General features: G+C 46.7%; 1 protein-coding gene and 1 long non-coding RNA gene across 2 annotated transcripts; one reads left to right on the forward strand and one right to left on the reverse strand.

Annotated features, from left to right (window-relative positions):
- Positions 1-2,550: 2,550 nt before the first annotated feature.
- On the forward strand, positions 2,551-6,869 carry LOC142496758 (uncharacterized). The gene is made up of 3 exons (XR_012802103.1): positions 2,551-2,644; positions 2,974-3,022; positions 5,503-6,869. It is a non-coding gene; the product is annotated as an uncharacterized LOC142496758 (long non-coding RNA).
- TNFRSF18 (TNF receptor superfamily member 18) lies at positions 4,025-32,443 on the reverse strand. Its single transcript, XM_075603656.1, has 6 exons — positions 31,883-32,443; positions 30,372-30,503; positions 28,061-28,148; positions 24,732-24,829; positions 15,027-15,158; positions 4,025-5,831 (listed from the first exon to the last, which is right to left on the reverse strand). The coding sequence occupies exons 1-6, from the start codon at positions 32,046-32,048 to the stop codon at positions 5,689-5,691; spliced, it is 759 nt and encodes a 252-aa protein (XP_075459771.1). The 5' UTR covers positions 32,049-32,443; the 3' UTR covers positions 4,025-5,688.
- Positions 32,444-72,089: the final 39,646 nt, after the last annotated feature.

Genomic DNA, 72,089 nt, shown 5'->3' on the forward strand with positions numbered 1-72,089 from the left:
GTGACACAATGCAGGGAATGCCCCCACACTGTAATGCAAATCCCCTTTGTATTGTGAGCAATGAAACGTAAACAGTACTATACTGTTATACGTCCCCGCTCCATTGACTTCCATTGATGTACAGAAGATGTTTTTTTTCTAAGTGCCGTTCCGGCAGCCTTAGCGATCGTTCTCCCGTCCAAACTGCCAACTTTAGTTGGCGGGAGAAATCGGCCATAACATCTCAATTTCGTAGTGCCGATCAGCCCCGATAAGCTGTTTTTTTTTGTTGAATCCAGCCGATTTAAAAAAGTGGCGATCAGTGTCGAAAACAGGCTTATCGGCAGCCGACTGGCCATAACCAAATTATCGGCTCCGAAACCTGGCGATATGAAACACTTATCGGCGCTTACTGAATCTCAAACCCAATTTTGGCTATAAAATGGCCATATTTCCCTTATCAACGCTTACTGCATGAGGCCCTACATCCTGTACTACACAAAGCTCTACACAGCAGAAAATCCTCCTCTTGCATAGAGGGCATTGCAGCATGTAAATGTGAATCAGGGTGGGACAGAAGGTACAGCTTACTTCCATATATGTATTAGGGGGGGAATCATTTTTTAAATGATTAGGGGGGGGGGTTATTTTTTATATGTATTGGGGTGTATTTTTTAAAATGTATTGGAGGGGTGAGTGTATTTTTTTAAATATATGTATGGGGGTGGTTGCATTTTTTACATGTATTGGGGGGTGGAGGTTTTTTTAATATATGTATTTGGGGGGGTAGGGCAGAGTTTGATATGTATTTAGGGGAGGTGGAAGGATTTTTGATATGGATTGAGTGGGGTAATTGACGGATGGTTGGGGTGTAAGAGGGTGAGGGAGTGAGGGTGGAAAAGAGGGAGTAAATGTGAGACGCAGAGGAGAGAAATACATGTGAGGCGGGGGGGCAGGGATTGAATGAGATTGTGGGTAATTGATGGAGGGGGGGAGATTGAGAGGTTAGACAGAGGGGAGAGAAATACATGGGAAATAGAGGGGGCTCGCGAGGTGTGAAATGGGGGGGCCTCGCGAGGTGTGAAATGGGGGGGGGCGGCACGCAACACTGCCGACGGGGGAGGGACACCTCCCTGGGGGAGGAGGGGGGCGGTCAGAACTCTAGTCCTGGGCCCCAGGAAATCTGTTGGCGGCCCTGGTACAACCGTGAGCGGTGCTGTTTTTAGTTTGTGGCCTGCCTGGTCTGCAGTTCCTGTTGGTCAGATTCCATCTGTATCACGTTGATGATGCATTATGTTCCTTCAGCCCAATAAAGTGCATCCTCCCCACCCAATAACCCAACAAAAGGAAAGAACCATTTCCTTAAAGAAAACTAAAACAAATACACCCCTCCCCCCCCTCACTTTCTGGGTGGTAAGCAGGGGGTCTCCGGAGCTGAATTGCATTAATTTTAGGCTCTTCCCCAAGACATTTAAATAAAATGTCGGAGAGGGCCCGCACGAGGCCTCTGCAACTGCCTCTTACCTGCTCTCGCCATGACAGCGCGGTGTCAAATGGCAACGCGATGTCACATGCGGTACAGCATGTATCTCTGGACACGGGGTCCCCGGAGCTGAAATGAACGCAGCTTTTGAGCTATTCAGTCTGAGCCTCACCTGTGCTGCAGCAGGGATATCCATCCTGAAAACCTGACCTGATGGGGGCGCTGGAGAGCTGGAGTTGGGCACCCAGTTGCAAATAAACAGCAGCAATATGAAAGGTGAAAAAATATTACATTGCGTTCAGGGCAATGCCGTTCTTTTTGATAAATCTGCCACTATGGAGACGGGAAAATAAGAACTTTTCCAGATGTTACAGTGCGCACAGATTTTGCACCAATTTTGTAGGCAGCTCCCACCCTTATTCCTGTTCTAATGTAACTATTCTTCACCAAGTGTCAGTTCAGTATGTTGAATTATATCCACTTCCCGTTAGCTAATTCAAAAGCTAACACCTTCGACCATGAAGTATATCGTATTTATTCTAGGAACAAAAGAGAAAACCAGCGCACTGCAAAAGTGGGTCCCAAGAAAATGAATAGTAAAAAATCTTCTTTATTTAATCCATCTAAAAGTGGAAATAATGCAATTAGTAATGATTGACCATTTTCCGTCATATATGCAGGGAACCATTGCTATCTTGTTATTGTTATTACTTTCCTCATTTCAAATTTTTCAAATTGATGTAAGATACTGCATAGTTTACAATGGAGGTTATTATAGTATGTTCATTTAACATGTGTTGTTCAACATGTGTTTTTTTTTAATTTCTGTATATACACATTTTGTGGACAAAACGAATGAATTGTCTTCTTAATAAAGTTATTGTGTATTGATATCATTTTCCTATGTTTGCCCAACAACTGATGACACAGGGGGGCGTACCCACTGAAGGGATTTATCCCATTGGTCCTCTATCCCTTAGGGGTAGTTCATTTCCCCCCATGACTCCTGGGTCACGCGTCACTAAAAGGGAGGAGTCTGAGCCCGCCAGTGACCTCGTGGGCCCACCCCTGATGATGACGTAGAGCGGAGCTGTTCTCTCGCCGATCACCGGGGGATGGGGCGCCATGGGGATCATGGTCGTGCTCACCGGGCCTCCCTCTTTACAGACGGCTGAACGCGAGGTAGGAGGGGATTAGTAATATGCTCACTTAGAGGCTATGGAGGATCTCAGGGGGCGGTCCCAGGGAGTCAGTCGTGTCATCACGCATTATGGGCGTGTTTATAACATCAGCTTTTGGCGCGAAAATAGGAAATGAGTATGTGTATATAAAGGCAGTGATGTATAGATGTTGCATACTCCTTGATAAAGTGTATGTTTACACGAAATGCGTAGGAGGGTGTTAACCTCCACTTTTAGATGGATTAAATACAGAAGATTTTTACTATTCATTTGCTTGGGACCCACTTTTGCAGTGCGCTGGTTTTCTCTCTTGTTCCTATTTGCTTCCAGAGACCAGCATCTCTCTTCCAAGCTGCACGCCTCACAGGACATGGAAAATGTGAGTATTATTCATTATTGAATACTTATTGTGAGTCCAGAAACCATCCCAATGAGGGCTTGATCTAGGTTATTTTAGCCTCTTTTCTTGCCCTTCGGGGATTACTGGTTCTCTTGGGGACTTTACTTCTATTTCTCTCACATACCCTTATGTCCCACACTGTTCATTTGTTTATTACAATCATACAAGGGATCAAACGTTGAGCGCATTTATCACTTCAAATTTGTTATTCTAGTATTTATTCTATATTAAAAAAAGAACGCATTAAACACGTACAGACGATACAAAATGTTTAAACAATTTAAATAGGAAAAGATTAGAATAATTATTGGTAGTGTAGAACTCTTCGCGGTTTTTCAATAAATTGTGATTGTGCCAATTGGGGCGTTATCTCAAGGAAAACGCCCATTGAAATCTGTCGTTTTCGTGTAACCGCGCTCCTAATCGGCTCTATCGCAGTTTAGTGAATAAACACATTTTGGTCTCTACCGGAAGTGTCCAGTAAAAAGTTAATGGAAGTCAATCCAACCCGTTTTTGTTTTTTCTTGTCATTTTTTTCGATACAGAATTGAACGGGGGTCTCCGGAGCTGAACCCCATTAATTTCAGCTCTGGGGACCCCTTTCTTCAGGAGGTACTAACCTCTGTAGGGTGGTGCCAGTGGCCACACCAGGGTTCACTATATGTCTGCTTTCAGAGCTCCCGGGCACTGTGGGCCAATAGGAAGCCGTGACATCATCAGGTGCGGCTTCATATTGGCCCATGTGATGAGGAAGCGAAAAATTGCAGGGGGTACCGGCACCCCCTTCGGAGGTCTGTATCTCTGAAAGCGGGGGGTCCCGGGAGCTGAAATTAATGGGGATCCGCTCCAGAGACCCCCTGTTTCAAACCTGAATTAAAAAAAAAAATAAAGAAACAAAACACTTTTTTTAAAGACTGTTCCTGCATTCTGTATTTCATAACTATCTAGTCTCATACGGTGTTAGAACATCCTCTCGGTCCATAATGTATGTATAATCTTTATTTATATAGCGCCATCTATGTACATAGCACTTCACAACAGTAATACACGTAATATAGCACATAATGGGAATAAGCGCTTGAGACATTAAAGTAACATTTGGAAAAAGGAGACCCTGCCCCAAAGAGCTTACAATCTAAGTGTTTTCTGCATGGTTCTTATGGATTTACACCAAAAGACCACGTATAATCTATTCAATTCTAATAAAAAAAAATTCTTATATAGTGGTTTATATAGTGGCATTGATGTGATGCAATTGCTCCTTTAATACTTGCCCTATAATCTATTTCACGGCATCGATTAGGATTTAATAATTAGCGTGACCATCGAGCGCCAACCACGCATGCTCAAACAGCAAGCGCTCATCACGCCTGCGCGAATGGCAAGCGCGACCAAAAAGAGCTGCGCAAAAAAGGGGGCCTATAAATACATTTCTTGACACCGGAACAGAGGTCTAAAAACCGGGACTGACCCAGCTAAACCGTGACAGCTGGTCACCCTATATATGATACAGTAAACGCTGGACTGGAAAAATGCTGTGGTTGTGTTGCTCCCACAGATTATTTCCAGCCTTGTTTTGAAGCGCTAAGCTGCTTTCATGTGATCATGGTCAAATAAGGCAAAGAAACTGAGTATTTCCATTTTCCTCTTGTGGTCAGCTATCTCTGTTCCTTTTTGTGCCACCCCCTGAATGGTGCTGTGTCTGTGTCTACGTTACTCAGTAGGTGGACTTTAACTACGCCTGATTCTGACTGTTTGGACAATCCACACCAGGGATGTACATAAATATTACAACCAATTACTTATCATTTGTCTTTATAAGATAAATAAAAGCAACTTCCAAGAAATAAAAGGCCTGTACTTGGCCCATGATAATTAATCAGAGAATATGCCCTCTTGTATCCATTCCCCGGGGACAGAGACTCATGACGTTGTACTCTGGACTGGAGCCAGAGTACATTAGTGAATCCTACTTAATTATTTTAATTTGTCTATATACAGTATGATGGTAACCTTTGGCATTACATTGGTGCTAAGGCTGCGGCCCGTTGCACGCGCGTCTGCGAGGCTGGTGGCGCGTGCAGCTGAATTCCCCGGTCTGCAGAGAGCTGCATGGGGAAAGATGGGGGGGGGGGGCGTGACTGGGGAGTGACGGGGCACAGCCATGATGTCACCCAGCAGGTTCGCCCTCATTGGCTGAACTGCCGGGGGCGTGGCCTAGCGCTCCGCGCTAGGTCTCATCACAATTTTAATGTGAGTCTGAAAAACGCACTGTGCAGCGCGGTGGCCCCCCCCCCCCCCTCACAGTGGGCCCAGCCCCATTGGGAGGCAACTCTTGTCCCTCGGCGCCCGCCATAGCGAGCGCTGCAGTAGCTTCTTTTTTTGCCCAGTTTTATGCTTGTTTAGCACCAGGAAGGTTAAGTTACGTAGCATCCAACCGCATGTTTCATTGTACGCAGAGCCAAGAACAAGATCAGAAAATCGAATAAATCCACAAGCTGTTCACTCGGAACGCGGGCAAATAGAAGTTCCTCCGAATATAACACTGCTATTGCTAAATCTACAAACGATTGCTGGCTTGAGAAAGATATCAGCCACGGCACATTTGGGATAAGAGTTGTATGTTGAAATATCCAGTGCTGTTTTTATCCTAGTGGCCGGGAATGTAGTACAGCGAAGTCCTTCTCCATTGCTTTCTCTCCATGTTCCTCTTCTGGAAACTGACAGCTCCAGGAATCCGCTTCTTCCTTCAGGCGCAAGGGCGCACACACTGGAGGGGGCTGAGGCACTGTTAGAGGGGGACACAAATTAGCTGTGCATGTGCTGTAACAAGGAACTTCCTCCTCTAAAGCGGGCTAACAAAGAGGTGCCAAAGAAGCATGAATTTGGAGGTACTAGATGTGTAAGTTGGGTCCATGACCAGACCAGTGAGCAGTTCTACGTATCAGCCTACCTAACACAGCCCCAGATCCACAGAGCTCCGTTATAGGTAATGATGTGTTACTTGGGTTATACCTAAAGGTGGTGTTACTCCCATCCAGACACTGAAATATGGGTTGGGTAGGAGAGAGATAGCACACTTGGGACACTAGGATATGATTCTCTCTATCCCTCTCTCCCTCAAAACCCATATTTCAGTTTCTGGATGGGAGTAACGCCACCTTTGTGAAGCTCAGGGAACATAAAGTCCGTTACTGATTTTGATAACGTGACATTATGAGCGCTTAATGCAGATTGTTCTTTGCCTGTTTTTTTTAACTAGTCTTTGCTTGATCCCTAGCAGAGAGAAAAAAATATCACCTTTCACTTCCCAGTCACTCTTATAATGTAGACTGGCCCATTCCAATTACACTCCAAATGTTCATATATAAGATACCAATGAGCGAGGCCACACTAGTTAGTCATTTAGAATGGACACATTTTGTGGCATGCAGTCTTCCTTATTCCTGGAAACGACGTCCCTTTAGTCTTCTGTCGACTCAATAGACTGCATTAAAGTCTGAATTTTTCAAACCATTATACAGTTTCTTATTGTCTAGGAGTTGGCATATACAGTATGCATCACTGAGAAAGCATCTGATGCTCAAGGGAAGACTCAAGATATTGAGAGAAATATATAATGCTCATTACCATATGGCGTTTGTGAGTGCGATGATTGTAAAATTGTCCAGCTGGACTATGTACAGGGCTCTTTAGTGAAGACACAATTATGGGTCCAGCTCTTCTTGCAGCCCAAGTGTAGCGCGGTGCCCAGCTTCCTCATAAAAGTTCCTCGAAGAGGCAATCTCATAAAAGTACACAGAGGCTCACCGAAAGCAAGTATAAAGTAATGTAGCACAATAAAAAAGACATAGCAGCCACTTACAATTCAGTTAAAAACCATGGCTACTGATCGCCGTCTTAGGAGAGAATTTGGTTCACTCTGCAAAGGACGCTAGGAAAGTGAGCGCTAAGGTCCCAACGTGTCCTCGGACCAGCCTGGTCAATCTCCTGACGGCGCTGTTAACCCCACAGAGCGGATGTAAAACGCACGTGTCCTCGACGCGTTTCATACTTCCTCAGGATGTTCATCGTGTCACGTCCGAACAATCAATATATACCCAAATTTATTACCAATTGCCAATCATCACATTGTCCAAATGGGAGCCAAATCCGGCTGTTAAAATATAAGTACATATAAATCAACCCCATGGGTCTATAAAATATTTTTTTATTAAAAGATGTTCCTCTTGGAAGTGGCAAAGTACAGGGGTAAGAAGGTTTTTTTTTTTTTTTTTAGTAAGAAGGATATTTTTTTTAGAATGTTCAAGTATTCTCGTGGTCATTTCCTCTTCGTTTTTTCCTATATATTGCATTATACATTCACACTGCAATAAATAGTGAAAACAGATGAACGGCCCCTTAAAGAAATAAAGTTCTGACCAAATATAGTCCAATCTAGACGGCTGGGATGAATTCCAGGGAAGTGTCCTCAAAGTAATCTCAAACAAACAAACATGTAAGACAACAACATGAACGAGAAAAAAAAAGAGAAAAGATCATAGTGCAACAAATAACAAATCACTGATATAAAGTAAGCTGTAATAGACAGCAATTTAATAAAAGAATTAAATATTATAAAACAACAAACGTGTTAGTTGGGCAAAAACCACTATTTAAAGTGATGGCATCCAATGGGGCTAAAATTGAAACCCTACTTACAGCAAAGCCAATAAATATAAACCTGTAGCTCAAAACCACTGAACGCTCCGGTGCCTGGAGGGAAGATGATACCGCTCGATCGCCTGTAAATCCTGCACAGTTAGGAAGCCCAGACGCTGAGGCTCCACGCCGCCAGCCACCACACCTGTCTTCAACGCTGATGAGCTCTGGGATAGGAAGCCGCCCAGGCTCAGTGCCGCCGAAGGACTCCCAGGGATAGTCACGCAGACCAGAAGGTCTCGCGATATACGCTGACGTCACCACTGGTAGCCAGGATGTGGGAAGGGCACACGCAACTGCTAGGGGCTCAGACAGCCAAAGCCACGGGCAAAAGAGGAACGGGCTATCAGGGGGGAAGCCAAAGTGTCTCTGCCAGAGAAAAAAGTCCACCCTACGCGTTTCGTGACGTCAGTCACTTCGTCAGGGGCATGATGGGAAATAGACAAGTGGCAGTACATTTATACTGAAACACAAATTAGCTAATTAGCTTAAAACACAATATTAAAATACACTCATAATAAGCAGACTAATATCAGTGATGATAACATACACAAACCTTACAATAAATGGAAATAAGAAATATATATACAAACAAATGAGAATAAAAATAAAAATAAAAAATAAATATATATAAACATAAAACACCCGTTCTTAAAGGAACAGTACACAAAGAAAACATTCATAGGATTACTCATAACAAGAGACTTAAAACATGGAAGAAAACCTGTACCAATATACAACAAGCAGCAAAAGGGGGCATTACTGCAAGGTCTCAAAGGAAAACCCTCACTATTTAACCAAAAATGCAGCTAGGTCGAATTCAATATTAAGACCATTAGGGGATAGCGTTTTGAGTTCATATATCCAATATGACTCACGCTTACTGATACCATTAATTTTATCTCCCCCTCTCCAATTACCCGGATCCTACCCCTAACTTTCTTGCAGAACTCTCCACACTATTAGAACAGGGGGTTGCTCAATTAGCTATTTCTAGGGATGAATATGATTTTCTATTACAAGCTCATCCCCGTATTCCCTTGTTTTATATCATCCCCAAAATTCATAAAGATCTTCACACCCCACCAGGTAGACCCATTATATCTGGGATTGGTTCGCTTACATCTAATTTATCTCAATTTATAGATTATTATTTGCAACCTCACGTTTCCCGTCTTAGGTCCTATCTACGCGATACCACCCATGCGCTTCAGGCATTGCGCGGTTTGGATTGGCAGCCGGGGTATGTATGGGTCACCGCCGATGTAACATCTTTATACACGGTGATCGACCATGCCCTTGGCTGCCAGGCCATACATCGCACGCTGGATAAGGATGATAGTATGTCATCAGTTTTAAAGGATTTTGTTACAGATAGTATACATTTTATTTTAACCCATAATTATTTTTCGTTTAATTCTTGATTTTATTTACAGGTATGTGGCACAGCCATGGGCACCAGGTTTGCTCCAAGCTATGCCAACTTATGTATAGGGCAGTGGGAGGAGGACTCTATTTGGAATAACTGCCCCTTTGGAGCAAACTTGGTGCTCTGGCTTCGCTACATAGACGACATTTTGTTTGTGTGGAATGGCAGCATAGAATTATTACATTCTTTCATTTCGTATCTTAACAACAATCAGCTCAATCTAAAGTTTACGTGTCAATTCGATCCTAGCTCTACTGACTTTTTGGACTTGAACATTAGTTCTGCCAATAATCAAATAAGCACAAAAACGTACTTCAAAAGTGTACAAGCCAATAATTATGTAATGGCCACCAGTCAGCACAATCCTCAGTGGCTGCGTAACATTCCTAAAGGCCAGTTTATTCGCCTGAGGCATAACTGCTCAGATGATGAGGTTTTTGCGTCTCAGGCGAATGAGCTTAAGAGTAAATTTTTGGATAGAAACTATTCAGAGGATTTGCTCTCAGAAGCTATGGCAGAAGTTCATGGTATTGATAGGGTTGGCCTTCTAGAATATAAGAAGGATAAAGGAGAATCTAACTCTAACAATGCGGTCTCCTTCATAACACAGTATAATTCTATGGCTCCGCAAATTAGGAAGGTTTTGTGCAATCATTGGCCTATCCTTCTAAGAGATCCCGTTTTGTCTCAAATTCTCCCCCCAAAACCAGCTGTTATTTTTAGGAAGGCCCCCAACCTGCAATCCAGATTGGCTCCTACTTGTCCAAATTTATCTAAGGGGTCTGTTTTGGGGAAACAACCAAAAGGCTTTTTTCCTTGCAGCAGTTGCACTGCTTGCAAATATAGTTCTAAACAAAGTGTGTTTAGTTCCAACGTCACCAGTCAGATATATGATATACGTTCTTATATCAACTGCCATTCTGTGTTTGTAATATACTTATTGCAGTGCCCGTGCGGGCTACAATATGTAGGCCGCACAGGGAGGTCTTATCAGAGACGTATATACGAACACGTATACAACATCAAAAGAGGTCTTACTACACATAGTGTGTCCCATCATTTTTTAACACATCATCACCAGAACCCTATTGGTCTTAAATGTCAGGCCATTGAATGTTATCCAGGTAATTGGAGAGGGGGAGATAAAATTAATGGTATCAGTAAGCGTGAGTCATATTGGATATATGAACTCAAAACGCTATCCCCTAATGGTCTTAATATTGAATTCGACCTAGCTGCATTTTTGGTTAAATAGTGAGGGTTTTCCTTTGAGACCTTGCAGTAATGCCCCCTTTTGCTGCTTGTTGTATATTGGTACAGGTTTTCTTCCATGTTTTAAGTCTCTTGTTATGAGTAATCCTATGAATGTTTTCTTTGTGTACTGTTCCTTTAAGAACGGGTGTTTTATGTTTATATATATTTATTTTTTATTTTTATTCTCATTTGTTTGTATATATATTTCTTATTTCCATTTATTGTAAGGTTTGTGTATGTTATCATCACTGATATTAGTCTGCTTATTATGAGTGTATTAATATTGTGTTTTAAGCTAATTAGCTAATTTGTGTTTCAGTATAAATGTACTGCCACTTGTCTATTTCCCATCATGCCCCTGACGAAGTGACTGACGTCACGAAACGCGTAGGGTGGACTTTTTTCTCTGGCAGAGACACTTTGGCTTCCCCCCTGATAGCCCGTTCCTCTTTTGCCCGTGGCTTTGGCTGTCTGAGCCCCTAGCAGTTGCGTGTGCCCTTCCCACATCCTGGCTACCAGTGGTGACGTCAGCGTATATCGCGAGACCTTCTGGTCTGCGTGACTATCCCTGGGAGTCCTTCGGCGGCACTGAGCCTGGGCGGCTTCCTATCCCAGAGCTCATCAGCGTTGAAGACAGGTGTGGTGGCTGGCGGCGTGGAGCCTCAGCGTCTGGGCTTCCTAACTGTGCAGGATTTACAGGCGATCGAGCGGTATCATCTTCCCTCCAGGCACCGGAGCGTTCAGTGGTTTTGAGCTACAGGTTTATATTTATTGGCTTTGCTGTAAGTAGGGTTTCAATTTTAGCCCCATTGGATGCCATCACTTTAAATAGTGGTTTTTGCCCAACTAACACATGTTTGTTGTTTTATAATATTTAATTCTTTTATTAAATTGCTGTCTATTACAGCTTACTTTATATCAGTGATTTGTTATTTGTTGCACTATGATCTTTTCTCTTTTTTTTTCTCGTTCATGTTGTTGTCTTACATGTTTGTTTGTTTGAGATTACTTTGAGGACACTTCCCTGGAATTCATCCCAGCCGTCTAGATTGGACTATATTTGGTCAGAACTTTATTTCTTTAAGGCGCCGGTTCATCTGTTTTCACTGTGTTTTTTGGTTTGTGTCACCTATTTTTTTCCAGGCTGCCTTCACCTTAATATTAGGGGTTTAATAATAATTATTAGTTGTCACTAATTTTTTATGTGTTATGCATTAGCGCTGTTTCCACTGCCCTTCCCTTTTAACTGCAATAAATAGACAACAAATTGTGTGCTGCAATTGATGAAATGGTTCACGTTACACTCCAATTTGATAACATTAGTGATAAAGGTAGATACAGTATGTTTGCACATCTTGCAATGATAACATAGATAGCACCCACTCAGTTTGCTAACATTAGAAACAACACCATTCACTGGAGATCACTGTTATTTTTCTAAACACTTATTTGTTTTAAAAGAGTTGGAGTCAGTATACCTTTGCGATTTTGGTTGTAATTTTTTTTTTCATTTAAACGATTACTTGAACATTTTAAGCAGGCATAAGCTTATATAGTGGGTGGCCAACTCCAGTCCTCAAGGGCCACCAACAGGTCAGGTTCTAAGGATATCCCTGCTTCAGCACCGGGGGGCTCAATCAGAATGACTGACTCACTGATTGAGCCACCTGTGCTGAAGCAGGGATATCCCTAATACCTGGCCTTTTGGTGGCCCTTGAGGACTGGAGTTGGACACACCTAAAAAGGTAACACACTGCTCAGTCATTTGCATGTCATTACCCAGAATCCCTTGCTGCAGTGGAAGCACTGTCTGATCGGAGATAATGGGGGGAAGACTGCATTGCAGACCTGTCTGAGACGTGAATGTGCTCACAGGTGGTATTTTTATTTCCTGCACACTGTACGGTGGAGGAGTTTTTGTCACTTTTTTTTTACTCACCATAACTTACTTTCTGAACATTATAGAAATATGAAAAATATTCCTAAATATGTTGTTCCTTAAAAGCCTCTTACCCCTTTACTTTGCCATTTCCAAAGGAAAACATAGTTGTGACCCGCTATCCTTATGCTTTACGGGAATTTAACTAGTGTTTACCACCATCAGGTTAGGTGACAGGGATCTTTTACTATTAAAAAGAGAACAATTCTGGATTTTTGGATTGCCGACGTGGTTCCCACTAGGTTTTATGAATCAATAGATATAACTCAATTTTTCAAATAATGTTTTTAATTTTTCTAATGACATGTGAAATGTATTGACGTGGGATACTTTGGTATACTGCGTGAACTCTATGGGACTCTAATGTCTTCGTTAATCTTTGTTATTATAACATAATAATTTGTCGAGATTTTAATAAAGCCCTTCTGTTATTAGATCAAATTTTTGGTTAATTATTTAATTTGACATCATTACATACATATTGTACATAACATACATGTAAATTGATACTTAAGTATTACATATATTCACCGCACACACTTGTCTGTCTATACACTTTAAGTAATTTACTAGTCATAGTAATATATTCCCCATTTATATTGTTTACTATAACACAGATCTTTTATATAGATATAAGGTTGTACTAATATTTTAAACAGACTTTCATCCGCAATTGGCTCTCATTTGGACAATGTGATGTCATTGTTAATAAAGTGGGGTATACAGTATATTGATTGTTCAAACGTGACACAATGAATGCCCTGAGGAAGTATGTAAAGTGCGAAACGCGTCGAGGGCACGTGTTTTACATCCGCTCTGTGGGGTTAACACCGCCATCAGGAGATTGATCAGGCTGGTCCGAGTACTGTACATGTTGGGACTTTAGCAATCACGTTCCCAGCATCTTTTGCAGAGTGAACCGGGCTCTCTCCTAAGATGGCGAATGGTTGCCATTGTTTTGAACTAAATTGTAATTGGATACTACGTATTTGTGATGGTGATACATTGCTTGACAGTTATCTCTGGTGGGCCTCTGTGTAATATATATATATATATATATATATATATATATATATATATATATATATATATATATATATAATCTCACTCTCTCTCTGTGTATATATATGTAACATAGCCTCTGGCCGTTGCTCTCTTTTTCTGGACCCTACTAGTGTAAGTCCTCCTAGGTGTAGGCAGTGGATGGGTTAATTCCCCCTGAAGGCCAAGTTGTTATTGCAGCCTTGGATACATTTGCTGCTTCCAAGGGCGGGCCTAGCAACAACCAGAGAGTATCAGCCTAGGGGAGGATACTGACTGGGTCACATGCAGTTGATGTGATGCTTGTCAGTATCAGACCTGCTCTGTTATGGGGACAGGGTTACAAGCCCAACACCTGGGAAGATACTGACACTCTCCCAGAAGTTCAGTCATTCTGTCTCCCCTTCCCCCGAGGTGTGGGAGTGTGCACTACCAGTGATAAGAATCTGGATGGGGCCTGCAAGGCCTAATCCCTAAAGGAGGGCGATACTGTCTGTCTGACTTCTGCTGTACCGAATAAAGAACCAGTTGCACTATAATCCATTGTGGTTACTGACTGGACCAGAACATAGTGTCAGTATGGATCATCCTGCAGACACAGGATCCATGCTGGCTGGAGGCACTGCCAACAAGTGAAGAACCCTGAAAGCCTGTCCTGATTCTCCCCACACCATCACGGAGCAACTCAGCCCTCCTGTTACCTCATAGGTATGCAGCACACCGTAGTAAATATGGAGTAGCAGACCAAATCTCACTTAGGGTGGGGGTAAAGGGGCTACATTTATATTTATATACTAGCTGATATACCCGGCGTTGCCCGGGATTGCAGGGGTGGGGTGCGTGAAGGGCAGGGAGGGGGGTGCGTGAAGGGCAGGGAGAGGGGGGGGGGGCAGGGAGAGGGGTGCACAAATTGTTGGCAGGAGTAAAATGTCCCTCTCCACACACACACATGACGGGAGTGAGAGGTGGTGGAGAGTGGAACTGGCACAGATCCGAGGAGGCTGCTTGGCCCCCCAGCGGCCATGTCCCGGCCTGTGCGGCCACCGGAGGGAAGTGAGTGCCGGGGAGGGAAGTGAGCGCCGGGGAGGGAAGTTAAGCGTTGGCGGCTGGGGCAGGAGGGCCGCGCCACGCTTCCCCTCCATCCGGGAGCCGGATGGGAGCGAGGGGGTGGAGCCTGAAGTTGCCGGCTGGGGCAGGAGGGACGCGCCGCGCTTCCCCTCCGTCCGGGAGCCAGTTGGGAGCGAGGGGGGAGGAGCCTGAAGTTGGCGGCTAGGGCAGGAGGGCCGCGCTTCACCTCTGTCCGGGAGCCGGTGCAGGGCGGCGCACGGGAGGGTGATGAGGGGGGGAAGAGGACAGTGTGTGAGTGTGTGTGTGGTGAGGCCGAGGAGGAAGAGAGTGGCAGTTGGCTGACGTAATAGAGCCACCAATCTGATTGGCCAGAGGCTGAGGACCAATCAGATTCACCGCATCTAGTACCAGACTCACAACATTCACTTTTATTATTTATAGATATATACACACACAATATGGACAAGTTGTACATTCTTCTAGAATTTAGACTCGCTTGAAAACCGGCAGATGGTATCTAAATAAATAGAGCCAACTCTAGTGACACTTACCTGCAGCTTTTATCAGCTTATTTGTCTTCATTTTCCAAATGAAGAGGTGAAAGACAATAGACAGTAAAATCAGGATCAATAATGCCACAGCTGACAGGGCGATGTACAGGTATGAATAGGCATTAGTCACTTCTAAGGAGGAAGGAGAGAGAAGAAGGGAGTAACAGTAACCATGGAGGAAAATCATAAGCATAAGAAATATTACCGAGACTCATTATGCACCAAACGAAGAGTGGTTATATCCCCCCCATAAAACTTAGTGCTTGTTTTTCTACTCTGCCTACGATATATATTAAACCGCGGGGTTTGCACATATTTGGACAGCACTCCTGATACTTAGAATTCTTTCCTTCCACCCTTAAATATACTCATGAGTCTAGTAAAAAAAACCTAAAATTACTTACAGCAGACTTCCTTTTTACCCACATCTTTATTGGAAACAAGTCTCGTCTGTCATTGTGTGACTCCTGTAAGAGGCTGCAATGTATGTCTATGGAGACCAGATGTGTTCCTGATCTGATCTACAGATGTAGCAAGACTAAGGCTACGTCCATAGAGGGGGGAGCCGTGCTGAGCAGCGCTGACGCCGAGGCTCGCCTGCTCGGTCAGGAGAGATTCCATGGACTGGCAGGCGAGCCAGCATATGCGATCGGGGGGTGGGAGGGGGCAGGGGGAGGCGGAGTAGTGACGTTGCCGGGCCAATAGCCCGCGAAGCGCCGACGTCAACATCACGTGATGATGTCGACGTCATGACGCTGCTTCGTGCTGATTGGGTGTTTTCAGCCGACAGCGCACTCAGAAACAGGCTCTGCTGTCGGCTGAAAATTCCAGCGCCTCAACACGCCTGAGGACGCTCGCGGGAGCCCCCTCTAAAGACATCCTCATTGAGGATGACGGGGCTCCCCCCCTTATGGACGTAGCCTAACACTCCCGGTCACCACGAGAAGCTACAAGATGACATCTGCGTGAACACTTTGTTGTCCGCGGGGGGGGGGGGGGGGGGGGCCGCAGATTGCAATTAAATGCCGGGAATTTACACAGAAATTGACACATCAATTCTTCACTTTCACACACCGAGAGAACTTCCCTGACATCAAAACAGCTGCCCGCCAACATGAAAGAATTCAGAGAACACAGCAGTGGCTTGTCTCATTTCCTGGAGAATTGACGGACAGTAGCAGACCACACGTGGGACATCATAACCGGTAATGGAAGCAAAAGCCGTAAAAATAAAAATGAAAAAAAGATATCCACAGCACACAAGTGGAAGTAAAACAAATCTCCCTGTTGTCATCGGTGTCTTTTTAGTTATTTTCCTTAGATATTTACCATTTAAAAAGTGCAAGTGTATGGGGCAGTGGAAACAGCAAGTTTCAAGGCCTCATTTGCATGGTTCTATTCCTAAAACTTTTAGCTCTCTAGCAGAAAAAAAGCCCTTCCCTCACAACACACTTTTTGCACCAAGAAAGCGACCACCATATTACATATACTGTGTATATATATATATATATATAGTAGCGCCACTTGTGAAACAGTGTGATATATAACAATGTGAATGTGATTATACTAATACATATAAGGTAATGTGAAGAAAATATATTAATCTAAAAAGTACTTCGTGCTATCAATAATGATAATACACGTACATAAATGATATATTACATAACAAACGAAAAAAAGGAAAAACAAAACATATGCAGAGAGTCCAACCCTTAGTTGAGTCCAGAAAAATTCAAATTGGGAACAAGATAAATTCCAGGGATCCAAGACTGCTCTCAGAAGGAATAACCAATTCCAGCAGAAATCTATAGAAACAAGAGAACAGAGAGCAGCAGAACATATCCATACAGTATGTTCATGTATATACATATAAACATGCTTTCATGAATTAGTATATTAATATATATATTTATAAGGGAATTTATTTCCAGGTCCTTTGTCATTTTTTTAAAATGTGTTTAGTTTGGTTTGTGTATATGGTTGTGCAATCATGCTAGCATAGGCACACACATATACACACACTCATAAATATGGTTTTACATTATTATGTATTATATGTATTTTTATTCATTTGTTCTTTTACATTATGTATGATTACTATTACCCTGTTTTATTTGTAGTTAATATGCTCACTATTATTTGACATTCATGCAATGTGTTGTTACTGTATGTTTATTGGGAAAGTTATGGGGGTTCTCATTGGCTACCCCCAGTGTCCTTGTTCTTTTGTGCAGGCACTGGCGATTGGCCTCTGGTTGCTCCTATTGCCTACTCCCCTTTATGTGGGTTTGTATATATATCGAGTCCTCCACTTGTGTTACTATTCCCTTTGAAAAAGTCACTGCAGTGTGACGAAACACGTCAGGGTACGTTATCACGGCATTGCGTCATCACGCAAGTGCGCGCTTAATGGCCGAAGAGCGCACGGAGCTGGATTGAGGCTGTTACACTTGGAAATCGCACTGCAAGCAGAGACACAGTTATTTGTCCATCAGGAGCAGCTGAAGGTGAACCGGATAGGATATCGATCCGTTGGTGTGATCCAGGACGGTGTTACCCTGTTGGTGGTGATTATATCACAAACTGCTTGAATTTCTATTACTTTTGTGAGTGTCCTTAATCCCCTTGTCCTCTTTTTAATATTAAACGTATTTTTTTACACTATGGGACGTGCGCTCTCTGTTCTCTTGTAATATATATATATATATAAACCATACGATACCGTTTGAAGCACGAGATCAGGAGACAGCACTCTGGTAAGTTTGATCACAAGTTTTTGTATTGAAAAAGACACATAAACCGACGTTTCGGTCCCCCAGTGGGACCTTTCTCAAGGTGGTGCAATGAATGCAGTGCAGAGTACATATATATAGCCCAAAACACCAGTGCTGCTGAAAAACACCAATCACAGAAAATTAGCATCGTGTGCCCTACAAGCAAGCTATCACAGGGAGAACGGTGGCCATCTTGAATATATTAAACTGGTAAGTAGTACTAATGTATTAATGAGCATGCGCATAGTTAATGACCAATGTGAATTAACAGGCTGATGGGCAGAATGGCTGGCAGGGAAACAATTGCTTTATGGGACAAGCACCCATTTTTTTCTACTTTCAAGTGGAGTACCGGCTGCTTCTGTGGATTCTCTATCTTTATACTATATTAGTGAAAGCACTGTATGTTTGCCTGCCTGGATGTCCGGTGTCCCTAGCGGCAATCTCATTGGTCCCTTGGCCCGCCCGCCCCCGCACACCTCTCATTGGCCTCACACACTCACACCACCCCTTGGCCCGCCCCCCCCCCACCTCTCATTGGCCTGAGGCGGAGTGACGGGCCAAAGGTCCAAAAAAAAAAAAAAAAACACACACACACACACACCTCTCTCCCCGCTCCAAATCACCTCTCCCCCCTCCCCAGTGGCATCACCTCTCCCCCTCCCCGCTCCAAATCACCTCTCCCCCCTCCCCAAATCACCTCTCCCCCCTCCCCAGCGGCATCACCTCTCCCCCTCCCCAAATCACCTCTCCCCCCTCCCCAGCGGCATCACCTCTCCCCCCTCACCGCTCCAAATCACCTCTCCCCCTCCCCGCTCCAAATCACCTCTCCCCGCTCCAAATCACCTCTCCCCGCTCCAAATCACGTCTCCCCGCTCCAAATCACCTCTCCCCGCTCCCCAGCGGCATCACCTCTTCCCCCTCCCCAGCGGCATCACCTCTTCCCCCTCCCCAGCGGCATCACCTCTTCCCCCTCCCCAGCGGCATCACCTCTCCCCCTCCCCAGCGGCATCACCTCTCCCCCTCCCCGCTCCAAATCACCTTTCCCCCTCCCCAGCGGCATCACCTCTCCCCCCTCACCGCTCCAAATCACCTCTCCCCGCTCCAAATCACCTCGCTTCCCGCAGCTGCCACGCGGCGCGTAAGATGGCGGACCCCCTTCCTCCCTCGCGGCGCCGAGTCAGACGGTGGCGGCGCCCGGAAGTACAGGTAGGTGTCGCTCCCCACCTCCGGCGCCAAACGGAACTGAGAAAGGGCGCATCAACTGAGGGGGGGGGGGGGTGTGTGTGTGTGTGTCACTGTCCACTGCCCCCCCTCCTGTCCACTGCCCCCCCCTCCTGTCCACTGCCCCCCCCCCTCCTGTCCACTGCCCCCCCCTCCTGTCCACTGCCCCCCCCCTCCTGTCCACTGCCCCCCCCTCCTGTCCACTGCCCCCCCCCCTCCTGTCCACTGCCCCCCCCCCTCCTGTCCACTGCCCCCCCTCCTGTCCACTGCCCCCCCCTCCTGTCCACTGCCCCCCCCTCCTGTCCACTGCCCCCCCCTCCTGTCCACTGCCCCCCCCCTCCTGTCCACTGCCCCCCCCTCCTGTCCACTGCCCCCCCCCTCCTGTCCACTGCCCCCCCCTCCTGTCCACTGCCCCCCCCTCCTGTCCACTGCCCCCCCCCTCCTGTCCACTGCCCCCCCCCTCCTGTCCACTGCCCCCCCCCCTCCTGTCCACTGCCCCCCCCCCTCCTGTCCACTGCCCCCCCCCTCCTGTCCACTGCCCCCCCCCCTCCTGTCCACTGCCCCCTCCCTCCTGTCCACTGCCCCCCCCTCCTGTCCACTGCCCCCCCTCCTGTCCACTGCCCCCCCTCCTGTCCACTGCCCCCCCCTCCTGTCCACTGCCCCCCCCTCCTGTCCACTGCCCCCCCCTCCTGTCCACTGCCCCCCCCCTCCTGTCCACTGCCCCCCCCCTCCTGTCCACTGCCCCCCCCTCCTGTCCACTGCCCCCCCCTCCTGTCCACTGCCCCCTCCCTCCTGTCCACTGCCCCCCCCCCCTCCTGTCCACTGCCCCCCCCTCCTGTCCACTGCCCCCCCCCCCTCCTGTCCACTGCCCCCCCCCCTCCTGTCCACTGCAGGAAATGCAGGGGGAGGAATCCATGCCTTTGAGGCGCCCCCCCCCCCTCCCTTTGACGCCCCCCCCCCCCTCCCTTTGACGCCCCCCCCCTCCCTTTGACGCCCCCCCCCCTCCCTTTGATGCCCCCCCCTCCCTTTGACGCCCCCCCCCCTCCCTTTGACGCCCCCCCCCTCCCTTTGACGCCCCCCCCTCCCTTTGACGCCCCCCCCCTCCCTTTGACGCCCCCCCTGCCTTTGACGCCCCCCCCTGCCTTTGACGCCCCGCGCGCACACACTGACTGACTGCCGCACGCACGCACGCACACACTGACTGACGCGCACACAAACCCTGACTGACGCACGCACACACTGACTGAGGCACACACTGACTGTGTGTGCGTCAGTCAGTCTGTGTGTGTTTGTGTTTCTGCCTCAGACTCACTGACGCGCGAGCAAACACACAGTGACTGACGCACACACGCTACATGAAGCTGTAAAGGAGGGAGGGAGGGGGGGGACTGGATTGATGTGAATGGGGGACAAACAGAGAGAGGGGGGAGGAGAGAGAGGAACGGGAACATTACATCCCGGGCAACGCCGGGTCTCTCAGCTAGTATATATATATATGTTGGTATACAATTTGGAGGTTAGTGAACCCCCCTCCCTGGTTTCAAGCTCACTCATCCCTCCTTTTAAATGGCAGTTCTTGTTCTGCACCTGTGAATCACCAGTCTGTTAAGACAGTTCTCCCTCCATTAGAGAGGTTAGGGGAGCATTTGCGGGTGCAGTAGTGTTAGGACTTGCAAAGGAGGGGATACCGTGGCACGGTTTGCAAGCTTATAATGCTTTGGCCAAAGAATTTAACTAAATGTCCCTCACTTATGAAAACAAAAACAGATAAGTATTTAACTATATAATTTGTCATATTGGATGTAGCACTGAGGGTTTTTGTCTTTTCATATATACACACACACACACACACACACACACACACACACACACGTTTAACTCCACCTTTAAAGGGTTACCAATATGGTTAGTGTGTATCAGGCCCCACCCTGTGCTGCCATGGGATCACGCCATCACAGAGCGTATATAACGGGAGGGAAGGCAAGTTCCAGGAGGACAAGAGGAGAGGAGCCTCAGGGAGGAGACATAGGGATTTTACAAATACATTAGTACAGACCATGCCCCCCTCCAATTTATTATGTTGTAGCTAGGGATCGTACCATAGTTAAGTTAGGATCCCAGAAAAAGATTAATTAATCCAATATAAGATATGAAGTATGAAAACGGCATGCCGCAGAGGGCCTCAGTAACATGGACTCCTGAGTGCCAGAAAATTGTCCCTAACCACTTATCTGCATTAACAGCCCTCTTCTGCTGCAGGGAAGTGGTAGTTCCCACACAGGTATTGGGGTCACTTGTACAGGACCTGATAAGATTCTCAATGGGCCTAGCCTTACCGGATAAAGCAGGAGGGTATCTCGAACAGAAAAAGAGGGGGACCCGGGTCTCAGAACATTTAAAAAAAACTAAGATGTATATATCTCCCTCTAAGTGTTGAGTGGGCATTCATGGAAACATGTCATGTATCTATAAAAATAAAGAAACAATACAACATTGTTTAACGTGTGGTGTGCTGTCCCTGTGCCTGGGAACCTAAATAAAAGACTGTGGTATGGCAGAGTTCCTGGGGCCCATTATTCCACAACCTTGCTACCTCACCGCCCAGCCGCCTGAATCCAGCCCCTGAGTCCAGGTAACCCATGAGGAGTAGCCATATAATACACACCAATGTCATCTCCCTAGGAGCTGGGCAGGGAGGATTACACAAGGTAGGAATGAGTACGATTACATCAGTTACTAGTATAGTAGGTAATTACTACTTACCCAATGCTCAGGTTTGTCTCACTGAGGATGTATTTGTCACACTGTTTTGACAATGTGTGATTGTGATTGTGTGATAGAATCTCCTATATAAGGAGATTATGTGTAGACATTAAAACAGTAAGGCCAGGGCTAAATTACCATTGAATAAGCCTTGATAGAGAAAAACCAGTATGCGTCTCATGATGGAATGGGCGCTAGGAAGGTGGGGATCCCTATCTATGCAGTAAATATTCCCCAAGTGACTCGCTTCCCTTCAGTAGTAACGTGAAATTCCATTAGATGATTGAACATAAACATATGACATCAGAAACTCCCACACTAAGTGACTCATTCGCTCTGGGGAATAATCTGAATCAGATATGTACACACAAGCACCATGAAGAACAAGCACAAGGTAAAAACAGGAAGCCTGCATTTAACTTATACAGTTTGTCTTTTGTGGGCGGCTCTCTCTTCTTAACTTCCTGGCAATGTGGTTGGAGGAGAAAAAAGTTAACAATGTGTTAACACTAGAACGCAGATAACTGCACTCAAAGTGTAATGAGTAATAACCATATTGGTCAGGGTATACAATATCCCAACTATAGGAGTTAAATGACTCTCTTAAATTGACACAACAAAGTGTGTATTGGTCTCACGTATACAAAAAATAATAACATTTTATTTCAATAATTCACAGCGACGATATTTTAAAATATATACATAACACAATAGTTTAAAATCAACAGGTGGGGCAGCTCATAGTGGATATAGCTAGCAGGGTTATTATGCTATAACTCTAACCCAAAAAAGAGGGGTTGTACCCAAATCGTAATACTCTAATAAGTCAAATAGCCTCCTAGATTATGAGTAGGTATTATTAACAGAGTATACGATATAGCTAGATCTCTTGAGTATCCCACATATAACATGTGCTACTATACGAGATAGCACTATTAATTGGTGCAGCTTGCAGTTCCTTGAGGGGTAAATCTGATGAGCATTCTAATATTCTTATCATGCTCACAGTGGATACCAAACCACATAGTATTGACTACAAAAAATAGGCAGCATTGATATATAATATAATAATAGGACACAGTATCAGGTGAATGTATTGTTGTCATCAGTAATAAAAGTCTTAGTATATATTTGTACCAACACATCCGTTGCTGACTCATTGATTTAGAACCACAGATATAAACACCCTTATTCAAGGTGCTATTGTGTAGCGAGACGTCATACAACACTGAACTGATATTGTCCTATACACAGTGCCAAATGTAGCAAACGTGGGTTAAAACATAAGGTTAACTCACTCAGACTCGTAGCTGGTTATTGGGTTTGCATAGAGTGGCCACAAGGTTCGCCACTTAGAAAGCAGATTCTACCCATCAAAATCCACGGACCCCCCTGGCCGTAGTGTTCCCGACCTGGCGTCATGTCATTGTGAGTTCTCTTTTTCCAAGTCTTCATTATTCTTAGAGGCAGAGGAGTTTTACTAACCAGGATACACTGGGATTGGCGTTGGCACATACGGAATGGAGGAAAGACTCAAGATGACATGGAGCTAGGTTGGTACTGAGATTTTAAGGCATGGTACTGAATCCAAATAAGTGATGATTTAAAACATTGTTGTCACCCTACACATAATCAAAGCGATCAGTCGCCTATGTGTAACCAGTCTTATAGCGTTGGGGAAAGAGCTGCAATTTATTATTCATTGCTATGGCTACCCGATTCTGAAGGAAGCCTTCTTTAAGTTTGATTCATGTAAACCTGCCATCTTGGATTTTAAAAAAAAACAACTAGGTGGGCTGTGCTGGTTCCTGCTCTGGTAATGTGAATGATATCTGGATTTAGAGTAGAAATCCTTGGATTGCAGCGGTGCACAGCAAAGTGAGTGAGAGGGGACCAGCAAGGTGTGGGTTCAAAAATATTGTTTATTGAAATCACATGGTAACGGGGACCGACACTCTGATGCGTTTCGGACAGAAATTGTCCTTTATCAAAGAGCTCTACACTACTTCTGAGTGTGATGCATGCACCATGAGAAGCTGCCACTCGTGAGTATTGTTTTTCCCCCTTCAATATGGGGATTTGCTGACCGGGAACAGTGCTGCAGTGAGGATTTCATGCCCCGTGGAGTCACACAAGAATGATGGTATGTTAACCCTTTACCAACTCCAGCATATGGGCAGTCATACATTATAGTACAATCACTGCACTCAAAACACTGGGTCCAATACTCTCTCTTTTGGCTTTATGTGCTGCTGCTCTCACCATGATATGTGGACTTTTATATTCAAGTTTGGATTTCCATTGAGTCCGAATCAGATTGAGCACTGTTGTTGGGACTTGTGCCCCAAACTACCTACTAGATATCTGATTTACATGGGGTAGATAAACACATTCCTGGGTTTGCATCTCATTTGCAAGTCGCATATGAGTCACCTTATTGTATGGTTAAAAATACAAAAGGAAAATAACAACCTCTGACTTTAGTCTACTGGTGGTTTTCAATACGTCCGAGGCGTCTATAATCCCCTTTTCAGAAACAGTCCGAGATTTAAGTGAAAGAACGTAGACTGCATGAACTATTCCAGTTGACTAGGGTCACGAAGCTCCGGGACTCACACATACATTCCTACCCTTTCACAGGCAATGGAATAACAGTTGACTCTCGGTACCAGTCTAAAGATTTAACAACACTGCAAATGTTGGTGTTCAATACGTAGCTATAAAACGTACTTTCTAAAGCTACATGTAGCAGGCACTAAGTTTCCAACCATGGTATGCCAATTCAAAGGCCAGTAGCTGAAGCACAATATTACTGCTTCCCTTCCATTTACCATCTATTTTTCCACTAGCAGCCTAATTCCAAAATTCTAATATAAGATTTGTGGTAGGGGTTTGGTTTCCAAATGGTAAAATAAAACAGGTTGCTGTTATCTGTCCTATTTACCTGGCTTCTCTGGTGCTTTTTTAACAGCAGAGACGACGCATTTCACATCATTTGTCTTGTTTCCGGTGGTCATGGTTTCAAGTCCTTTACTGGTGCACCTTTGGGGAGAGGAGAATATAAAGGTGCGGATTAGGGATGGGTGCAGATTAGGGTGTCAAAATACTGGTAACCATACATATATTTACATAAATCAACTCTGCTTGCCCTGTCCTATATAGCTAGGGTAGTTAGGGCAATAACCATTTGCTGTTCTAGAGGTTTGAAATATTTGATTAAAGGCTATGAATTACATTACTTTTCTATTCAGAATGACTCTATTCTTTCCTAAATCTGTCTCAGCGCCTCCCCTGCTGAAATCCCTCTCCTGGCTTCCTATCAAATCCCGCATCTCACACTCAATTCTCCTCCTCACTGCAAAGCTTTACACTCTCCTGCCCCTCCTTATATCTTAGCCCTAATTTCTCGCTATGCACCATCCCGACTCTTGCGTTCTGCTCAAGGATATCTTCTCTCTACCCCCTTTGTATCTAAAGCCCTCTCCCGCCTTAAACCTTTCTCACTGGCTGCCCCACACCTCTGGAATGCCCTTCCCCTCAATACCCGACTAGCACCCTCTCTATCCACCTTTAAGACCCACCTTAAAACACACCTGCTTAACAAAGCATATGAGTAGCTCCGTAGCTAATACTATACACATGATACATAAAGCATGGCTCCCTGCAGACACACTTACAGATGCCCTCCTACTGTCTCTGTACGTTCTTCCAACCTACCAATTAGATTGTAAGCTCCTCGGAGCAGGGACTCCTCTTCCTAAATGTAAATTTTTATGTCTGAAGCACTTATTCCCATGTTCTGTTATTTGTATTATTTGTTATTTATATGATTGTCACGTGTATTACTACTGTGAAGCGCTATGTATATTAATGGCGCTATATAAATAAAGACATACACACATACATAATCAGTCAGCTATCAAAACAGCCAATGCAGGAAGTTCATACAGAGGCTCCATTAGGTTTATCTATTATGCATAGGCATTGATCAGTAAAAATACAATCATTGTGATAAAATGAGAACCCAGGGGAGCAATGCCCACTTGCAAAGATTGTTCAAGGAGTACTTATGTTCCTTGTTCACTTTAGATGTGTCTTCTCAAGTGAAAGAAAGGGCTATCATGGTCTTCAAAACTCATCAACATCTACTGTATATGCAATCCTTGTGCTGATGAAAACATTGCAATCACAACATATTATCTAGTTGTACAGGGAAAATGTAGTGCTAAATATCTACTCAACAACACACTACACAAGCCAAGTCATTAACCATTTTAATCATTCACATATAACTGAAGGGAAGAGTGTAGCGGTCCAAAATGGTGGTCAAGTGGTTAATAATTATTCATCCAACATTTCACACAGCAAACCTGTCTCAAGGTGTTTGAGAAAGTTTTGCTGTTGGACCAAAACGTTGGATGAATAGATATTGACCACTTGACCACTATTTTGGAAGGCTACTCTTTTCACCTAATTTCTGTGGGATTTCACCATTGAGTTTCAGCACCTGCAAGTATCTTTCATTTTTGAGTGTACATATACGTCTATATATTTTGAACTATTCACATATCCAATGGAACTGACAGTACACATACTTTCGTACAGGGGAGCGCAAACTTTTGCTCCTGCGCCCCCCCTGCCTTGTGTCCCCCAGTGCTCACCCCCTCCAAATTCGCTTAGTGCTGCGTCAAATGACGCGCAGGGTCATGTGATGTCACGTGACACGCCGCGTCATTTGATGCCGCGTTGCTATGTCAACGTGCGCGTGACATCACACCACGTAACCGCCATGGAGACGCGTCCAGATGCCGGCTGAATCCCGGCAAGTTGGGGTTGCAGAGGCCTCAAACGATCCCCCGGCATTTAATTTTAATGTCTTGGGGAAGAGCGCGGGGCCTCTGCCACCACCTGTGCTACCCCCCCCCCCCCCCCCTGCCCCCAGAAAAATCTTGCGCCCCCCAGTTTGCGCACCCCTGCATTAGTATATGTGAAGGAGACAGGTATGACGCAAAAAAATCAGCTTTTTGGGGAGGGGGGGAGGAAATGGATGCTAACAGCGTTCCTCCAGAACCGGTCACACAGCATACGGAAATATAGTACAATTCCAAAGGGCGGGGAAACAGGTGAGGAGAATCCGGTTTGTGCAGCCAACACAACATACACAAAAATGTATTCACCGTACAGGTCTCCTCTAAGACAGAGGTACAAAGTAGAGCTCTACTCACAAGTTGGAAAGTGGGAACAGCCCGTTTCAGGTCCCACATGGACCTTTCATCATACGGAAATATGACACCCCGTTGTGTTGCAAAAAATGATGTTTTACTTCAATGTTTCAGTGCACGTTGAACTAAAAAAAAACATAGTTTCTTGCAATACAACAACGTAGCCCGGAGTGTCTTATTTCCACAGATTTGTGGTCTTTCATAATCTCATGTACAGCCGCATCTATGTTTTAAATTAAACATCCCACGTACTGTATATTTAAAAAATAATGTAAATTAATTTTTTTTAAAAGGGGGTGGAGGGGGATTCCCTGGACATCGGGAAGAGAGCGGGTCAGTTAATTTCAGGAACACGAAAAAACAAACTGCTGAGCAGCATGGATTGTCCTGGCCAAAATCACCACCGCCGTCTCTGGGATTCGAACTAGATGACAGTGACACAATATCAGGCCGCGACTCTTTCTCATACAGATAATCAGGTAGATACAGTATTTGCATAATAAAAACGTGCACTGGCATTACAGAATAGCATAAATTGACAGTAAACTGGTATACATTTGCCCGTCTATATATTGGCCCCTATTTTTAAAGCACATGGGGGGGTGGGGGGGGGGGAGAGGCCCATTAACCAGTGTCGGAGAGACAAGATTTTCAGCTGTTATGGTGCGCAATAAGGCAACTGAGCTATACATCCCAAAAGGGACGTTTGCCTTAGGGAAGGGGTGCTCAACTCTAGTCCTCAAGCCCCCCACCCCCCCAACAGGTCGGGTTTTCAGGATATCACTGCTTCAGCACAGATGGCTCAATCAGAGGCTCAGACTGAGCCTCTGATTGAGCCGCCTGTGCTGAAGCAGAGACTAATTGAGCCACCTGTGCTGAAGCTTGGATATCCTGAAAACCTGACCTGTTGTTGGGGGGAGGCGGGGGGCTTGAGGACTGGAGTTGAGCACCCATGGCATAGGGATGCCTTATTGATTTCAAAATGAAAGGCAGAGGGCAGTTTGCGTTCGGCCCCTTATGTGGAGATTGCGGACGTGTCCTGAACACTCACTTTGTCCAAGGCTTGCAGGACCCATTCTCCGTGTCAGAATACGTCCCGTTCTCACAGGGCTTGCAGGGGTACGAGAACACAAACTGGCCTGTAAGAGAAGAGAAGCTGTAATAAGCAGGTGCTGCTCACTGCGGCGACACACCCAGCCACGAGAGCGCTAAAATCCAAGACAATGCAGGCGTCTCGCCTTGTTGCCGGTACCTCTGTGTTAAGGAGAGATAGTACTGGCCACATTGAAAAGTATTATTGGTAACAAGTTGTGATACTGTTTGATTTTTTTTTTCATATTTGTTATTTTCCTGTTGCTTGAAATCTGGTTTTGAAAACGTGTACCTTTAGGACTTATTACAAAACACTTGTATTAAAGCTGCAGACTAAGCAATAATCTACGTGTGTGTTTTTTTTTTAATAAATCAGTTCTGTACTATGTGAAAATACTTGTAGCATTTTCATTTTATTTATTTTTAAAACATCTCTGAATTACATTTTTAATGTACTATAATGTAACAAACTTTTTTTTGTTTCTGTTGCAACCATTTACAAAGTCAAATCTTCTGAAACAGGCTCTGGCATGACCCTTTTTGAGCCCAGCTCTCTCTCTCTCTAGCAGTGCACCAATGGTATCTAGTGACTGCCAGGTCACATGATCTTCCCCACATAACTTTGCATCTTTGGTCCTCTTCTCCTGCACGGACAGCCATTTAGTGAACGCCCGAACTGAATCTTCACTGATCAATCATAAGGAGAACGGATCGATCGGCAACTTAGCTAATTACTTATCATTGTGTGGAGTGTATTGATGCACATATTAAAGGAGACCATTTGTTTTAAACGGCAGCTTGGACTTCTGCTTTAAAGTAAGTTTATCAGCGTCTGCTGACAATACAGGTGGAGTGAGTTGGAAGGTGTTACTTTCACACTAATCTCCAGAGAGATGAGTGAAAACTTCTACTGACCACATGACTTCAGTTAATTCTCATTCTGGCTACAGTCTGTCTGTATATTACAAATTTTCAACTAAATTAAAACTACAATTCATCATTATGTTTAACTACTTGTTTCAGAAACCTCAAGCTCTAAAGCCATTTTTTTTTAAATACTTACATAAGGTTTTATTTTTTTAAGGAACAATACATTATTTTTTTATAAAATGTTTTACCAGGAAGTAATACATTGAGAGTTACCTCTCGTTTTCAAGTATGTCCTGGGCAGAGAGTTCAGACAGATATTACATGGTTACAAATACAGTTACATAAGTGAACAGGGTTATACATTATATAAAATACATTGCTTGCACAGTTAAAGAAAATATATATTATAGGCTATGTAACAGTTACAGACCAGATTAAAATTTGAGACCGCTTTAGTTTTGAAAGAACTTAGACTGGTGGTGGATGTGAGAGTCTCCGGTAGGTTGTTCCAGTTTTGGGGTGCACGGTAAGAGGAGGTGGAGAGGCCGGATACTTTGTTGAGTCTTGGGACCATGAACAGTCTTTTGGAGTCAGATCTCAAATGATAAGTGCTGCATATGGTAGGGGTGAGGAGCTTGTTCAGATAGACGGGTAGCTTGCCCAGAAAGTATTTGAAAGCAAGACAGGAAAGATTAACTTTGCGCCTAGACTCAAGTGATGACCAATCTAGTTCTTTGAGCATTTCGCAGTGATGTGTGTTGTAGTTGCATTGGAGAACAAAACGGCATATTGAATTGTAGAGGGTATCAAGTTTTCCAAGGTGGGTTTGGTGTGCCGGGCCGTATATTACAGTATGTCTCCACAGTCGATAATTGGCATTAGCATCTGCTGTGTGATACGCTTTCTGACCAGGAGACTTAGGGAGGATTTGTTCCTGTAAAGTACACCTAGTTTGGCATAGGTTTTGGATGTCAGGGTATCAATGTGCATCCCGAATGTTAAGTGGGAGTCAAACCATATGCCCAGGTATTTAAACTAGTAACAGGAGTTAGGGTGGTGTTAGCGTTGGTTCTGATCTGGAGCTCAGTCACTGGAAGCTTTAAAAATTTGGCCTTGGTCCCAAATACCATTGTTACAGTCTTGTCTGTTTAAAAACAGTTTGTTTTGGGAAATCCAGCTTTCGAGTCTCAAAAAGTCAGACTGAAGTATGTGGTCAGAGAGGCTATGGCTGTGTGCATATAGATGCAGTGTGGTGGTCAGCGCAAGATTTTGATCTCAAAAAATAGAGACAATAAAAACACAGATAATTAGTGCATGTATTAGATGGACATAATATGTTCTCTTGTAGAAGGGGGGGGGGGCGTTAATGAGATTGACAGCTGTCAGGGAACATCAATTACCTATCCTCTTTGGCTCGTTGCCTTTCCCACAGGGCGGCACCTCAATGCAATATTCACACGGCTTTCCAGTGCAGACATATCCTGGACTGCAGCAGCAGTACCCGTCATGTCGGCACGGCACAGGGGGGTTTGCTGTTAAAGAGGGAGAAACAGTGTCACTGTTTTGAAGGGATATCACCGGGTTGGTGTCTAGGTCTCTCATTGTCACGGCTTTTCCGTGTCTCACTGTTTTTCCAGGCATGTCAACCTAACATTTAGAGGTTCTAGACTGAAAATATGATTTGATTAGAAAATGACTGATTTATCGCATCAGTGAGACTAACGTCTCTGAAACTGCTGATGCGATAAATCAGGGAGACTGACTCCAAATTATTGGGAAAACCAGTGAGAGTTGGCATGTCGGTGTTTAAGAAAGGCTAATCTGGGGGATTTATGTGTTCATACTTCTCCTGCAGTGTGAGCAAGCGGGACATTGATTGCAAGATACAGGGCCATATTTAACAAAAAAACAACTTTATTTCATATAGTGCTTCTCTCCCAAAGCGCATCACAAGTACAGTATAGTGGATGGTATGAAGTACAGTACATAGGATTGTTACAGACACAGTCCCTGCCCGGATGAGTTTACAGTCTTTGTTTTTGGTGACAGAGGCACAGGGAGGTAAAGTGACTTGCCCAGGGTCGCAAGGAGCCGACACTGGGAATCCTGATTCAATCTCAGTGTCATTGTTTACAGTCAGTGTCGTTACTCACTGACCCACTCCTCCCGTTACTTAAGCCGTCTTTTACCGCAAGACAATCTCCAGCAGTGGAAAGCACCTTACTACCTGTTAAGGTGAACGTAAGGTGCTGGATAGAGGTGGGCAAAGCAGTCCAAATCCATCTCCCGAATTTGCCATTCGAAATCCGTTCCAAGGCGTCAAGTCCGCCAACGGTTTTTACAGTTACAATCCGCGTGGATTCATCCAAAACCGCCACTGGATGCAATCCACTGGTGGCTTTTAACAATCCATCCGTGGATTCCGCAATCCTCTGACGAATTTTAAGAATCCAATCCCCTGCCATTACCTCCCAAGCGAGTTGTGGTACAGTATTGCCACATATTATTATAATTGACGGATTATCTTTACCATTATGACCTAATGATTTAATGTTTAAAATATGAATTCTAAAAAGATATTTCAAAAATGAGACAGACCGGGAGATACAGACAGAGGCATAAAACCATCAATACAAAGGTAATAGATTGTAAGCTCTTCGGGGCAGGGACTCCTTTTCCTATTGTTTTATGTTTCAAGCCCTTATTCCCATTGTGTTATAATATTATGTCATGTGTTGTAAAGCGCTATGCACCTGGATGGCCCTATATAAATAAAGATATACATACATACATACATACATAATGATGTAAATGGGAGAAGAGTGTGTAGTGTTATGTGGAGAAGAGAACGTGGGGAAACAGATGGGAAGGGACTGATCTACTAATATTCAGGCCAGGTTAGAAAACTTACCTTGAATACCTTTCTTGCAGGATGGGATGCCTTCTTTGCAAGTCACTGGGGGAAATGTCATGTCACATTCAGCATTCACAGCCCATCCTGTCCCTAACCTGACCAACAGCCACCATGAACCCAACAAGGACCAAATCATCTGACAGGTGCCACCACTGAGTCTCATTTCAAGATCCGTATGAGACACGTCCAGATGTTAGTGAAGTTGAGTAGTTCTCTGGGCTGTCAGTGGCTGTCTATGTGAACATATACAATTACATGTGTGCACTAACTGACTCAGGACGTCCTTAATGTTACTCTGTCTGTGCTTATGTCTTTGCCACTATGGCAGTGCCAGTGTGCCAATGTGTCAGTATGTCAGTGTCCTGCTGGGTATCACTGTCTCACCATCTATCTGAGTATGACTGCCTGTAAGCATCTCTGCTTGTTAATGTGCCAAATAGCTTCTCAGTCTGTCACCGAGTCAGTCACTGTCACTGCCTTTCAGTGTCTCACTGTGTTTGAAGCTACTATAGCTCAGCTGGTGGACTTATATATCATCCTATCTGCCTTATTGTGTGGGCAGACACATTGTTAAAAATGTCGTTTCCTGGAATCATAGCATCCCCCGTCCACAGATCTGCACTTCCTATTATCATCTACTATGAAAAGAGATTAACCATTTCCTGCTTCAGGCAGGAAAAAGGTTCATTGCTACCTGTAATAGCAGCCTCCCTGACAAGATCTGAAAATGTTTTTCCTCTCACGGCTTGGTTTTGATGTGATAGTAATCTGTGCTACCGAGTAACACCGTAATATCTTTTTAGCCTACTGTAAGTACAGTTTTCTTTGTTTTTGTTGGCTGAGGATGCGGCTCAGTGAGTAAAGACACTGAGGGGGGCGATTCTCTAAGCAGTGAGCTTTTGCGCCCGATTGGGACATTTGTAATCCCACGATAAAAAATGAAGCAAGACGTGGGATTCTAATAAGTGAAGGGCATTTGGTTAGGTGCGGGCAAAAATATGCCCGATCGGGCAAGCTGTTTTCCCCCCCTGCTATCGTGCTTAAAATTCTAAAGCGCGATAACGGATTTAAATCCTACAGGGGATACCGGCACCCCATAACGGGGCCTGTATCTCATGAAGTAGGGGGTCCCTGAGGCTGAAACCAATGCGGTTCAGCTCAGGAAACCCCCTGCTCGTGTACACAAGTATGAAAACACACATAACAATAACAAATAATTCATTACCGTAGCGGATAGCCACTATGATAATGAAGCTGCATTTATGTCATTTTTATTAATAATGTGCATGAGCAGGGGGTCTCCCGAGATGAGCCGCATTTATTTCACCCTCGGGGACCACCTGCTTCCCGAGTTACAGGCTCAGATATGGGGTGCTTTTATCTCTCCATTATTTAAATGTCATGTGAGGCGGACGCTTTAAAAATGGCGACGACAATGGCAGCCGATGCTCCATACCGGGGCCTGTAACTCGGGAAGCCGGGGGTCCCTGAGCCAGGAATTAAAGCGGTTCAGCTCAGGAGACCCCCTCCTCCTGCACACCATTAAAAAAAATACAAATTAAAGCAGCATCATTACCTTAGCGGCTATCCGCTAACGCAATGAAGGGGTTAAGGCCCAATAGCAGCTTTTTATATATTGTGACAAACGCCCCTCTTTTGTAGTGCTGACGTCTGTCTGGGTTCTTCCCGACACAGTCTTCTAGGGTTAATTATACAACAAACAGGATCATGCAAAGTATTATGCTGCTTAACTCAGGCTTCTGCCTGCTTTATTTTCATCCAAGTAAGGTACTGCAGCTTTAACATGTGTAGGTTAGAGGTACTCAGATACTTTCATTCAGCAGTTCACACATTTCAGTGTTACAATATTTCCCACACTGTTATTTCAAGAAATAAAACCAAAATCATATAAGCAAATCCTATCCCTTTCAGGGATCTAACTACACATCAGAATCAGTCTCTCTAACAGCTGCTGGCCAACTAAACTGGTTCCCCAGCTTAAAACAATGCTCTCTCATTTAGGGACACAAGATACAGCACAGTCTTTTAGCAACAGCAGTAACCATTTGTTTGTCTTATCTGTTTGGGGTGTCCAGGCAAATCCTCTGGTACTGTGATACGTGGAGAGGCCGTCAACCTCGATACTGGATGCAGGAGAGTAGCGACACCCCCAGCCCCCAGGCTCCAAGGAGAGAGAGTCAAATGCAAAACCTCTCTGCTCTAAATACCTGTGCATGTGATTAGAAGAGCAGGTGAGGGAGAACTAGAGCCATTGTAATCTGTGGTCTGGATTTTCCATCCAGCTGCCTGAGTTAATGGGAAGCTGTGGAACGGATCATTTTTAGCTATTCCTGCACTTTCTGCTCTAAAATGGGGCAGAAAGCTGCCTAACATCTTTGGACTATGTCACATATCCCCCTCCCCAGCTCACACCTACTGGGGTGAGCGGCCATGGACCTCACTGGGGTGAGCGTCCTACCTGAAATGCTTGAGCTAACTGCTCAGTACAACATTAAGTATTTACATGACACGAATATGAACTTCATTATAAATTTACCAACCGAAAAGGGCATTTTTTTTTTTTTTCCCATATTGTAAGCTACCAATATTTTTTCTCTTATACTACAGCCTTGTAATCTTAAGGGCCATCAACCCTGTATATTAATTTGTAGTTTAGCTACATTTTCAACACAGAGAACCAATATAACATTGTAATATTGACAAAATGCTTATTTGCATAGTTAAGTCCGTGACATAGTCCACACGTGTAATAAAAAAAATTAATCGGTCAGTTCCCCCAAAACATTTTTTTTTTTTTTTTTTTTTTGACTTCCAGTCTATTGCATCCTTTGACTTTATTTCATAGCCCGCTGCAACCTGCAAATGACTGGACTGTTTCTTTAGCTTCTGATGAGACCCTTGGACCAGATTCTCCTTGGCTCCACAGTGTGGTCCAGATTGGTGAGATATGGAACTATTCAGGCGCCGTGTTAACCTTCGTTGTTTTTTCTTTTCAATCTTTGATTTCCCTTTTGTGGCCATTACCAGGCCTTTGGGTTTTGGAGACCTAGTTGCCTCTGTACAAACGTAGTCCATATTAACCATGTCATCAGGATCTGTCAACAAGTTTGTTTTTTCAGGAACTGCCACCCACTTGGCTAAAACATCTTCTGTGTTGTCCTGGGTGTGTCCACTAGTTTGATAATCTTCTGGACAACGTAAATGAAATTGAGGATCTGGATTTTTGAATCCCAGATCAGGGAGTATATTCTCAGGAGGGTGCCTATCTGTTTCTGGAATAACAGCAGCACAATCAAAGTCAATTCTTTCTCCTTCCTCTTTGTCATCAGTGAGGGCATTGAGTTTACTTTCCCTGGTCTCCTTTTGTGACCGTGTCTCTTTTAGCCTTGGAATCTCTTTCTCCAACTTCATCTTTATAGCAAATCGTAATATTGCAACAGCATTGAAGATACACGTATAGGAACGTACAGCTTGCTTGGTTAGGAGGTAGGATTGATAGCCCGACTGAACCACTTTAGCCGCTTCTCCCATGTCCGTCATCTGTTTCAGAGCGAGGTTTAACTCTGTTTCATTTTCTCTATTCTTGACCTGCAGCTGCAGGTGCTCCTTCCGGGTCTTGTCCAGCTCCAGCTGCAGCCGGGCCCCCTCATTTGCCGTGTGGTCCAGCTGCTTGTAGATATCGGCCATCTCGCTTTTATAGCGCAGTGTCAGGCAAACCACCTGACGGACGGACACCTCCTCTCTCTTGGCGCACTGTATCTCGCGCTCAGCCATCTGCTTCTGCAGCTCTTCAACCTGATCGTGCCAGACCTCCCTCAGGGTCTTCACCTCTTTCTGGTGCATGCTCTGGGTTTGCATCAGCGCCTCCATTTTTTGGAGCTCTGCAGTTTGTGTCGCCTGGATCGCCGCTGATTCTGTATTCTGCAGTGCTTCCTGCATTTCTAACTTTTCCTGGATCAATTGCTTCTCCACTTTTTCTGCTTGGTGAAGCTTCTCATCACCTTCACTGATCTGGTCAGTCAAGTCTGAATTTTTCTGTGTCAGACTTACATTCTCTCTTTTTATAGTCTCTAAATTACTCAGGGTATTCTCATAGGTTTTCTTCAATGTACACAGCTCTGTGCTGCGAGCGTAGACCTCATGGCGTGAGAGTTCCAGCTCTGCTTTAAGCGCGCTAGCCTCTTGCCGAGAAACCCCCAACTCTGTGATGAAGTTTTGCACATCTTTCTGGGACATCTCATAGCATAGTTTCCAGTCAGTTCTTGTTTTCTTTGATTCGCTTGGCTCTCTGCCTATGATGGTAGCAGTAGCCTTTGTCATCTCTAGGCGTGTCGTCATTCCTGGGACGATTGCGCCAGGCCCTATGGGCTGTTGCTCATCTCGGCGCCTTTCTGACGCATGTCCTGACAGTGCAGGTTCAAGTGGCTCGGTCACTTCCCCTGTGACTTGAGGAACAGTTTTCTTTCTTTTTGCTTTATTAGCTCCAGAGATATCAGTGGTACTGGGCACACACTCACTGTTATCAGCTTCCACATCTTGCTTGCACTCACAGGGCGTTGCTTGCTTTTGCAGCTGTTTGTCTTTGAAAATTTTGGGGCACACATCTTCCATGTGACCTACTTCACGACAGGCCCAGCATACTAAATTCATCTGTGGGTACGGCTCTCCTCCAGGGTCGTGATCATAGTATGGCCTGAAGGGACACTGTTTTGTATGGTTACGTACATTACACAACAAACATTTCACGTCGGCCATTTTAGAAACCCGGCAGGGACAATTTGCTAGCTGCAATTTCACTTACTTCAGCAGCTTACATACAGCACTTGCTAGCTGCAAATTCACTCACTTCAGCAAAAGGCATAAGCTTTACAAACAGCACTTGCTAGATGCAAAAAAAATTTTTCTCTTCAGCAAAACATTTTGGTTTTCTGTTTGGGTTCAGGGTGCTATTGCATCCACACTTCGCACATTCTCTGTGTATGCTAGAAGCACAACTGATATACACAGCGGGACAGACTTCACTCATAGCATCTGTACTTTAGTTCAGCTGGGCGGCCATTTTAAACCCCCGCATTTATTTGCAAACCCACAGACTTTTTAGTGTCTGCCCGCATTCTCCACCATATGTGACAAACGCCCCTCTTTTGTAGTGCTGACGTCTGTCTGGGTTCTTCCCGACACAGTCTTCTAGGGTTAATTATACAACAAACAGGATCATGCAAAGTATTATGCTGCTTAACTCAGGCTTCTGCCTGCTTTATTTTCATCCAAGTAAGGTACTGCAGCTTTAACATGTGTAGGTTAGAGGTACTCAGATACTTTCATTCAGCAGTTCACACATTTCAGTGTTACAATATTTCCCACACTGTTATTTCAAGAAATAAAACCAAAATCATATAAGCAAATCCTATCCCTTTCAGGGATCTAAGTACACATCAGAATCAGTCTCTCTAACAGCTGCTGGCCAACTAAACTGGTTCCCCAGCTTAAAACAATGCTCTCTCATTTAGGGACACAAGATACAGCACAGTCTTTTAGCAACAGCAGTAACCATTTGTTTGTCTTATCTGTTTGGGGTGTCCAGGCAAATCCTCTGGTACTGTGATACGTGGAGAGGCCGTCAACCTCGATACTGGATGCAGGAGAGTAGCGACACCCCCAGCCCCCAGGCTCCAAGGAGAGAGAGTCAAATGCAAAACCTCTCTGCTCTAAATACCTGTGCATGTGATTAGAAGAGCAGGTGAGGGAGAACTAGAGCCATTGTAATCTGTGGTCTGGATTTTCCATCCAGCTGCCTGAGTTAATGGGAAGCTGTGGAACGGATCATTTTTAGCTATTCCTGCACTTTCTGCTCTAAAATGGGGCAGAAAGCTGCCTAACATCTTTGGACTATGTCACAATATATATATATATATATATATATATATATATATATATATATATATTATATATATATATGTATGTATGTATGTATCTCTAAACCAGTGCTTTATGACCCCTGAGCAACCTTAACCCAGCAGCCCCTACTCCTAAAGATAAAAAAAACATGATATACTTAATACATATGAATATATAATATATATACATGTACGTTACACAATAAATAATGATGCTGCAATATTGTCCCTTATACTAGTGTAGCGCACGTGTAAAGTGAAGTACCTGCCGGGTGCACGCCGACAGAGACAGACAAGATCTGCTGATCCAGCGATGGCGTAATCCCCGATGAGTCCGCCTCCGCGTGGGGTGGTATCCGGTTGGAGTGTCCCACCATGAAGATAGTCTGTGTCTTTGAGTGATAGTCTGGTCCCAGGCAACAGGCCACAACTGCTGCGCAGCTTCTGCTGTGTCCCTGACACTATGGACGCTAAGCGGGGCAGTGTCCCTATCTAGGGGGCCTATCCTTATAGCAGATGAGATAAGTCGTGGCCTAGCTGGGGGCATCTGGCAGGAGACACAAATCCCTGCACCTACAACCTACCTCTTCCTTGTCCCAGCTCCGACTGGCGTGGTCCCTGGCGCGCCAAATGTATCCTTTCCCTGGTACAGGGAATGCTGCAGCCCTATTGGCTTTGCTTGGGCACCTGACTGCCTGCCCCTCTGCATGCTAGGGGCTGTAGTCCCCGCGAAGCCTCTGTCGAAAGGCCGCTGCTGCAGATCTCTATCTTATGGCCGCCACACCGGGAACCTATCTGCGCATACGCAACTCACTGCGCATGCGCGGCCAATCGCAACATGGCGGCGCCCTGCAAAGGGAGCCGCCGGAGCCTATGCCGAGCCCGTCGCCTGCCTCACAAGCCACCAGCACCTGTGTGCCCCTGCAACACTCCCGGCACCCGCTGCCGTAGTGGAGGTGAAGGGTACTAAGGGGAGCCAGGGGCAGACCCTGTCACACTAGTTTCAGTGTCCACTGCAGAAGCCTCTTAGGTTGATTTTATTGCCAGTGCCACGTCAGAACTCTGTTCTGAAAATGGCGTGTAGTCACGTTGCAGGCCTGTTAAGGGCGACACATTTGTGAGGTGGGTGTAATACACAAAGGATACTCGATGTCTCTTCTCCCATTGCATTTTGATACCCCGCCAAGTATCTGGATCTCTCTTACTCTGGGCTCTTCTATTGTCTCTTTCTCTGAGTGTTGGGAATGTGTTTCTGCTGCTGTTTCTCTCTTTCTCTGTCCCTGGCTAGCAGTCTCATACAAGCCTCCTCTTTCACCTGGACGGTCTCTGTATGTGCATCTCAGATTGGCACTCCCTACCTCTGCGTCTGGTCTCAGATTGGGAGTTGTACTCCCTCTGTGTCTCTCAAAGTGACAGTTTATTTGAACATTCAATCTGATTTTCTTGTTATCCAATCGCATATCCCTTGTCATGTTTATTTATCAAATGTTTTACCTACCAGGAAGTAATACATTGAGAGTCACCTCTCGTTTTCAAGTATGTCCTGGGCACAGAGTTATAACAATACATGGTTACATTAAAGGAACAGAGGTTATACAGTCATTTCACAGACATTTCATGGACAGATAGAGCTGCAAAATTGGGTACAGGGGATAAAAGGGCTGGCGAGTTTCAGATCGAAATAGAGAAGCTTTAACATCACCAAACATCAGCCAACGTCTCACACCCTTAAGCTGCCTTTCCGCTGCGCCAAAGGCTGTCCGCCCTTGGGGCGACGCGGATGTACACTGAAGGGGGTCAGATTGAATGCAGCTGTGGATTCAAAGTCCTTTGTCTTCCAGGCTCATTAACATTCCAGTGCGTGGAGCTGACGTTCCACATAGTACAAGCACAGCACATGTTAACCCTTAGCACGCTGGTGACAGGTAGAGCAGATGTATTCTGTATTATTCACAGTATACAGGTGCGCCGACAAGTATTCTAAAACTTGCCTTAAACTTGCCTTGGAAAATCTGGGGCTATCACTAGGTACATGCTGGGTACATGCCGGGTACATGCTGGGTACATGCTGGGTACATGCTGGGTACATGCTGCAAACATTTCAGTGACATTTCTGCAGAGAGTAATGGCCCATCGGATTAACACAGCAGGGGTCCCTGGCAGTTCCATTCAGTTTGAATGGGACTGCAAGGGACCCCCGCTGTTAGTCTGATGGGCCATTAGTCTGCCTGCAGAAATGTAACTGAAATGTTGCAGCAGGGGACCTGAAAAGACCAGGTGGGGGGGGGAGGGGGCGGGGAGCTGCAGAGACCGGATGGGGGGGCGGGGAGCATGTACCCAGCATGTACCCAGCATGTACCCAGCATGTACCTGGGTCTTGTTGGGGATAGCACCCGGGTTTGTTTTAGAATACTCGTCGGCACTACAATACATATATTTGTAGCAAGGTCTACATGTATAAGGCCGAGGCCCCGCTGCCTCAGTCAGCGCGCCCACACTGCACTGCGGCGGCACGTAGAGAGGCACTTCAGGCGGATTATGGTCCATAGGGAGCATTTTTGCGTGCGGGGGGCGCGGCCAAAATCAGTCGGGGCGGCAATGTCTCTGCAGGTCCCCGCTGCCCCATCCGGTCTCTGCAGCTCCCCGCTGCCCCACCCGGTCTCTGCAGCTCCCCGCCCCCCCCATCCGGTCTCTGCAGCTCCCCGCCCCCCCATCCGGTCTCTGCAGCTCCCCGCCCCCCCATCCGGTCTCTGCAGCTCCCCGCCCCCCCATCCGGTCTCTGCAGCTCCCCGCCCCCCCATCCAGTCTCTGCAGCTCCCCCCCCCCCACACACCTGGTCTCTGCAGCTCCCCGCCCCCCCCGGTCTCTGCAGCTCCCCGCCCCCCCCCCCCCCACCCGGTCTCTGCAGCTCCCCGCAAACTCAGAGACACCCCCCCCCCCCCTCTCCCATGTGCCCTGTCTCCCATCAGCAAACACGTGGAAATAGGGAGCGCAGGATATGGGGAGCGGGGGGGGGGGATAGGGGGTCATTGATGATGTATGCACGGGAGGGGAGAGCCATGCACAGCTGCCTCACAGACTTCCCTCCTAGCCGCCTCCCTCCAGTAGCTCCTTTCCTCCCCTCCCCCCTCATTGGCTGACTGCTGCACCACGTGACGCGTCAGCGATTCTGATCAGCAGAAGCTTGATGCATCGGCCGGCTGACGCGTCACAGTCGGAAGGAGCCAACGGGGACCTCCACACTGGAGGAAAGGGGCTGGTGACCCGCGGCCGCAGCGGGTCCTTAGCCTAATAACACTCAACCAAAGGAATGAGGGGAGAGAAAGCAGATGCACGGAGACTGGGTGGATTGGGAATAGAATTGGGAATAGAGATACTTGAATGGGTAAGGGCAGCCAAGATGGAGCACACGATTACCCCATTGAAGGGGTTAGTGTACAAATCCAGCATATGAGACCCTCACTCCGCGTCCCCACAGAATTGTGATAATGTAGAAAGCTCACGTGAAATGTAAAGCTACAAACTACGAACATGATTGAGGAAAAAATCTGAACCAAGTACATTTTTCCCACCTGGAGGATACGATGTATGTGTGCAGTGACCCAAGAGGTCTTTCTCAGTGTGGTCAGCATGAACGAATCGGTGACATCTACATTCACTGGTGGGGAGAGGGGATAACAGTACACGGGTTACCCCTCCCAAATAGCAGTCCCACCACCAACTCCAAAGTTCTCACCGTCCCCGTCCGGGTTGGTGAACTTTAAAACGCCGCATGATGCGCGGGTGCCGTGAATGTAGGAAGTAGAATTAAGCAAATGTAACAATCTGGGCTTCAAAAGGCCAGCACCCCCTCCCCCCCCCCCTCCTTAAACCACACAGTGCGTCAGCAGACTCGACACAGAGTCACGAGCACGCCATCAGACAAGGGGCCACGGGTATAGAAGGAGCTGGACTACTGTTTAACGCCTTCAGTGCCGTGCACTGCATTGCAAAACAAATGCAGTTATCAACCATTGTAAAAAGATGCAAGACTGTGAGCATATCCGTATTTTAAGAAACTTCCTAAACCTTTAGTCAAAGTGTATTAAATGTGTGTGCTTCAGTGCGCGAGAGGGAAATGTTTGAGACATGAATACAAATAAAGGTAGATAACTTATTAGTTGTTTATAAGGTATACTGTACCTGATTATAGGGGGTGCTCAAGCCCTCCCCAACAGGTCAGGTTTTCAGAATATCCCAGCTTCAGTGCAGGTGGCTGAGCCTTTGAGCCATCTGTGCTGAAGCAGGGACTGATTGAGCCATCTGTGCTGAAGCAGGGACTACTTGAGCCACCAGGGGGGGAGAGGGGGAAGGCGGAGGGGCTTGAGGACTGGACACAGCTGCCTTATCATGTGAGGAACATATTGACGTAGAACAAGAAGACAATTTAAAATGCAGGTACCCAACCTATAAAATATTCAATACAATTTTTGCTCACTAAGCCTATTCCCGGGGCTGATAGATACACAGACTAGCAATGTATAGTTACATACACAGTAGATGAGGTTGAAAAAAAAGACACACGTCCATCATGTTCAACCTCTGCTCAATTTAGACGACAGATACTTATTCTACATTTGTATTTTCAGTATTTTGATCCAGAGGACGGTAAAACATAGAAACCCCAGTGACACATCATCCAATAGAGGTCTCATAAAGGGAAAACTAATGGCAATGAGATTTCTCTTTGGATCAACATCCTTCCCATGTTTATTTATTTGGTATATCCCTGTATACCTTTCTTAAAAGATGTCCAACATTTTTTGAAGATATCTATTGTATCTGCCATCAGAGGCCCCGCGCTCTTCCCCACAACATTTACATAAAATACCAGGGGAGCGTGCAAGGCCTCTGAATGTCCCTTACCTTCTCTCCGGCGGCTTTTGGCTACGTGTTGCCATGACAACGCGGAGTCAAAAGACACTGCCGATGCCAGAGAAAAAGTAAGGGGGTGTGGGCCATGAACAGGGGGGAGAGCAGGCGAGGGTGGGCGCAAGCAAAAAAGTTTGCATACCCCTGCTGTGAGGAACCCTTTCCTTTGTTGCTGGTGAAATCTCCTTTCTCCGACCTTAAGGGATGGCCCGTGTCCTTTGTACTGTACTTGGGATGAATAGTTATTTTGAAAGCTCCTTGTATTGTCCCCTGTAACAGGGACTTATCCCTGTTTAAATAAAGCAGCCTCAGAGCTCTGAGAATCCAGCAGAGAGAGCGTTAATTGCAGCCACTCAATTAACTAGTCTCCATCTGGACTAATGAGAGCTCTGTAAAAAGCCTCATGTGAGACATACTGTAGGAGAGGGATTCCTTAGGTCACAATTTGGCTGACAGAAGGAAAGCAGAGAAGCCTGCACACAGACACTGTCACAGACACTGTCACAAAGGTGTGCTGAGATCAAGACATCCAGAAACCCAGACACCTATATTTCCTGGACACAGAGCACCCAGGAACCTGCCAGAGACTGACATGGAGGGCCACCTGCTTAAGGTACTTCCTGAGACTTTGGGGTGATAGGCAGGTAATGGGGATATCCTTCCAGTTCAGATAGGGTCCAGTGCAGTCCAGTGCAGATAGGGTCAGGGGAAGTAAGTTAGCCCTTACAAAGGGATAGGGGTTTTTATTTTGTTGTTTTTGTATGTTTTGCCTGGATAAAGGAACAGGCTCAGTAAAGCCAAGATATAATTTCACCCTAATCTGTACATTTGCACATATCTCTTACATCCCTGAATATATTTGTATGTAACCCTGTTTCCCCCACCCAATCTCATCTCGGGCCTATCTCGGGGAAAGCTGCTCTGGTTACTCATTATGGTGTGGTGCAAACCTGCTGGTAACAGGGGGCCCTGGGTCTCCCGCCAGGTGTTGTGGGGAAAGGTCAGGGCAGGCTTCTGGGGTCTTGCCCGAATCGTACTCATGGTGACAGCGCCTCCATCTCTTGCAGCCCCCAGATGTATGGGGAGAAATCTCTGCAGGAGAACGATCTCTTCTCCTCCCTGACAGATTTCAGTCTCAGGCCAGGAGTATAGTAAAACACAGGTCTCTTTATTCACTCTGTATTCAGCACATCAGTCAGTTCTCAGCTTTACAGGGCTTCCACCCTCAGGATGTCCCTGGACATTCACTCCCAGCCAAAGGGCACTGAGAGCAGTCCCAGCTCTTCCCTTATCCCCTGGTGGAATAAGAGGAAATGGTTTCCCTCCTCTCCCCTAAGGGAGGGCCTCAAACTGCCAGAGCCCTGACAGCTTGGTTAGGGTAAACCTTGTCTCTCTCAAGGTAGAGACAAGTGACTAAATACAGGAAGTACACTGGCTTAAGTACAGATCCAGTAGGAACCACCCCTTTGCCTCTGATTGAACACAAGGCCTGATTGCACTACCTTCTCTGACTCACTGCACTGCAAGGTTTGGGGAAAACCCATGATTACTCCTGGCAACCCACCCTTACTAGGGATTACTACCAGGAGGAGGGCAGACCTATAGCCCAAAACCAATCAGGGCTACATGTACAGGTATATAGTTATCATATCTCCTCTAATACGCCTCTTTTCTAATGTAAACAAATGTAGTTGTTCGAAACAGTCTGTTCCTCTCTCTCTCTATCTCTTGTAAGAAATAAAGTGTCAGACACGGGTTTAATGGAAAAGTTAACCAGTTTATTACATAATACCCAAAACAAATAAGATCGTCTGGAAAAGTTGGTTTATAATGCTCCAAATGTCAACGTTTCTTAATCAAACATATACAAAATGTACATTGTTAATGTATCTTGACCTGCTTTTTCTTTTGCACATGTCCTTCCCAATCCCTTAAAACATCCCCACCCATACCCCCCCAAATCATCCCCACCCATACCCACCCCCCTTCTTTTATTTTCTGTGCCCTGTCCCCTTCCCCTTACCTAACCCCTACATGTTATGTTGTGTTGATCCAGGGAGGAAGAAATGTATCTTTCCCACTTCTCCCCTTATAGAGTGATATTACTGGGGTTTTTTGTTTGCCTTCCTCTGGGTCAATATACTTTAAGTACGGATATATAGTAGGATAAAGTATCTGTCGTCTAGATTTAACATCGGTTGAACTATGCCTTTTTTTCAACCTCATCTACTATGTCAGGGGTGCGTGCGCAAGACATTTCAGGGGGGGGGGCGCGGTGTTTTCAGAGGCTCCCCGCTCTTCCCCCAAGGCATTTCAATTCATGCCGGGGGATCGCGTGAGGCCTCTGCAACGTCCCTTCGGCGATGCGTCGCCATGGCAACGCTGCGTCAAATAACGCAGCGTGGTCATGTGACATCACGTGACCTTGCGGTGTCATTTGACGCTGAAGACAAGGTAAGGAGGGGGTGCGAGCAAGGGGTGAGCGCAGGCGGGGGGCAGCGGGGAAAGGTTACTATGTAACTATGTTATGCAAAACAAAAAATAAAGAGTTTGAAAAAAATGTATATATTCAATACAGAGATGAGAGCACGAAGTATACAGTATTTACTGATGGCTTCCAGGGAGACAGCCAGTGCAACAACCAGTGCCAGATGTATCCAAGGAAATAAATCCCTTTTTGAAGCACTATCCCAGTGGGAAACTTTCATTTGCCTGCAAACCTTTGCACTCTGGGTTTGCCCCCATTTTGCAGCAGGGAGATTTTAGTTTAAAAAAAAAAAAAAAAAAACACTTAAAAATAAAAAGCCCCCAATATGTAAATAAATATAAAGGAGGTGCATTACAATCATCATCACACAAGGGTAGTGGATTCTTGGAATAGCATCCCGGCGGAGGTGGTAGAGGCTAAGGGATTTCAGAAATACTATGAATAATCATAGGAAATGAAAGAAAGCCAGGGATCAAATGGGGTCTGAGGTTTTGCAACAAATAAGAAAACGGATAGACGAGGCTATGTATGTAAAGTAATGTATGATGGGAGACATTGAGAAACAGTCGCGATCAATATAAGTGCATTAGGCATCTCCATGCAAGGCACAGAATGTGGTTTAATTCAGGGGTGCTCAACTCCAGTTCTCAACGCCCCCCCCACCCCCACCCTCTCAACAGGTCAGATTTTCCCCCTCAGCACAGGTGTCTCAATCAGAGGCTCGGTCAAAGACTGAGACTCTGATTGAGCCACCTGTGCTGAAGCATGGAATTTGAGCCACCTGTGCTGAAGCTGGGATATCTTAAAAACCAGACCTGTTGGGGGGGGGGGGGGCAGGATGGAGCACGGTGGTTTCCAGGCTGCTGAAGAAACGTTATTAAAAAGAGCATATTTGCATTTATTAAAAACAGGAAAAGAGGGTGCTTGAAGCACATTGAATAAATGACTGGTTCTTGCTCATTATCTAAAACTACATCACAGTTATGCTCTTATCAGTTATATAACACTTCCTTCCAAAATAAGCCGCTCTTTCTGGTTTTTAGCGGATGTAAATGTAGATGTTATTATCTCTTCTGCTTTTCTATATTCTGCCATTCACCACCTTTACCCAAGCTCAGGGGTTCTCAACTCCAGTCCTCGAGACCCTCCAACAGGTCAGGTTTTCAAGATGTCCCCTGCTTCAGTACACGGGGCTCAATCAGTCCCTGCTTCAGCACAGGAAGCTCAATCAGTGGCTCAGTCAAAGACTAATTGACCCACCTATGCTGAAGCTGGGATACCCTGAAAACCTGACCCATTGGGGGGTGACGGGCGGCGGCTTGAGGATTGGCTCAGAGAATCCCTGATCTAATTTAAAACAGCTGTCTATTGCCATTTTGGGTGGGGAGGGAGTTGCCTTTTAGAATGTTTTGTCCTTTCTAAATCTTTTTCTTTAATATGATGCTCTGTTTGGGAGATATAAGCATTTGAAATATTGGGTATCTGGGGGATAAAATGGAGTTCTCCCCAAAGCCCAGTGCAGTCTAGGACATGTTCAGGGGGGCAACATTTTATGAGTTAAACTCATGTAGGCTTCTGGGGGGGGGGTGCTCCATTAAGGTAAAATATAATCAACTTGCTGTTTATGTACAGCAACACTTTCTGTCCTCCACCTCTTCTTCTTTCTCCACTCCCAATCTTAAACCTTCTCCTCCAGGTTCATATATCTTCAATGGACCTCCTTCAGACTCCAACATTCCCCACCACTGGGGCATCACAGCCTAGCAGAGATTCTTTCTACAAAGGACACTCTTAGGACATTCCTAGTAACATAGTTGACCAATGTATAGTACAGTTTTACTTTTGGTGGCGTGCCCTGTAATCCACGTTCATGATAATACCATTAGAATATTCAGTATTTTAATAACCCGACACAACACGTTAACTTGAGTTACAAGTTACAGCTTAAAAACACATGTATTGTTTTTATTAGGTTAAAGGCCCTGGCCTGGTTTTCTGTGTTTTGTCTATAAATGGGGTTATCTAAGGGTGACCTGCTCTGGAATTGTGGGGTAGTTAAAACCCTAGATGCACAACTCCTTTTTTTGACAGGGGAAATAAGCTTAATTGGGGTTGTCATTGATGACCCAATAAAATGTGTATATTATGGAAGCCTGATGACAGTACCCAGACCTACCAGAGAACCTGGGTGTCATCCTCAAAGGGAACCTCACATTCCAGAAATCTCCTCCTGTAAGTAGCAGAGAAAGGTGACAAACAGGTCACCATTCAGTTTAAGGTCCGTACTAAAAATAAAAGATATCTTGGATCTGAAATGATGCACAGGAATAAAAAACACATACAGTATGTCTAACCAGCACGTTCAGTTGTTTCAATTGAGTCCAACGGTGCTGGACTAGTTAAGGTGCATATGTGAGATCCCTTTGTCCATCCAAGATGGATATGGGCGTATCAAAATAGAAAAGTAAACGTACATTTTGATCAGCCGGATACAGTGCATTGATATGGGTCACAATATTCTTGGATCTATGGGGATAAAGTTATGAGAATGTTTCTATACTCGAGCATTTTTTTCATTCTTTTTTATGAGTAGTACCATGGCTGATAATGAACACCTCATACATTAACCTTGGCCCCCTGCAGACGCACTTACCAGAATTCCCTTCTACTGTCTCTTTACGTTCTTCCTACCAACCAATTAGATCGTAAGCTCTTCGGAGCAGGGACTCCCTTTCCTAAATGTTACTTTTATGTCTGAGCAATTCTTCCCCTTGTGTTATTTATATCTTATTATTTATATGATTGTAACTATTACTGCTGTGAAGCGCTATGTACATTAATGGCGCTATATAAATAAAGTCATTCATTCATTCAAAAGAAAACTATTTTCTCTCCCCAAGTCTTACAAATGTCACTAGAGATTGATGACAGGGAAGTTCATGACATGCCCAGAAGTGGGGTTTATTCTGGTCTCAATACAAGAGTTTTTAGGATAAAAACCATGCATTTGGGATATGAATCTTGAATTTAACAAGAGGTTTGTATTATGCCAACAGGACACGTGAATTCTCATATTCCAAAGACCTCTTTTGGGAGGGAACTGATGTTGTGTGTTGGTAACGTATAGATTCTCCTGTTTTACTCTATTATATTATTAAACTGTCAGTATCTTATACTGTGTGTTTCTTGTAACATTCTTTTTTTTCTAAAGAAAAAAAAGGGGTGATGTATAAATAGCGCTAAAAAGAACAAGTGAATAGTGTGCCCTCTAATAGGAAAAAAACCCTAATGGGGTACTGGGCTGCCTGGTGGAACCTGATAGTATAATCAGAGTAGGACATGAAAACAAAAGAGATACCGGCGCCTTGAAAGTCCAAATAAGTGATAGTCCTGGAAGTTCCAAATGTAGGGATGAATAGGGATATTCTTCAGTTCCTCGATCGTCAGATATTCAGATGAAACTTCCTCCGTGGGTTGCGTGATATGGAATGAGAAAAAAGAAAATATAGTGCAACACAGCTAACATAGAGTGGATTACTCAAAGACACACCTACATACCAAAACAAAACAAACAAGACAAACACAGAACAAACAACAGCAAGGCTGAAATTAAAAGCTAATTTAATACAATTGTAAAACAATATAAAATTGAAATTGAACGAATGACCCAGAGAGCGCCAATCCGGTAGAGTAAAACCGGAGCCCTACTCACAGGATGGCTGATGCAAACAGGCAATGGATATCAGGTAAGGGAAGAAATGAGTCCTCCTCTGGCTGCACAATGGTATTCACCGGCGTGCTTCTCCGTGTTGTGTACTCCTCGAGCGGATATGACGTCACTGATGGGCGGGCCTTGAGGGGAAAAGTCCTTCCTGTCACTGATCCAAAGCCGGAGCGTTGCTCTCGTCTGTTCGTAAAGAACAAGCTAACTGAAAACCCTACGCGTTTCGTGCTCTTGCGCACACTTCCTCAGGGGATATACTGTGTGTTTCTTGTAACATTCTTTTTTTTCTGTAAACTAAGCACTGGTACTACTTTTGTATATTACATCTAAAACATAATAAGTACTGCTATGGGGTCTAAGTGAACTGCATTTTCGGACACATTTTGCTACAATAGATTTTTGTGTGTTAATTACATATTTTTCTTAGTAAACGGGGCCCAAAGAATCTGCAAGTAGAACTTGATAATATTTTTGGTGGTGGCAGCGATTTAAGGTTATATTTGTGACGGATTGAAGGGAGATATTACTCATTTTTGGGTCCCTGCGGAAAGATTGAGTCAGCTAGATAGCTGTGTATTAACCCTTGTCACATGAGCAAGTCACGTGCTCACAGGTGGGCCGTTCGGGACATGGATCAACAGTAAAGGGTATCACAGACTAGAGTCTCAAGAACCAATACAGCGACTAGATCTTTACACTAAGCTCTGAAACAAATTCCTACTCCCTGCCTGTTTAGGTTTATAAATGTATGTACGAATGGGTAAGGAAGGGAGGGATCATCAATCTTGTTTGCACATGCTAGTGATACGGTAAGCAGCTTTATGGACACCCACTCAAGGTCTGGCGGTGAATTAAGAAAGAGTATGGTAATAAAGGAGAAAGAGGGCAGGAAAAAAGGCAATGGAGATGACCTACAATTATAGGCGAATGTTGAGACCCATCAGGATAAACTTTAAAAAAAAACAGATGTATATGAGATCCGTCCCAAAAAAACCTTTTGACCTAAACGGTTGAAGACCCACCAGGGACATCCCTGACATTACTTCCTCCATCCAAGGAGCATCCTCCGGATGATCTTTTTCCTGGCTTGGCAGGATATTTTGTTTTAGAAACCCAGACTAGCCTTGGAGCATGAATATTTTCTTCTGGTTCCCAGGATGTCTCTTCAGGACCATAGCCCATCCATTGTACCAGGTACTGGCGTTCTCCTCTAAAAATTCCAGAGTCCAAGATTTTCTCTACCACACACTCTTCCTCGCCATCAACCTGGACGGGGTCAGGAGGAGGAAGGATGCGCCTAGGAAAAGGATTTTAACAGAGCGGTGTAGAACATAGAAAGCACTCTCATGGAATCCAGATGGAATGAAACAGGGTTTATTTGAGCAAAGGTCTTGAAAGGACCAATATATTTCTGGCCAAGCTTAATGGTCGGAATCTTCAAACGCAGATTCTTGGTGAAGAGTCAGACTCTATCTCCAACATGAACAACCGGGATTGGTCTGCGGTGCCGGTCAGCAGTCTTTTTATATTGTTTATGAGCGCACCCCGAAGAGTTTTTTTTTAACGTTTCTTGAATTTTCTGCAGAGAAGAAATTATTTCTGACAGCAGGAATGGGACAAGAAACCGTAAGGCAGGGAATAAAAGTCGTATGAAAGCCATCATTTGCGAAGAACAGACTCAAGCAATATGCTTGTATAATGACAGCACATTCCTCTTGCACTCCCGACCCTCTTTTTTTCAAAAAAGGATCCAAAACCCTACCCTGAAACCACTCCGCAAACATTTTGCCACCCTAACATTTGAGCCATGGCCTAGCCATCTTTCCATCATTAATAAAACTACTGGCGTCTTCCCCTTTTTTGGCCAAATTCCCTACCATAGCCTCTTCCACACATTCCCCTACCTCGCCTGAAACAGCTTTCTGCCTCATAACCTCCAACACACCACATATTCAGGCCAAAATTTACAGCCCTGACTCCAATCACACTGACCCTCACTAAATGCCCAACACACTCCCCTTTGGACCCCAGCTGGCTTCTCTGAGTGCTGGTTAACATCGACTGTCCCCTGAAAGGACATTGCTCTCCATGTTATCAAGAGAAACATTCCCAGATCCTTGCAATCCATGTCATATGCCTATGCATTGCTAACTTCTGCCAGAAATCCATCATATTCCACCAAACTATACCCCCCATTGCCCTACATTCTGGGGGGCACTACTGTATTTCCCAATGACAGTAGCCTAGAAAACAAACGCTTTCAACCAATCCCAAAATTATCTTGGGAACCTTCTCCCACCAGCACCTTCCTACCCTTTTTTTCCACCCTCCACCTTACCCCCTTCCTTATAACCTGGTTTCAATGTAACCAGATCCACATACTTCCCTTTCCATATCTTCTCTTCCACCACTACGGACAAATACATCCCCAAAGGAGTTGCCACACATATTATACATCATACATACTCCCAACCCATGATATATACCTATTCACGCACCCATACATACCTACCCACTCCCTTCTTTTTGACTGGGCAGGGCCTATCTGAGCCGACACCTTAGTCCCCACACCCATCCTGTCTAGAGTTATTTACCCTTGACCAACACTTCCCTAATTTGGCTTGATTCCCCCTATACTTTCTTCTCCCATAATATGTTCCCCTGGTCACAGCCACCTCCTCTGCATGCATGAACATCTTGACCTGATTCTGACATCAAATTATCCAACATACTTAACAAGATCTGCTTTTCTTGCTGCACTGCCACCATCTTTTGTTTACCCACCGAGAAAAGTGGTTCCTGCCCCTGCAACATCCTAGCTGGTTCTCCCAAGAAATCCTGTGGAAAATATAGTTTTTCACCCGCATGCGTTCTTTCGCCATGTATCTGGCTCCACTTCCCCGTTGCCAGTAGATTGGCTGCACAAGACCCCCTAGTCTTGAATTCACGCTAGAGCTGCTACTGCCAGGATTACCGTCTTCCCTTAATTGAGTGGTTATGGGATAACCAAGACCTCATTCCACTAAAGAGTATCTATCTGACCCTATATCCGTCCTCCTTGAAGGGCCTTCCTTCTTTTCATCCAATCCATCAGAGAAAAAATGTAATCACCGTCTGGTGAAGGTTTCTGCTCCTGATTCAGCCCTTTTATTCTTGATCCTGCCTCTTCTGCTGGATGAGATCACATCTCTCACCTGCTCCCTCCTAGCTTGCTTACTGCTACAGACCACTTCTCTTCCTCTGTGACTTGCCTGCTTCTCTGAGTCTGGGGTATACCCTGAAGACCTTCTTCCTCTTGAGCCAACCCCCTACAACCTTTTCCGAGGTCCCCTTCCACATTGAGACCTTCATCTTCTTGGAAATCCACCTTCTTCTCCAAGCAAACCAACAGCACTTCCACCGCATCTTCTGCCCAAAACCAGTCTCTCTTCCTTTTTGTTGAGTCTCTGCAGCCATGACAGCAGAAGTTCTGCTACCTCCATCCGGGCCTTGACCAAAACCCTGTCGTGCAACTGCGCCTGCTCACAGAGCCTCAGTAACACATGCTCAATCTCCTGCTCCTCCTCTTCTATGCTGCAATTCTCCCCCTCCCCTTAAATACCCTGATGCCCACTCCAAATTAACCGTAACGTGACCAGAGGTCATGCGCACTCCTCCTATAATGCAGGAGTTCCTGTCTTTTGCCTGATTTGTTGCTGATTGGGCTGAGTTGACTTTCCGTGAAGTGCAGAATGACTGGCCATGGTTTTCCCGCTGATGATGTCACACCCTCTTCCTATTTTCTACAAGCATGGGCACTCTATGGATGGTGGGTTGGGAATTTGTACTTCTCATTGATAGACAGCTGCCGAGAACATCAAAAAAAGGGCCCCATAGCTCATTGTGGTCACATGGCTCTTGAACCAGACTCTCGGGCATGGCCCCTGAGTTCTCTTATACTGTAGGCTGAGAGCGAGCATGCTGGCGCTCGTGTGCGGTGACGTCGCACGCTCTGCTCGGCCGGGCGATTTGTGGCCAGCTAGGAATGTGCGCGGGTGGCGTGTCGGGGATGCAGCCATGACATCACAGAGCTGGTTCGCCCTCATTGGGCGAACCACTCACGTGACGCACCAGCGAGCGGAATAATCAAATTCGCTTGCTTCAGCAAGCAGCTAAGCGCCATGTATGCGCATGTGCTTGCTCACGCTGGCTACACATTGCAGCAATGTGTTTCATCGCAGCCAGTGCGCACTCACGCACCCGCTCGGCGTCACCGTGGATGAGGCCTTAGACTGTATATGGGCTGGGAACAATAGAACGCAGAGGTAAAAACATTGTTTAGCCCTGTGTCTATGGTGCTTTGGAAGACCTTCCTGAGAGGGACTTTAGCACTTGTAGTCGGCGCCTATGCACACACAAAAGTAGAAGACGTTACAAGCATACCCCGGTTTAAGGACACTCACTTTAAGTACACTCGCGAGTAAGGACATATCGCCCAATAGGCAAACGGCAGCTCACGCATGCGCCTGTCAGCACGTCCTAAACAGCAATACCGGCTCCCTGCCTGTACCGAAGCTGTGCGCAAGCGGGGAGACTATAGAGCCTGTTACACATGCGTTATTTATATCAGTAATGCACGTACTGTATATGACGATTCCAGTACAGAACATGCATCGATAAGTGGGAGAGAAAAGTTAGTGCTTCACTTTAAGTACATTTTCGCTTTACATACATGCTCCGGTCCCATTGCGTATATTAATGCGGGGTATGCCTGTATTGTACCCGCTGGGGTGGCTAATCATTTTATAGGGCACTTGCTCCGGTATGTTATGCTTGTCCCACTGCAATGCAACAGGAGCAATAACGTCTGCTATATCTGTACTACGATAGGACGTATCAAATTCTGTATCTCTCTCCCTCATTTTTTTTGTTCCCTTTTTCTTGTGCAATAAAAAACAAATAATCTGCCCGTTCTTCACGTCACTACGGACCATCTGTTCTTAATGTAAGAAACATGGTCAACCCTCTTTGCTGACAGAGGTGACTGCAAGTCCATCTGGTAACAAACGGATTAACACAGTGCTGCAGGTGGCTCAAAAAGTAGTGGTCCTGTGCCATAACTATATTCTGAATGTATGAAACATTGGGAAAAATCTGTTTGCTCCATATTTGAAAGAGACATCAAATTTTAATGCTTAGGCCAGGGGTCAGCAACCTACAGCTCGCGAGCCACATGCGGCTCTTCTGGCCGGTCCATTTGGCTCATTTCTGGAGGTGCTTCCACCATTTAAGCCTTCAGTGCCTTCCCCTGCTTGTCGGCGCTCTCCGGCTCCGGTGATCTCCACAGCTTGTCGGTGCTCTGCGGTGAAGTGCGCACCGAGCCGGAAGTGCATGCCGTGCAAGCCCCAGTCTGCCCAGTCTGCCCACACTACTTGTCGGTGCTCTGCGTGGAAGTGCGCGGGGCGCTTGAAGTGCGTACTGCGCAAGCCCCAGTCTGCCTGCATCTCAATTGCTAGGAGCACCGACAGGCCACAACAGTGCTGCAACCAAATATGTTTGTTGGGGATAATTATGTGGGGGGATTATTTTGTGTGTGGTCATACTGTGGGAGTGGGCAAGGGGGGTCATTTTGTGGCATAATTCTGTAATATATGTATATGTGTGTGTGTATATAAATATATATACAACTCAATCCCGTTATAGTGCAGATCCGCTTGTAACGCGATGTGAGCGTGGCTCCCATAATATGCAGTACCATGATACAGATCTCCTACCGTGCTGTTTTCTAGCCTCTCCTCCTGTGCCCTTAAAGAAAGGCAAGATAGTACTGATTCTAACAAAGAGGTCATTCATAACCTCTTTGTTAGTAGTGATTCTATCTTGCCTTTCTTACATGTTTTATATATATTTTTTAATACAGTATATTGGTTTATTAAATAAAATAATATGTATTTTTATAATATTGTGTTGAAATGTTACACATGGATTCTTTAATATAATTTTATTAATGTTGGTTTTCTATGTCTGTCATCTACATCAGGCTCTGGTATGATTGGCACATCTTCGTAAAACTGTAGCCGATCACAGCTTAGGTCCAGCTACTTACGGGCTTCATGCAGGTGAGGAGACATACCCCTGGAGAAGTCATAATACACGAAACGCGTAGGGGTTAAGATCCACTGCATGATCTTTCAATATAGTCTACCTCCAGACTTGTATTTGCTTATCCTTGCTGCGTGCCTTATTTAAGGCAGTTGGGACTGCTAGCATTGTTAGAGCTACATTCCTCAAGTTGACGGAGCCGACAGAGACACTTCTGGGTATTGACATCACAAACCAGTATGGAGCTGGTGATTAATATGCTTTGCAGAAGATAGCGCCTCGTGTAGTTATATATATTTTGGGGGTGGGGGGGGCATTAGTGTGTGCGTGTGTATTTGGGAGGGTAGTGTACATACAGTATGTATGTATTGTGTATTTCTAAATGACAAACTGTTTTGCACACAAAAAAAATGCAGAAAAAAAAACAAAGGGACTTATTATTGTGAGATGCACTTTATTCTGATTACATTAAGTTTGTCGTATGTTAATGCATATACAGTATATACCTATTAGTGTGTGTACAGTATATGCATGTGTTTGTGGGGGTGCAATATTCATGCATGTGTTGCGGCTCTCGGAATATTTTGGACAAAGAAATGTTGTATAAAATGGCTCTTCTCTCTTGAAAGGCTGCAGACCCTGGGTTAGGCCTTGTACATAGTAAGCGTAACGTCACGCGCGCCTGTACTTCAAGAGATTTGTGGCCTGCATGTTTTCAGTGACAGGGGACGTGGCGAGGGGGTGACGTCAAGTGAGGGGTTCGCCCTCATTGGCTGAACCGCACACATGGCCGGCCGCCGCGCCGAAAAATCTAATTTATTTGTCTGCCCAAGTTTCTGCAGCGCCGTCTCCTACATGCACGCGCACTATGGCCGTGCGAATTGACTGCAGGTACTTTGTATTACCGTCTCCCCTACTATGGCCGCAGCCTTAGGCTGCGCTTATAGTGACGGTGACAGCGACGCGATATCAAAACAAATGCATTGCTGCCGTCGCGTGCGCTTATAGTAAGCGCGGAGCGACGGCTTGGTCGCGATCGCTGGAAGTCATCTCAATTTGATTTTTCCAGCTACCGCAGCGTGATGTCGCCGGCGCTATAAGCGTCGCCTCAGAAAGCAGAGAGGCGTCCTAAAACAAATCAATTATTCTTTAACTAAAAAGTTGAACATAAAATATGTAACAGCTAAGTAGTGATACAGTGTATCTGAAAATGTTAAATAGGGATTTATGTGCTCTCTTCCCCCGTAACATAACTTTAAAGAAAATGAAAGCAGTGGCTTATATTAGGCCCGGGCCATGGTGCCTTCCCCCACGCGGAGGCGTGCGGAGGCTGGGAAGTGACCCGTGTGAAGCGGGTGCTTTCCCGGGCCATGGTGGATGGGCCGTGGGAGGCGTCCCTAGGGGCGTCACGGAGCTGGTTCGCCCTCATTGGGCGAACCGCTCACGTGACCTGCATGTCACGCCAAGAAATCTGTTTTTCGACTGATTTCTTGCGCAACGCGCGCCCCCTCCTGCCTCCGCGTGCGCCCGTGCGGTCTATAGGCGTGATCAATGCCTTAAGGCAATCTGATCGCGCCCCGCTGGCAGAGGCAGGAGGGGGCGCACGCGTTGCGTGAGAAATCAGTTGAAACTCCCACACCATGGATGCCGCCTTATGTAGAGTCCAACATGAGTTATCAGTGTAATGCTTTTTCTTCTGTTCCATCCTCATGATGTCATCTTTACGTTATATGGCTTTGATGGTGTGATCTTACGGTAGACTTGTGGTTTTCTTATCTGTGCTTGTGATCATGATATCAGTGCCGAGCGCCCACAGCTTGCCTATCACTGGCTGAATGGGGGGAAAACCCAGCGTCAGCCCTTAGTCTCTGGGAGGAGTGAGAGACTGCGGTGCTGTCGGAGAAGGTTTACTAGATTTACTGTTACAGATACGGGTACCATGTTCTCGCCATCCAAATACCCAGCAAAGATTGAACATCTGAAATAGAGATGTGAGAATGTCTTACAACATTTGTGCGAATTTTGCAAATGGATGTTGTGGTTAAAATGGATGACAAGAAAGAGTAACACACTGTGCTCATTACCCAGAATCCCGGACGGCAGAGGAAGCACTGTCTGCTAAGAAAGCGGTGGGCGCGAGACTTTATTGGGGGGGGTGCAGCGGTTACAGAGGCCCCACGCTGAGAGCGCGAGACCTCTGTAAATTTACTTAGCAGCTTCAGTCCACTCGTCTCCATGGCAACGCGACGTCAAATGGCGCCCGTTACCATGGAGACGTCACGTCAAATGACGGCGCGGGTCACGTGACGTCATATGACTCCCGCAGCGTCATTTGGTGCTTCATTGGAGGTAAGGGGGGGCGCGACCGAGTAGGAGAGAAGCCGGGGGGCGCAGTGCAGGAAGTTTGCGGACCCCTGTGCTAAGCGATAATGGGCAAAAACAGACCTGCCTGAGACATGCATATGTACCCACAAGTGGTATTTTTATTTACTGGGAATTTTTAAGAATTTAAACATGTTTTCCTAGAATTTAACAAAAATGGCAGTATTTAAAGGGCCACATCTTCTGTACTATAATTTTAAGTTGGATTCCGTTTTCCGTTTGTTTGTATGTCAGAAGCATCAAAATCTCAGAAACGGCACCACGTAGCACAACGAAACTTTCACTGGACATTCTGCTGTGGATTTGTAGGTCAACGCAACTATTTTGAGCTTCCAATGTGACTCACCTCCCAAATTATGGACAGTCTAAGTGTTCCTCGGCTGTATAGCAATAATGTTAGAGCAGGGGCGGGGGGCGTGGCTACTAAGGAAGGGGGCGTGTTTGAGGTGCAGGGACGGTGATGTGAGGTGCAGGGGAGAGAGATGTGTGATGCAGGGGGAGAGTGATGTGAGACGAAGGGGGGGAGAGTGATGTGAGATGCAGGGGGGAGAGTGATGTGAGATGCAGGGGGGAGAGTGATGTGAGATGCAGGGGGGAGAGTGATGCGAGATGCAGGGGGGAGTCATGTGAGGTGCAGGGGGGAGAGTGATATGAGGTGCAGGGGGGAGAGTGATGTGAGGTGCAGGGGGAGAGTGATGTGAGGTGCAGGGGGGAAAGTGATGTGAGGTGCAGGGGGGAGAGTGATGTGAGGTGCAGGGGGGAGAGTGATGTGAGGTGCAGGATGAAGAGTGATGTGAGGTGCAGGGGAGAGAGATGTGTGATGCAGGAGGAGAGTGATGTGAGGTGCAGGGGGGGAGAGTGATGTGAGGTGCAGGGGGGAGAGTGATGTGAGGTGCAGGGGGGAGAGTGATGTGAGGTGCAGGGGGAGAGTGATGTGAGGTGCAGGAGGAAGAGTGATGTGAGGTGCAGGGGAGAGAGATGTGTGATGCAGGGGGGGAGAGTGATGCGAGATGCAGGGGGGGAGAGTCATGTGAGGTGCAGGGGGGAGAGTGATATGAGGTGCAGGGGGGAGAGTGATGTGAGGTGCAGGGGGGAGAGTGATGTGAGGTGCATGGGGGGAGAGTGATGTGAGGTGCAGGAGGAGAGTGAGGTGAGGTGCAGGGGTAGAGTGAAGTGAGGTACAGGGAGTAGAGTGAGGTGAGGTGCAGGGAGGAGAGTGCTGTGAGGTGCAGGGGGTGATGTGAGGTGCAGGGGAGAGAGATGTGTGATGCAGGGGGGAGAGTGATGTGAGATGCAGGGGGGAGAGTGATGTGAGATGCAGGGGGGGAGAGTGATGTGAGATGCAGGACGGGAGTGATGTGAGATGTGGGGGGGAGAGTGATGTGAGATGCAGGGGGGAGAGAGTGATGTGAGATGCAGGGGGGGAGAGTGATGTGCGGAGCTGTAGGGATATGCGTCTCTCTCTCTCTCTCTCTCTCTCTTGAGTGCTTTGTAAGTCATTAGGGTTTTAAATTTAATTCTAGAGGCTATGGGAAGCTTGCGTTGGGATATGCGTAGTGGAGCTGTGAGTGAGGTACAGGATATGGGAAGCTGGTGTAGGGATATGCGTAGTGGAGCAGTAGAAGTGGAGCGGTGAGTGAGGTACAGGATATGGGAAGCTGGTGTAGGGATATGCATAGTGGAGCGGTGAGTGAGGTACAGGATATGGGAAGCTGGTGTAGGGATATGCGTAGTGGAGCAGTAGAAGTGGAGCGGTGAGTGAGGTACAGGATATGGGAAGCTGGTGTAGGGATATGCGTAGTGGAGCAGTAGAAGTGGAGCGGTGAGTGAGGTACAGGATATGAGAAGCTGGTGTAGGGATATGCGTAGTGGAGCAGTAGAAGTGGAGCTGTGAGTGAGGTACAGGATATGGGAAGCTGGTGTAGGGATATGCGTAGTGGAGCACTAGAAGTGGAGCGGTGAGTGAGGTACAGGATATGGGAAGCTGGTGTAGGGATATGCGTAGTGGAGCAGTAGAAGTGGAGCGGTGAGTGAGGTACAGGATATGGGAAGCTGGTGTAGGGATATGCGTAGTGGAGCAGTAGAAGTGGAGCGGTGAGTGAGGTACAGGATATGGGAAGCTGGTGTAGGGATATGCGTAGTGGAGCAGTAGAAGTGGAGCGGTGAGTGAGGTACAGGATATGGGAAGCTGGTGCAGAGATATGCGTAGTGGAGCACTAGAAGTGGAGCGGTGAGTGAGGTACAGGATATGGGAAGCTGGTGTAAGGATATGCGTAGTGGAGCAGTAGAAGTGGAGCGGTGAGTGAGGTACAGGATAAGGGAAGCTGGTGTAGGGATATGCGTAGTGGAGCAGTAGAAGTGGAGCGGTGAGTGAGGTACAGGATATGGGAAGCTGGTGCAGGGATATGCGTAGTGGAGCAGTAGAAGTGGAGCGGTGAGTGAGGTACAGGATATGAGAAGCTGGTGTAGGGATATGCGTAGTGGAGCAGTAGAAGTGGAGCGGTGAGTGAGGTACAGGATATGGGAAGCTGGTGCAGGGATATGCGTAGTGGAGCAGTAGAAGTGGAGCTGTGAGTGAGGTACAAGATATGGGAAGCTGGTGTAGGGATATGGGTAGTGGAGCAGTAGAAGTGGAGCGGTGAGTGAGGTACAGGATATGGGAAGCTGGTGTAGGGATATGCGTAGTGGAGCAGTAGAAGTGGAGCGGTGAGTGAGGTACAGGATATGGGAAGCTGGTGTAGGGATATGCGTAGTGGAGCAGTAGAAGTGGAGCGGTGAGTGAGGTACAGGATATGGGAAGCTGGTGTAGGGATATGCGTAGTGGAGCAGTAGAAGTGGAGCGGTGAGTGAGGTGCAGGATATGGGAAGCTGGTGTAGGGATATGGGTAGTGGAGCAGTAAGCTTGACCCTACCGGTCCTTCTAACTATCGACCTGTCTCCCTCCTGCCTTTTGCCTCCAAACTCCTTGAACGTCTTGTATTCTCTCGATTGCTACACTTTCTCAACACCTATTCTGTACTAGACCCTCTACAATCTGGCTTCCGCCCTGCTCACTCTACTGAAACAGCCCTCACTAAAATAACTGACGACCTCCACGCTGCCAAAGACAGAGGTCATTACACTCTGCTCATATTACTCGAACTCTCTGCAGCATTCGACACCATGGACCACCCTCTTCTCCTTCACATTCTCCATACTCTTGGTATTCGGAACAAAGCTTTATCCTGGATCTCCTCTTACCTCTCCCATCGTACCTTCAGTGTCTCTTTTGCTAACACCTCCTCCTCCTCTATTGATCTCTCTGTGGGGGTACCCCAGGGCTCTGTCCTGGGACCCCTTCTCTTTTCTCTCTACACACTCTCTCTAGGTGACCTAATCACATCTTTTGGGTTTAAATATCACCTCTATGCTGACGACACACAAATTTACCTTTCAACCCCTGACCTTACACCTGCTATACAGACCAAAGTTTCTGAATGCCTCTCTGGAATATCATCCTGGATGGCCATCCGCCGACTGAAACTTAACATGGCAAAAACAGAGCTCCTTATACTACCTCCCAAACCTGGCCCTACTACATCCTACCACATTGCTATTGGAAATACGATCATTCACCCAGTAGCCCAAGCACGCTGCCTAGGGGTCACACTTGATTCCTCTCTCTCATTCTCCTCTCATATTCAAAACGTTTCTAAAACCTGTCGCTTTTTCCTCTGCAATATCACAAAGATACGCCATTTCCTCTGTTACTCAACTGCCAAAACTCTGACTCAGGCCCTCATTCTCTCACGTCTCGATTACTGCAACCTCCTGCTGTCCGGCCTTCCTACCTCTCACCTGTCTCCCCTACAATCTATCCTAAACACTGCTGCCAGAATCACTCTACTCTTTCCTAAATCTGTCTCAGCGTCTCCCCTGCTGAAATCCCTCTCCTGGCTTCCGATTAAATCGCATATCTCACACTCAATTCTACTGCTCACTTTTAAAGCTTTACATTCTTCTGCCCCTCATTACATCTCAGCCCTAATTTCTCGCTATGCACCATCACGACTCTTGCGTTCTTCTCAAGGATGTCTTCTTTCTACCCCCTTTGTATCTAAAGCTCTCTCCCGCCTTAAACCTTTCTCACTTTCTGCCCCACACCTCTGGAATGCCCATCCCCTCAATACCCGACTAGCCCCCTCGCTATCCACCTTTAAGACCCACCTTAAGACACATCTGCTTAAAGAAGCATATGAGTAGCACTGGATAATCATGGACACATGACACAAAGCTTGGCCCCCTGCAGACGCACTTACTAGTATTCCCTCCTACTGTCTCTGTACGTTCTCCCTACCTACCAATTAGATTGTAAGCTCCTCGGAGCAGGGACTCCTTCCTTAATGTTACTTTTACAGTATGTCTGAAGCACTTATTCCCATGATCTGTTATTTATATTTGTTATTTATATGACATGTATTACTACTGTGAAGCGCAATGTACATTTTATGGCGCTATACAAATAAAGACATACATACATACAGTAGAAGTGGAGCGGTGAGTGCGGTACAGGATATGGGAAGCTGGTGTAGGGATATGCGTAGTGGAGCAGTAGAAGTGGAGCGGTGAGTGAGGTACAGGATATGGGAATCGGGTGTAGGGATATGCGTAGTGGAGCAGTAGAAGTGGAGCGGTGAGTGAGGTACAGGATATGGGAAGCTGGTGTAAGGATATGCGTAGTGGAGCAGTAGAAGTGGAGCAGTGAGTGAGGTACAGGATATGGGAAGCTGGTGTAGGGATATGCGTAGTGGAGCAGTAGAAGTGGAGCGGTGAGTGAGGTACAGGATATGGGAAGCTGGAGAAGGGATATGCGTAGTGGAGCAGTAGAAGTGGAGCGGTGAGTGAGGTACAGGAAATGGGAAGCTGGTGTAGGGATATGCGTAGTGGAGCAGTAGAAGTGGAGCGGTGAGTGAGGTAGAGGATATGGGAAGCTGGTGTAGGGATATGAGTAGTGGAGCAGTAGAAGTGGAGCGGTGAGTGAGGTACAGGATATGGGAAGCTGGTGTAGGGATATGCGAAGTGGAGCAGTTGAAGTGGAGCGCTGAGTGAGGTACAGAATATGGGAAGCTGGTGTAGGGATATGCGTAGTGGAGCAGTAGAAGTGGAGCGGTGAGTGAGGTACAGGATATGGGAAGCTGATGTAGGGATATGCATAGTGGAGCAGTAGAAGTGGAGCGGTGAGTGAGGTACAGGATATGGGAAGCTGGTGCAGGGATATGCGTAGTGGAGCAGTAGAAGTGGAGCGGTGAGTGAGGTACAGGATATGGGAATCTGGTGTAGGGATATGCGTAGTGGAGCAGTAGAAGAGGAGCGGTGAGTGAGGTACAGGATATGGGAAGCTGGTGTAGGGATATGGGTAGTGGAGCAATAGAAGTGGAGCGGTGAGTGAGGTACAGGATATGGGAAGCTGGTGTAGGGATATGCGTAGTGGAGCAGTAGAAGTGGAGCGGTGAGTGAGGTACAGGATATGGGAAGCTGGTGTAGGGATATGCGTAGTGGAGCTGGGAGTGAGGTACAGGATATGGGAAGCTGGTGTAAGGATATGCGTAGTGGAGCAGTAGAAGTGGAGCAGTGAGTGAGGTACAGGATATGGGAAGCTGGTGTAGGGATATTCGTAGTGGAGCAGTAGAAGTGGAGCGGTGAGGGAGGTACAGGATATGGGAAGCTGGTGTAGGGATATGCGTAGTGGAGCAGTAGAAGTGGAGCGGTGAGGGAGGTACAGGATATGGGAAGCTGGTGTAGGGATATGCGTAGTGGTGCAGTAGAAGTGGAGCGGTGAGTGAGGTACAGGATATGGGAAGCTGGTGTAGGTATATGCGAAGTGGAGCGTAGAAGTGGAGCGGTGAGTGAGGTACAGGATATGGGAAGCTGGTGTAGGGATATGCGTAGTGGAGCAGTAGAAGTGGAGCGGTGATTGAGGTACAGGATATGGGAAGCTGGTGTAGGGATATGCGTAGTGGAGCAGTAGAAGTGGAGCGGTGAGTGAGGTACAGGATATGGGAAGCTGGTGTAAGGATATGCGTAGTGGAGCAGTAGAAGTGGAGCAGTGAGTGAGGTACAGGATATGGGAAGCTTGTTTAGGGATATGCGTAGTGGAGCTGTGAGTGAGGTACAGGATATGGGAAGCTGGTACAAGGATATGCGTAGTGGAGCAGTAGAAGTGGAGCAGTGAGTGAGGTACAGGATATGGGAAGCTGGTGTAGGGATATGCGTAGTGGAGCAGTAGAAGTGGAGCGGTGAGTGAGGTACAGGATATGGGAAGCTGGTGTAAGGATATGCGTAGTGGAGCAGTAGAAGTGGAGCAGTGAGTGAGGTACAGGATATGGGAAGCTGGTGTAGGGATATGCGTAGTGGAGCAGTAGAAGTGGAGCGGTGAGAGGTACAGGATATGGGAAGCTGGTGTTGGGATATGCGTAGTGGAGCAGTAGAAGTGGAGCGGTGAGTGAGGTACAGGATATGGGAAGCTGGTGTAGGGATATGCGTAGTGGAGCAGTAGAAGTGGAGCGGTGAGTGAGGTACAGGATATGGAAAGCTGGTGTAGGGATATGCGTAGTGGAGCAGTAGAAGTGGAGCGGTGAGTGAGGTACAGGATATGGGAAGCTGGTGTAGGGATATGCGTAGTGGAGCAGTAGAAGTGGAGCGGTGAGTGAGGTACAGGATATGGGAAGCTGGTGTAGGGATATGCGTAGTGGAGCAGTAGAAATTGAGCGGTGAGTGAGGTACAGGATATGGGAAGCTGGTGTACGGATATGCGTAGTGGAGTAGTAGAAGTGGAGCTGTGAGTGAGGTACAGGATATGGGAAGCTGGTGTAGGGATATGCGTAGTGGAGCAGTAGAAGTGGAGCGGTGAGTGAGGTACAGGATATGGGAAGCTGGTGTAGTGATATGCGTAGTGGAGCAGTAGAAGTGGAGCGGTGAGTGAGGTACAGGATATGGGAAGCTGGTGCAGGGATATGCGTAGTGGAGCAGTAGAAGTGGAGCGGTGAGTGAGGTACAGGATATGGGAAGCTGGTGTAGGGATATGCGTAGTGGAGCAGTAGAAGTGGAGCGGTGAGTGAGGTACAGGATATGGGAAGCTGGTGTAGGGATATGCGTAGTGGAGCAGTAGAAGTGGAGCGGTGCGTGAGGTACAGGATATGGGAAGCTGGTGTAGGGATATGCGTAGTGGAGCAGTAGAAGTGGAGCGGTGAGTGAGGTACAGGATATGGGAAGCTGGTGTAGGAATATGCGTAGTGGAGCTGTGAGTGAGGTACAGGATATGGGAAGCTGGTGTAGGAATATGCGTAGTGGACAGTAGAAGTGGAGCGGTGAGGGAGGTACAGGATATGGGAAGCTGGTGTAGCGATATGCGTAGTGGAGCAGTAGAAGTGGAGCAGTGAGTGAGGTACATGATATGGGAAGCTGGTGTAGGGATATGCGTAGTGGAGCTGTGAGTGAGGTACAGGATATGGGAATCGGGTGTAGGGATATGCGTAGTGGAGCAGTAGAAGTGGAGCGGTGAGTGAGGTACAGGATATGGGAAGCTGGTGTAAGGATATGCGTAGTGGAGCAGTAGAAGTGGAGCAGTGAGTGAGGTACAGGATATGGGAAGCTGGTGTAGGGATATGCGTAGTGGAGCAGTAGAAGTGGAGCGGTGAGTGAGGTACAGGATATGGGAAGCTGGTGTAGGGATATGCGTAGTGGAGCAGTAGAAGTGGAGCGGTGAGTGAGGTACAGAATATGGGAAGCTGGTGTAGGGATATGCGTAGTGGAGCAGTAGAAGTGGAGCGGTGAGTGAGGTACAGGATATGGGAAGCTGGTGTAAGGATATGCGTAGTGGAGCTGTGAGTGAGGTACAGGATATGGGAAGCTGGTATAGGGATATGCGTAGTGGAGCAGTAGAAGTGGAGCGATGAGTGAGGTACAGGATATGGGAAGCTGGTGCAGGGATATGCGTAGTGGAGCAGTAGAAGTGGAGCGGTGAGTGAGGTACAGGATATGGGAAGCTGGTGTAGGGATATGCGTAGTGGAGCAGTAGAAGAGGAGCGGTGAGTGAGGTACAGGATATGGGAAGCTGGTGTAGGGATATGGGTAGTGGAGCAATAGAAGTGGAGCGGTGAGTGAGGTACAGGATATGGGAAGCTGGTGTAGGGATATGCGTAGTGGAGCAGTAGAAGTGGAGCAGTGAGTGAGGTACAGGATATGGGAAGCTGGTGTAGGGATATGCGTAGTGGAGCAGTAGAAGTGGAGCGGTGAGAGGTACAGGATATGGGAAGCTGTTGTAGGGATATGTGTAGTGGAGCAGTAGAAGTGGAGCGGTGAGTGAGGTACAGGATATGGGAAGCTGGTGTAGGGATATGCGTAGTGGAGCTGTGAGTGAGGTACAGGATATGGGAAGCTGGTGTAAGGATATGCGTAGTGGAGCAGTAGAAGTGGAGCAGTGAGTGAGGTACAGGATATGGGAAGCTGGTGTAGGGATATGCGTAGTGGAGCAGTAGAAGTGGAGCGGTGAGTGAGGTACAGGATATGGGAAGCTGGTGTAGGGATATGCGTAGTGGAGCAGTAGAAGTGGAGCGGTGAGGGAGGTACAGGATATGGGAAGCTGGTGTAGGGATATGCGTAGTGGAGCAGTAGAAGTGGAGCGGTGAGTGAGGTACAGGATATGGGAAGCTGGTGTAAGGATATGCGTAGTGGAGCTGTGAGTGAGGTACAGGATATGGGAAGCTGGTATAGGGATATGCGTAGTGGAGCAGTAGAAGTGGAGCGATGAGTGAGGTACAGGATATGGGAAGCTGGTGCAGGGATATGCGTAGTGGAGCAGTAGAAGTGGAGCGGTGAGTGAGGTACAGGATATGGGAAGCTGGTGTAGGGATATGCGTAGTGGAGCAGTAGAAGAGGAGCGGTGAGTGAGGTACAGGATATGGGAAGCTGGTGTAGGGATATGGGTAGTGGAGCAATAGAAGTGGAGCGGTGAGTGAGGTACAGGATATGGGAAGCTGGTGTAGGGATATGCGTAGTGGAGCAGTAGAAGTGGAGCAGTGAGTGAGGTACAGGATATGGGAAGCTGGTGTAGGGATATGCGTAGTGGAGCAGTAGAAGTGGAGCGGTGAGAGGTACAGGATATGGGAAGCTGGTGTAGGGATATGCGTAGTGGAGCAGTAGAAGTGGAGCGGTGAGTGAGGTACAGGATATGGGAAGCTGGTGTAGGGATATGCGTAGTGGAGCTGTGAGTGAGGTACAGGATATGGGAAGCTGGTGTAAGGATATGCGTAGTGGAGCAGTAGAAGTGGAGCAGTGAGTGAGGTACAGGATATGGGAAGCTGGTGTAGGGATATGCGTAGTGGAGCAGTAGAAGTGGAGCGGTGAGGGAGGTACAGGATATGGGAAGCTGGTGTAGGGATATGCGTAGTGGTGCAGTAGAAGTGGAGCGGTGAGTGAGGTACAGGATATGGGAAGCTGGTGTAGGGATATGCGTAGTGGAGCAGTAGAAGTGGAGCGGTGAGTGAGGTACAGGATATGGGAAGCTGGTGTAGGAATATGCGTAGTGGAGCTGTGAGTGAGGTACAGGATATGGGAAGCTGGTGTAGGAATATGCGTAGTGGACAGTAGAAGTGGAGCGGTGAGGGAGGTACAGGATATGGGAAGCTGGTGTAGCGATATGCGTAGTGGAGCAGTAGAAGTGGAGCAGTGAGTGAGGTACATGATATGGGAAGCTGGTGTAGGGATATGCGTAGTGGAGCTGTGAGTGAGGTACAGGATATGGGAATCGGGTGTAGGGATATGCGTAGTGGAGCAGTAGAAGTGGAGCGGTGAGTGAGGTACAGGATATGGGAAGCTGGTGTAAGGATATGCGTAGTGGAGCAGTAGAAGTGGAGCAGTGAGTGAGGTACAGGATATGGGAAGCTGGTGTAGGGATATGCGTAGTGGAGCAGTAGAAGTGGAGCGGTGAGTGAGGTACAGGATATGGGAAGCTGGTGTAGGGATATGCGTAGTGGAGCAGTAGAAGTGGAGCGGTGAGTGAGGTACAGAATATGGGAAGCTGGTGTAGGGATATGCGTAGTGGAGCAGTAGAAGTGGAGCGGTGAGTGAGGTACAGGATATGGGAAGCTGGTGTAAGGATATGCGTAGTGGAGCTGTGAGTGAGGTACAGGATATGGGAAGCTGGTATAGGGATATGCGTAGTGGAGCAGTAGAAGTGGAGCGATGAGTGAGGTACAGGATATGGGAAGCTGGTGCAGGGATATGCGTAGTGGAGCAGTAGAAGTGGAGCGGTGAGTGAGGTACAGGATATGGGAAGCTGGTGTAGGGATATGCGTAGTGGAGCAGTAGAAGAGGAGCGGTGAGTGAGGTACAGGATATGAGAAGCTGGTGTAGGGATATGGGTAGTGGAGCAATAGAAGTGGAGCGGTGAGTGAGGTACAGGATATGGGAAGCTGGTGTAGGGATATGCGTAGTGGAGCAGTAGAAGTGGAGCAGTGAGTGAGGTACAGGATATGGGAAGCTGGTGTAGGGATATGCGTAGTGGAGCAGTAGAAGTGGAGCGGTGAGAGGTACAGGATATGGGAAGCTGGTGTAGGGATATGCGTAGTGGAGCAGTAGAAGTGGAGCGGTGAGTGAGGTACAGGATATGGGAAGCTGGTATAGGGATATGCGTAGTGGAGCTGTGAGTGAGGTACAGGATATGGGAAGCTGGTGTAAGGATATGCGTAGTGGAGCAGTAGAAGTGGAGCAGTGAGTGTGGTACAGGATATGGGAAGCTGGTGTAGGGATATGCGTAGTGGAGCAGTAGAAGTGGAGCGGTGAGGGAGGTACAGGATATGGGAAGCTGGTGTAGGGATATGCGTAGTGGAGCAGTAGAAGTGGAGCGGTGAGTGAGGTACAGGATATGGGAAGCTGGTGTAAGGATATGCGTAGTGGAGCTGTGAGTGAGGTACAGGATATGGGAAGCTGGTATAGGGATATGCGTAGTGGAGCAGTAGAAGTGGAGCGATGAGTGAGGTACAGGATATGGGAAGCTGGTGCAGGGATATGCGTAGTGGAGCAGTAGAAGTGGAGCGGTGAGTGAGGTACAGGATATGGGAAGCTGGTGTAGGGATATGCGTAGTGGAGCAGTAGAAGAGGAGCGGTGAGTGAGGTACAGGATATGGGAAGCTGGTGTAGGGATATGGGTAGTGGAGCAATAGAAGTGGAGCGGTGAGTGAGGTACAGGATATGGGAAGCTGGTGTAGGGATATGCGTAGTGGAGCAGTAGAAGTGGAGCAGTGAGTGAGGTACAGGATATGGGAAGCTGGTGTAGGGATATGCGTAGTGGAGCAGTAGAAGTGGAGCGGTGAGAGGTACAGGATATGGGAAGCTGGTGTAGGGATATGCGTAGTGGAGCAGTAGAAGTGGAGCGGTGAGTGAGGTACAGGATATGGGAAGCTGGTGTAGGGATATGCGTAGTGGAGCTGTGAGTGAGGTACAGGATATTGGAAGCTGGTGTAAGGATATGCGTAGTGGAGCAGTAGAAGTGGAGCAGTGAGTGAGGTACAGGATATGGGAAGCTGGTGTAGGGATATGCGTAGTGGAGCAGTAGAAGTGGAGCGGTGAGGGAGGTACAGGATATGGGAAGCTGGTGTAGGGATATGCGTAGTGGTACAGTAGAAGTGGAGCGGTGAGTGAGGTACAGGATATGGGAAGCTGGTGTAGGGATATGCGTAGTGGAGCAGTAGAAGTGGAGCGGTGAGTGAGGTACAGGATATGGGAAGCTGGTGTAGGAATATGCGTAGTGGAGCTGTGAGTGAGGTACAGGATATGGGAAGCTGGTGTAGGAATATGCGTAGTGGACAGTAGAAGTGGAGCGGTGAGGGAGGTACAGGATATGGGAAGCTGGTGTAGCGATATGCGTAGTGGAGCAGTAGAAGTGGAGCAGTGAGTGAGGTACATGATATGGGAAGCTGGTGTAGGGATATGCGTAGTGGAGCTGTGAGTGAGGTACAGGATATGGGAATCGGGTGTAGGGATATGCGTAGTGGAGCAGTAGAAGTGGAGCGGTGAGTGAGGTACAGGATATGGGAAGCTGGTGTAAGGATATGCGTAGTGGAGCAGTAGAAGTGGAGCAGTGAGTGAGGTACAGGATATGGGAAGCTGGTGTAGGGATATGCGTAGTGGAGCAGTAGAAGTGGAGCGGTGAGTGAGGTACAGGATATGGGAAGCTGGTGTAGGGATATGCGTAGTGGAGCAGTAGAAGTGGAGCGGTGAGTGAGGTACAGAATATGGGAAGCTGGTGTAGGGATATGCGTTGTGGAGCAGTAGAAGTGGAGCGGTGAGTGAGGTACAGGATATGGGAAGCTGGTGTAAGGATATGCGTAGTGGAGCTGTGAGTGAGGTACAGGATATGGGAAGCTGGTATAGGGATATGCGTAGTGGAGCAGTAGAAGTGGAGCGATGAGTGAGGTACAGGATATGGGAAGCTGGTGCAGGGATATGCGTAGTGGAGCAGTAGAAGTGGAGCGGTGAGTGAGGTACAGGATATGGGAAGCTGGTGTAGGGATATGCGTAGTGGAGCAGTAGAAGAGGAGCGGTGAGTGAGGTACAGGATATGGGAAGCTGGTGTAGGGATATGGGTAGTGGAGCAATAGAAGTGGAGCGGTGAGTGAGGTACAGGATATGGGAAGCTGGTGTAGGGATATGCGTAGTGGAGCAGTAGAAGTGGAGCAGTGAGTGAGGTACAGGATATGGGAAGCTGGTGTAGGGATATGCGTAGTGGAGCAGTAGAAGTGGAGCGGTGAGAGGTACAGGATATGGGAAGCTGGTGTAGGGATATGCGTAGTGGAGCAGTAGAAGTGGAGCGGTGAGTGAGGTACAGGATATGGGAAGCTGGTGTAGGGATATGCGTAGTGGAGCTGTGAGTGAGGTACAGGATATGGGAAGCTGGTGTAAGGATATGCGTAGTGGAGCAGTAGAAGTGGAGCAGTGAGTGAGGTACAGGATATGGGAAGCTGGTGTAGGGATATGCGTAGTGGAGCAGTAGAAGTGGAGCGGTGAGGGAGGTACAGGATATGGGAAGCTGGTGTAGGGATATGCGTAGTGGAGCAGTAGAAGTGGAGCGGTGAGTGAGGTACAGGATATGGGAAGCTGGTGTAAGGATATGCGTAGTGGAGCTGTGAGTGAGGTACAGGATATGGGAAGCTGGTATAGGGATATGCGTAGTGGAGCAGTAGAAGTGGAGCGATGAGTGAGGTACAGGATATGGGAAGCTGGTGCAGGGATATGCGTAGTGGAGCAGTAGAAGTGGAGCGGTGAGTGAGGTACAGGATATGGGAAGCTGGTGTAGGGATATGCGTAGTGGAGCAGTAGAAGAGGAGCGGTGAGTGAGGTACAGGATATGGGAAGCTGGTGTAGGGATATGGGTAGTGGAGCAATAGAAGTGGAGCGGTGAGTGAGGTACAGGATATGGGAAGCTGGTGTAGGGATATGCATAGTGGAGCAGTAGAAGTGGAGCAGTGAGTGAGGTACAGGATATGGGAAGCTGGTGTAGGGATATGCGTAGTGGAGCAGTAGAAGTGGAGCGGTGAGAGGTACAGGATATGGGAAGCTGGTGTAGGGATATGCGTAGTGGAGCAGTAGAAGTGGAGCGGTGAGTGAGGTACAGGATATGGGAAGCTGGTGTAGGGATATGCGTAGTGGAGCTGTGAGTGAGGTACAGGATATGGGAAGCTGGTGTAAGGATATGCGTAGTGGAGCAGTAGAAGTGGAGCAGTGAGTGAGGTACAGGATATGGGAAGCTGGTGTAGGGATATGCGTAGTGGAGCAGTAGAAGTGGAGCGGTGAGGGAGGTACAGGATATGGGAAGCTGGTGTAGGGATATGCGTAGTGGTGCAGTAGAAGTGGAGCGGTGAGTGAGGTACAGGATATGGGAAGCTGGTGTAAGTATATGCGTAGTGGAGCAGTAGAAGTGGAGCGGTGAGTGAGGTACAGGATATGGGAAGCTGGTGTAGGGATATGCGTAGTGGAGCTGTGAGTGAGGTACAGGATATGGGAAGCTGTTATAAGGATATGCGTAGTGGAGCAGTAGAAGTGGAGCGGTGAGTGAGGTACAGGATATGGGAAGCTGGTGTAAGGATATGCGTAGTGGAGCAGTAGAAGTGGAGCGGCGAGTGAGGTACAGGATATGGGAAGCTGGTGTAGGGATATGCGTAGTGGAGCTGTGAGTGAGGTACAGGATATGGGAAGCTGGTGTAAGGATATGCGTAGTGGAGCAGTAGAAGTGGAGCAGTGAGTGAGGTACAGGATATGGGAAGCTGGTGTAGGGATATGCGTAGTGGAGCAGTAGAAGTGGAGCGGTGAGGGAGGTACAGGATATGGGAAGCTGGTGTAGGGATATGCGTAGTGGAGCAGTAGAAGTGGAGCGGTGAGTGAGGTACAGGATATGGGAAGCTGGTGTAAGGATATGCGTAGTGGAGCTGTGAGTGAGGTACAGGATATGGGAAGCTGGTATAGGGATATGCGTAGTGGAGCAGTAGAAGTGGAGCGATGAGTGAGGTACAGGATATGGGAAGCTGGTGCAGGGATATGCGTAGTGGAGCAGTAGAAGTGGAGCGGTGAGTGAGGTACAGGATATGGGAAGCTGGTGTAGGGATATGCGTAGTGGAGCAGTAGAAGAGGAGCGGTGAGTGAGGTACAGGATATGGGAAGCTGGTG

This window comes from Ascaphus truei, chromosome 6 (genome assembly GCF_040206685.1).
Source record: "Ascaphus truei isolate aAscTru1 chromosome 6, aAscTru1.hap1, whole genome shotgun sequence".
Lineage (NCBI taxonomy): Eukaryota > Metazoa > Chordata > Amphibia > Anura > Ascaphidae > Ascaphus > Ascaphus truei.

What these genes read in the sequence shown, in the direction of transcription:
- TNFRSF18 (XM_075603656.1), bottom strand. Translation starts at nt 32,048, where the DNA reads ATGAGACTCAGTGGTGGCACCTGTCAGATGATTTGGTCCTTGTTGGGT. An exon ending in CAACGAGCCAAAGAGGATAG is followed by an intron (nt 28,149 to 30,371) that starts GTAATTGATGTT and finishes CTTCTCTTACAG; the next exon opens with GCCAGTTTGTGTTCTCGTAC. An exon ending in AAAAGCACCAGAGAAGCCAG is followed by an intron (nt 15,159 to 24,731) that starts GTAAATAGGACA and finishes CTTCCTCCTTAG; the next exon opens with AAGTGACTAATGCCTATTCA.